Source organism: Chiloscyllium plagiosum, unplaced genomic scaffold (assembly GCF_037043375.1).
Source record: "Chiloscyllium plagiosum isolate Xiang-an unplaced genomic scaffold, Cpla_swu_hap1 HiC_scaffold_35, whole genome shotgun sequence".
Lineage (NCBI taxonomy): Eukaryota > Metazoa > Chordata > Chondrichthyes > Orectolobiformes > Hemiscylliidae > Chiloscyllium > Chiloscyllium plagiosum.
In genome coordinates, this window is record NW_028270173.1 from 19907969 (window position 1) to 19980057 (window position 72089).

Below are 72089 nucleotides of genomic sequence, written 5' to 3' on the forward strand. Positions count from 1 at the left end.
GGGGAATAACACTCCTGGATATATTATATACACACTGTGTTACAGGGGAATAACACTCCTGGATATATTATATACACACTGTGTGTTACAGGGGAATAACACTCCTGGATATATTATATACGCACTGTGTGTTACAGGGGAATAACACTCCTGGATGTATTATATACACACTGTGTGTTGCAGGGGAATAACACTCCTGGATATATTATATACACACTGTGTTACAGGGGAATAACACTCCTGGATATATTATATGCACACTGTGTGTTACAGGGGATAACACTCCTGGATATATTATATACACACTGTGTGTTACAGGGGTGCAACACTCCTGGATGTATAATATACACACTGTGTGTAACAGGGGAATAACACTCCTGGATGTATAATATACACACTGTGGTCCTGGAATATTCCATTCTTGGATGCATGGTCCTCTAACTGGATCCATTTAGCACTGAGTGTTCCCTTGGTGTTAATATTAACAGCATGTGCTGACCTGGGAGAATCCCTTCGCCACTGTGTGTGGGGAATGAGAGAGAGAGATGAACTCGGATATAGAATGACGCCCATCCAGCAGAATAATTATTCTACAGTGTTGCCCAACTTCAAGTCTGCAGATCAATCCCAGCTAGGAATAGTAGATCGGAAGAGGATTAACCCAGACTCAAGATCAAGTAGATTCACAGAAAAGAAATTTATTTTTTAAAAAGGAACGTCCAATTTAGCAGCGAACAGAAAATGCTGGTTCAAACACAGCCCTGCCGCATCTTTGGAGGGATAGAAACTGAGGTTCACACTTCCAATGCTTCCCTGCTGCTCTTCCCTCTTTGCGATCGTAACCGGTTTGAAACATTAATTCCGCTTCTTGCTCTCCACACACGCCGCCAGTTTCTCCAGCGATTTCAGCTTTAGCTTCAGATTTCCAGCATCCGCATTATTTTGCCTCAATTTAACAGGATGCTGGATCAGGAGATTGGCCCTATTAAAATTACATGAGGCTACTCTTGATGACTGAACCCCCAAAATGGCGACCCAATCAGAGCAGGGACCCAGGAATGGGACTGTGTTGAGTAGTTGGTAAGGGCCAATGTGGTTACCACCCACCCCCCCGAAATCAGCCGGTTCCCCCCCCCCCCGCCACTCCAGTCTGAAACAAGACAAAGAAACATTTACGAAATCAAAACCAGCCCCGCGGGTCTCTGGCCTCCAGTACACCGTGTGGTGGTATCTCCAGGACGTACACAGGCAGCTCTGATGGTCATACTGCTCCCAGCCCGAAACCGACTCACTCGGAGATGGACCGGCGCCCAGGCAGACCTGAAAACCAGAGCCTGCCCACTCTCTCCAGCAGATCGAAGCCAGGACAACGCACAGCTCCATCAGAGTTCCGGACTGACTCTCACCCCGTGCTGTCCCTGTCCTGGGAGTGTTTGATGGGGGACAGTGTAGAGAGAGCTTTACTCTGTATCTAACCCCTTGCTGTCCCTGTCCTGGGAGTGTTTGATGGGGGACAGTGTAGAGAGAGCTTTACTCTGTATCTAACCCCTTGCTGTCCCTGTCCTGGGAGTGTTTGATGGGGACAGTGTAGAGGGAGCTTTACTCTGTATCTAACCCCGTGCTGTCCCTGTCCTGGGAGTGTTTGATGGGGACAGTACAGAGGGAGCTTTACTCTGTATCTAACCCTGTGCTGTCCCTGTCCTGGGAGTGTTTGATGGGGGAAAGTGTAGAGGGGGCTTTACTCTGTATCTAACCCCGTGCTGTCCCAGTCCTGGGAGTGTTTGATGGGGGACAGTGTAGAGGGAGCTTTACCCTGTATCTAACCCCGTGCTGTCCCTGTCCTGGGAGTGTTCGACGCCAGTTTTTATGAAATCGGGAGTTCCCTGTATGGGTTCCTCCCAGCATCCCTCGTGTGTGCGATGGCGAGAAACGTTTGCAAAACGCATGAGCACTCTGGGTTGGTGTGATAGAGAGGCCCGGTTACATTGTCAGCTGGCTGTTGGGTTTTGGTAGTGTCCCAGAACGTTCCGAGTTAAAGGTCCGTGTTTCTCCAATCCTGAGTCGCCCACCGTGTCCGTCCGTTTGTCTGTCTGCAGCTCTGGTCACAACCACCAGAAGTACAGCATCACCATAAAGAGGCAGATCCCCGTGGCAGCTACTTTGGTAAAACGAGACCGCGAGTTCAGCTCTTTGGCGTCTTGTTGGTATTTCTTAGACAGGGTGGAGAGGTTGCTGGCTTTGGTGTTGAGTGCTGAGGAGGTGGAGGGGCAGAGAGAGAGCTCAGAACACACAGACCCACAAACACACACACGCGCGGACCCACAGGCTCCCACACACACAGACCCACACACCCACCCACACACACAGACCCACATGCACCCACACACACAGACACACATACACACACCCACACACACACAGACCCACATACACGCGCACACAGTCCCACATGCACAGATCCACACACACAGTCCCACACACTGACCCGCACACACAACCACACACACCCACACGCACCCACACACAAAGTCCCCCACACACACACACACACACAGACCCACACACACACAGACCCACACAGAGACTCACATGCACCCACACAAACCCACACACACAGACCCACACAGACCCACACACAGGTTCACACACTACAGACCCACACGCACCCACACACACAGACCCACATACACAGACGCACGCAGACAGACACACAGGTACACACACGCACACACACAGACGCATGCGCGCACACACATACACAGACATGTGCACAAACACACACAGACGCGTGCACACACACATACACACACACAGATGAACATACACACACAGACACGCACACATACATACACACAGATGCGTGCACATACACGCATAGACGCACACACACATACACATAGACTCGTGCGCACACACACACACACACACAGGTGCACACACACACACACACACGGCCTCCTACGTCCCCCCCACCCCCCACCGTGCTGACTCACAGATCTAGCGATCCAATCACTACCCAATGTCCTGCAATACCATTCTCCCTCCAGCATTTATCCCAGGACTATCCAAACATTATTAAGGGTAGTATTTCAACATCGATTGTCTAACGAGTAGAAGGCAGAGAATCATAGAGATGTACATCGTGGAAACAGACCTTTCAGTCCAACCCGTCCATGCCGACCAGATATCCCAACCCAATCTAGTCCCACTTGCCAGCACCCGGCCCAAATCCCTCCAAACCCTTCCTATTCATATACCCATCCAAATGCCTCTTAAATGTTGCAATTGTACCAGCCTCCACCACATCATCTGGCAGCTCATTCCATACACGTACCACCCTCTGCATGAAAAAGTTGCCCCTTAGGTCTCTTTTATATCTTTCCCCTCTCACCCTAACTCTATGCCCTCTAGTTCTGGTCTCCCCCATCCCAGGAAAAAGACTTTGCCTATTTATCCTATCTATACCCTTCATAATATTATAAACCTCTGTAAGGTCACCCCTCAGCCTCTGATGCTCCAGGGAAAACAGCCCCAGCCTGTTCAGCTTCTCCCTCGTCACTTTCAGGTTGGAGTGCTACGGGGATCAATGCCGGGCCCACGGTTATTCACAGCCGATATTAAAGACCTGGATGTGGGACAGTCAATGTTCTGCAGCCAGGCTTATGGGTGACACAAAACCAGGTGGTAGGCCCAGTGGTGAGGAGACCCACAGAGAGAGACACAGAGAGGTTATGGGTGTGGGCAAAAACCCGGCAGACGGGACATAGTGTGAGAAAGCGTGAGGTCATGTGCACAGGCAGGACAACTAAAGGAGCTGAGAGTGAGGCGCTGGAAAAGCACAGCAGGTCGGGCAGCATCCGAGGAGCAGGAGAGTCGACGTTTGGGGCAAAAGCTCCTCAGATGCTGCCTGACCCTGCTGCGCTTTTCCAGCACCACACTCTCGACTCGGATCTCCAGCATCTGCGGTCCTCGCTTTCACCTAAAGAAAGGAGCTATACATTATTTCAATGGGAAAAGATTTGGAAAGAGGCGTAATCAAGTACAAAGATCGCTCAAAGTTGCCACCCAAGTTGATAGGGTTGTGAAGAAAGCGTATGGTGTTTTGGCTTTCATTAAAAGGGGGGGTCGAGTTTAAGAGCCGTGAGGTTTTGCTGCAGCTCTACAAGCCCCTGGTGAGACCATACTTGGAATATTGTGTCCCGGTCTGGCCGCCCTACTATAGGAGAGATACAGAGGCTTTGGAGAGGGTGCAAAGATGGTTTACCAGGATGCTGCCTGGACTGGAGGGCTTGCCTTATGAAGAAAGGTTGAATGAGCTCGGAATTTTCTCTCTGGAGAGAAGGAGGAAGAGAGGTGACCTGATCGAGAGGACAAGATAATGAGAGGAATAGATGGAGTCAATAGCCAGAGATTTTTCCCCAGGGCAGGACTGACTGGTACGAGGAGTCATAGTTTGAAGATATTAGGAGGAAAGTATAAAGGAGCTGTCAGAGGTCAGTTCTTTACGCAGAGAAGAGTGAAGGCATGGAATGCGTTGCCAGCCATGGTGGTGGAAGCAGAGTCATTGGGGACATTTACGCGACTGCTGGGCATGCACATGGAGAGCAGTGAGTTGAGGGGTGCATAGGTTAGGTTATTATATTTTACATTAGGATTAAATCTCAGCACAACCTCGTGGGCCGAAGGGCCTGTTCTGTGCTGTACTTCTCCATGTTCTATGTTCTGTAATGGAGGGGTTTGAGAATGCTGGTCCAAAAGCTGGCATCCAAGTCCAGTGAAAAATAGGGAAGGCAGACAGGGATTTAATTTCAAAGAGAACGGAGCATACGATTGGGGAAGGGTTTCCTGAAACTGGACAAGGCGTGAGTCCGAACACAGCTGGAAGACTGGGAGCGGGGGGGTTGGTCTGAGGAGTGAATGGAGGGTGCCCAGGGAAGGTTCCCTGGGGATGGAGGGATTGCCTTACGGGGAGAGGTTGTGTGGGCTGGGCTGTGCGTATCGGGAAGAAGAAGAGGTGACTTCATTGAGGAATACAATATTCTTGGAGGAGATGTGGAGAGATTGCCCTCCCCCCCCCCCCCCCAGCTTGTGGGAGAGTCTAGGGCCAGAGGGAATAATCTCAGGATGGGGGGGGGTCCCCCAGGTAGGACAGAAATGAGGAGGAATTTCCTCTCTGAGAGGGGAGTGAATTCTTTACCGCAGAGGCCTAGAGTGGTAGGTGTTAAGCCTGAGAGAGAATGGAGGGCGATGGGGAACAAGGCCTGTGCTCTCTGAATGGGGGCCGAGCAGAACCAATGGGCTGAATGGCCTAACTTCAGCTCTGCAAGGGTCTGGTCACCGGCCACCTCACAAAACCCCACCCCAACAGCAAACGTGGACAGCCAGGAGGCTGGGAGAACGCAGTGGGCCAGGCAGCAACAGGAGGTGGGGAAGGTAACGTTTCCGGTGTAACCCTTCGACAGGGACTGGGGGGGGTGGGGGTGTGTGACGGGGGAGCTGCAGATAAAGGGGGGTGGCAGCGTGGGGGGGGGGGGGGGGGGGGGGGGAAGGGTGGTGAGGTGGGGGATAGGTGGAGACAGGTCGAGGGTACAACCTGGTTGGTCAAGGGGAGGGGTGAATCCGTTTGGTGCCCGGGAGCAGTGGAAGGGAGGGGGAGGGGCTGGGAAAGGAGTCGGGGGATGGGACGGGAGGTTGTTGGAAATTGGAGAACTCAACGTTGAGTCCCCCCCGGGCTGTAGGTTACCCAGGTGGAGGATGAGGTGTCGTTCCCTCCAATTTGCGGCCTGGTTCGTCGTGGCAATGGAGGAGGCCAAGGATGGTAATGTTGGAAATGGAGGGGGAAGGGGAATTGAAACGGACGGTGACTGGGAGGTCCGGTCGTCCCCTGTGGGCCCGGCTGAGATACTAGGTGAACCGTTCCCTAAGTTTACGTTCGGTCTCCCCAGTGTAGAGGAGACCACGTCGGGAGCACCCGATGCAGCCCCGCTCCTGTACTCCACGCCCTGCCGAGAGGGAGGGAGGATAAAGGAAATTCCCAAGCGCTCGGTGTGTCACCTTCGAGCACTGCCTGTGTCCGAACGTGCCCACCCCCCGGCACAGCCCCTTCCTCCCACACACAGCGTGGTCTGGGTCTCACCACCGGCACTCAGGGCAGAGCGTACCCTTTCACCAGTGCGCCGCTCGGGGAAGTGAGGGGGGGGGGGGGGCGCGGTGGGACTGTACCCCCCCCCAGGCCCCTCCCTCCTGACACCCACACACCCCCCCCACTGACTCCCCCGCGCGTGCCCTTACCCGAGAGTGCCTCCCCTCGCTGCAGCACCTCCTCGATGTTGGTCACCATGATCTTCTGAACGTCGTGGAGCTCGCTGTTGATGGAGCCCAACTTGCGGCGCGACCAGGAGTCACTGTACGACTTCTTCAGCTTCTGGATGTAGGTGTCTGCGAGGACAAGGGGGGGGGGCGCGAGGGCAGGGGGAAAGGAAGAAGGGAGAGAGATGGGGGGGCGGCGGGGAGAGGGGGGAACAAAGTCACAAAGCGAGCTCTGGCAGCGTCTGACAGGTGGCGCCCGGGGGTAACCTACAATTTCACCGGGCCGAATGGCCGCCAGTACACCACCCAGGGTGGTGCCAATCTCATCGGTGTGGGGGCAGAGGACACATGACCAATGGTCCGGGCACGACCCGGGGGGGAGGGGGGTAGGCACACTGACCCAACGGCCAGGCTGAGGACCTCAGCCACCTGGCTGCTCCAGTTGGTCAACAGAAGCAGAAAGCTGCCGGAGAAATCAGCAGTTCCCGGCAGCACCGTGAGGACAGAGAGGGACAGAGGTAACCTCTCCAGTCCGGGGAAGACCCATCTTCAGGACGGGGAATTGAAACTCCTCTACCTCCTCCTCGCAGGAATCTGCACAATCAGCTAGATTCCTCCAACAATCAGATCACCAGAGACCACAGGGATTGGTTTAATTCAAAGGTTCCAGCTTTGAGGGAGTGCCGCACTGTCAGAGGGTCAGTGCTGAGGGAGTGCCGGACTGTCAGAGGGTCAGTACTGAGGAAGTGCCGCACTGTCAGAGGGTCAGTGCTGAGGGAGTGCCACACTGTCAGAGGGTCAGTGCTGAGGGAGTGCCGCACTGTCAGAGGGTCAGTACTGAGGGAGTGCCGCACTGTCAGAGGGTCAGTACTGAGGGAGTGCCGCACTGTCAGAGGGTCAGTACTGAGGGAGTGCCGCACTGTCAGAGGGTCAGTACTGAGGGAGTGCCGCACTGTCAGAGGGTCAGTACTGAGGGAGTGCCGCACTGTCAGAGGGTCAGTACTGAGGGAGTGCCGCACTGTCAGAGGGTCAGGACTGAGGGAGTGCCGCACTGTCAGAGGGTCAGTACTGAGGGAGTGCCGCACTGTCAGAGGGTCAGTACTGATGGAGTGCAGTACTGTCAGAGGGTCAGTGCTGAGGGAGTGCTGCACTGTCAGAGGGTCAGTACTGAGGGAGTGGCGCACTGTCAGAGGGTCAGTGCTGAGGGACTGCCACACTGTCAGAGGGTCAGTGCTGAGGGAGTGCCACACTGTCAGAGTGTCAGTACTGAGGGAGTGCCGCACTGTCAGAGGGTCAGTGCTGAGGGAGTGCCACACTGTCAGAGGGTCAGTGCCGAGGGAGTGCCACACTGTCAGAGTGTCAGCACTGAGGGAGTGCCACACTGTCAGAGGGTCAGTGCTGAGGGAGTGCCACACTGTCAGAGTGTCAGTACTGAGGGAGTGCCACACTGTCAGAGGGTCAGTACTGAGGGAGTGCCGCACTGTCAGAGGGTCAGTACTGAGGGAGTGCCGCACTGTCAGAGGGTCAGTACTGAGGGAGTGCCGCACTGTCAGAGGGTCAGTGCTGAGGGAGTGCCACATTGTCAGAGTGTCAGTACTGAGGGAGTGCTGCACTGTCAGAGGATCAGTGCTGAGGGAGTGCCACACTGTCAGAGGGTCAGTGCTGAGGGAGTGCCGCACTGTCAGAGGGTCAGTACTGAGGGAGTGCTGCACTGTCAGAGGGTCAGTGCTGAGGGAGTGCCACACTGTCAGAGGGTCAGTGCTGAGGGAGTGCCACACTGTCAGAGGGTCATGCTGAGGGAGTGCCACACTGTCAGAGGGTCAGTGCTGAGGGAGTGCCACACTGTCAGAGTGTCAGTACTGAGAGAGTGCCACACTGTCAGAGGGTCAGTACTGAGGGAGTGCCGCACTGTCAGAGGGTCAGTACAGAGGGAGTGCCGCACTGTCAGAGGGTCAGTACTGAGGGAGTGCCGCACTGTCAGATGGTAAGTACTGAGGGAGTGCCGCACTGTCAGAGGGTCAGTGCTGAGGGAGTGCCGCACTGTCAGAGGGTCAGTGCTGAGGGAGTGCCACACTGTCAGAGGGTCAGTGCTGAGGGAGTGCCACACTGTCAGAGTGTCAGTACTGAGAGAGTGCCACACTGTCAGAGGGTCAGTACTGAGGGAGTGCCGCACTGTCAGAGGGTCAGTACAGAGGGAGTGCCGCACTGTCAGAGGGTCAGTGCTGAGGGAGTGCCGCACTGTCAGAGGGCCAATACTGAGGGAGTGCCGCACTGTCAGATGGTAAGTACTGAGGGAGCGCCACACTGTCAGAGGGTCAGTACTGAGGGAGTGCCACACTGTCAGAGTGTCAGTACTGAGGGAGTGCCACACTGTCAGAGGGTCAGTACTGAGGGAGTGCCGCACTGTCAGAGGGTCAGTACAGAGGGAGTGCCGCACTGTCAGAGGGTCAGTGCTGAGGGAGTGCCGCACTGTCAGAGGGCCAATACTGAGGGAGTGCCGCACTGTCAGATGGTAAGTACTGAGGGAGCGCCGCACTGTCAGAGGGTCAGTACTGAGGGAGTGCCGCACTGTCGGAGGGTCAGGACTGAGGGAGTGCCGCACTGTCAGAGAGTCAGTACTGAGGGAGTGCTGCACTGTCAGAGGGTCAGTACTGAGGGAGTGCCACACTGTCAGAGGGTCAGTGCTGAGGGAGTGCCGCACTGTCAGAGGGTAAGTACTGAGGGAGTGCTGCACTATCAGAGGGTCAGTACTGAGGGAGTGCCGCACTGTCAGAGGGTCAGTACTGAGGGAGTGCCGCACTGTCAGAGGGTCAGTACTGAGGGAGTGCCACACTGTCAGAGGGTCAGTACTGAGGGAGTGCCGCACTGTCAGAGGGTCAGTACTGAGGGAGTGCCGCACTGTCAGAGGGTCAGTACTGAGGGAGTGTCGAACTGTCAGTGTCAGTACTGAGGGAGTGCCGCACTGTCAGAGGGTCAGTACTGAGGGAGTGCCGCACTGTCAGTGGGGCAGTACTGAGGGAGTGCCGCACTGTCAGAGGGTCAGTGCTGAGGGAGTGCCACACTGTCAGAGGGTCAGTGCTGAGGGAGTGCTGCACTGTCAGAGGGTCAGTGCTGAGGGAGTGCCGCACTGTCAGAGGGTCAGTGCTGAGGGAGTGCTGCACTGTCAGAGGGTCAGTACTGAGGGGGTGTCGTACTGTCAGAGGGTCAGTACTGAGGGAGTGCCGCACTGTCAGAGGGTCAGTACTGAGGGAGTGCCACACTGTCAGAGAGTCAGTACTGAGGGAGTGCTGCACTGTCAGAGGGTCAGTACTGAGGGAGTGCCGCACTGTCGGAGGGTCAGTACTGAGGGAGTGCCGCACTGTTAGAGGGTCAGTACTGAGGGAGTGTCGAACTGTCAGTGTCAGTACTGAGGGAGTGCCGCACTGTCAGAGGGTCAGTACTGAGGGAGTGCCGCACTGTCAGAGGGTCAGTACTGAGGGAGTGCTGCACTGTCAGAGGGTCAGTACTGAGGGAGTGCCACACTGTCAGAGAGTCAGTACTGAGGGAGTGCTGCACTGTCAGAGGGTCAGTACTGAGGGAGGGCCGCACTGTAAGAGAGTCAGTACTGAGGGAGTGCTGCACTGTCAGAGGGTCAGTACTGAGGGAGTGCCGCACCTTCGGAGGGTCAGTACTGAGGGAGTGCCGCACTGTTAGAGGGTCAGTACTGAGGGAGTGCTGCACTGTCAGAGGGTCAGTACTGAGGGGAGTGCCGCACTGTCAGGGGGTCAGTACTGAGGGAGTGCCGCACTGTCAGAGTATCAGTACTGAGGGAGTGCCGCACTGTCAGAGGGTCAGTACTAAGGGAGTGCCGCACTGTCAGAGGGTCAGTACTGAGGGAGTGCCGCACTGTCAGAGGGTCAGTACTGAGGGAGTGCCGCACTGTCCGAGGGTCAGTACTGAGGGAGTGCCGCACTGTCCGAGGGTCAGTACTGAGGGAGTGCCGCACTGTCAGAGGGTCAGTACTGAGGGAGTGCCGCACTGTCAGAGGGTCAGTACTGAGGGAGTGCCGCACTGTCAGAGGGTCAGTACTGAGGGAGTGCCGCACTGTCAGAGGGTCAGTACTAAGGGAGTGCCGCACTGTCAGAGGGTCAGGACTGAGGGAGTGCCGCACTGTCAGAGGGTCAGTACTGAGGGAGTGCCGCACTGTCAGAGGGTCAGTACTGAGGGAGTGCCGCACTGTCAGAGGGTCAGTACTGAGGGAGTGCCGCACTGTCAGAGGGTCAGTACTGATGGAGTGCAGTACTGTCAGAGGGTCAGTACTGATGGAGTGCAGTACTGTCAGAAGGTCAGTGCTGAGGGAGTGCCGCACTGTCAGAGGGTCAGTACTGAGGGAGTGCCGCACTGTCAGAGGGTCAGTACTGAGGGAGTGCCGCACTGTCAGAGGGTCAGTACTGAGGGAGTGCCGCACTGTCCGAGGGTCAGTACTGAGGGAGTGCCGCACTGTCGGAGGGTCAGTACTGAGGGAGTGCCGCACTGTCAGAGGGTCAGTACTGAGGGAGTGCCGCACTGTCAGAGGGTCAGTACTGAGGGAGTGCCGCACTGTCAGAGGGTCAGTACTGAGGGAGTGCAGTACTGTCAGAGGGTCAGTGCTGAGGGAGTTCGCACTGTCAGAGGGTCAGTACTGAGGGAGTGCCGCACTGTCAGAGGGTCAGTACTGAGGGAGTGCCGCACTGTCAGAGGGTCAGTACTGAGGGAGTGCCGCACTGTCCGAGGGTCAGTACTGAGGGAGTGCCGCACTGTCGGAGGGTCAGTACTGAGGGAGTGCCGCACTGTCAGAGGGTCAGTACTGAGGGAGTGCCGCACTGTCAGAGGGTCAGTACTGAGGGAGTGCCGCACTGTCAGAGGGTCAGTACTGAGGGAGTGCAGTACTGTCAGAGGGTCAGTGCTGAGGGAGTGCCGCACTGTCAGAGGGTCAGTACTGAGGGAGTGCCGCACTGTCAGAGGGTCAGTACTGAGGGAGTGCCGCACTGTCAGAGGGTCAGTACTGAGGGAGTGCCGCACTGTCCGAGGGTCAGTACTGAGGGAGTGCCGCACTGTCGGAGGGTCAGTACTGAGGGAGTGCCGCACTGTCAGAGGGTCAGTACTGAGGGAGTGCCGCACTGTCAGAGGGTCAGTACTGAGGGAGTGCCGCACTGTCAGAGGGTCAGTACTGAGGGAGTGCCGCACTGTCAGAGGGTCAGTACTGAGGGAGTGCCGCACTGTCCGAGGGTCAGTACTGAGGGAGTGCCGCACTGTCGGAGGGTCAGTACTGATGGAGTGCAGTACTGTCAGAGGGTCAGTACTGATGGAGTGCCACACTGTCAGAGGGTCAGTACTGAGGGAGTGCCGCACTGTCGGAGGGTCAGTACTGAGGGAGTGCCGCACTGTCAGAGGGTCAGTACTGAGGGAGTGCCGCACTGTCAGAGGGTCAGTACTGAGGGAGTGCCGCACTGTCAGAGGGTCAGTACTGAGGGAGTGCCGCACTGTCAGAGGGTCAGTACTGAGGGAGTGCCGCACTGTCAGAGGGTCAGTACTGAGGGAGTGCCGCACTGTCCGAGGGTCAGTACTGAGGGAGTGCCGCACTGTCGGAGGGTCAGTACTGATGGAGTGCAGTACTGTCAGAGGGTCAGTACTGATGGAGTGCAGTACTGTCAGAGGGTCAGTACTGAGGGAGTGCCGCACTGTCAGAGGGTCAGTACTGAGGGAGTGCCGCACTGTCAGAGGGTCAGTACTGAGGGAGTGCCGCACTGTCAGAGGGTCAGTGCTGAGGGAGTGCTGCACTGTCAGAGGGTCAGTGCTGAGAGGGTGTCGCACTGTCAGAGGGTGGTTGTGGTTGATTGATTGAGCCGGTTGTGGTCTGTGCTGTTGTTTGGGGTAAACAGCAGCGTTTGTGGAGCAGTGGGATGAGGCAGTTCTCCCCATGTCCCACATTAAAGCGCATCCCTCAACGCCCATGCACAGGGGACACGGCCGGATCAGATTTCACCCGGGAGCCTGCTGCCCGCAGCCCCTGTCTGATCTGGGGCTCTCCTTTGCTGGTCGTGGCTGTCTCGCGGTTGTGACAGGCGCCAGTCAAAGGCACGTCCAGTCGGAAGCCGGCACGGGTTAATCCGCTGCCCCAGCCCGTGAACCGTGCGGGATGTTTGCACACAGCCACCCGCTCGGAAAATGGGCTCAGGATGGGGCTCTCAGCTGACCCGGCTGCTTTCCAGCAGAACTTACACCGTCCCCTGAACCCCCAGCCCCCAGCCCCAGCCACCACCCCACCCACCCCCAGCCCCAGCCCCCAGCCCCAGCCCCCACCCACCCCCCCAGGCCCCAGCCCCCCCCCAGCCCCCCGACCACCCACCTCCAGCCCCCACACCCCCACCAGCCCCCAGCCCCAGCCCCTCCTCAAGACCCCCCAGCCCCAGCCCCCAGCCCCAGCCCCCACCCCACCCACCCCCAGCCCCAGCCCCCACCCCACCCCTAGCCCCAGCCCCCACTCACCCCCCTAGCCCCCAGCCCTCCGATCCCCCACCTCCAGCCCCCACACCCCAGCCCCCCCCACATCTCCAGCCCCAGCCCCCCCTCAAGACCCCCCAGCCCCAGCCCCCAGCCCCAGCCCCCAGCCGCAGCCCCCAACCCCCCCAGCCCCAGCACCCCCCCCCCCCCACGAACCCCCACCCCCAGCCCCCCACCCCCAGCCCTCGTCCACCTCCTGAAATTCCCTTCCCACCCCCCCCCACCCGGCTCTTTCACGCAACAAGGCGCGATTAAACCACCCGGACCCCACAGCCAGCAGGTCCTGCTGCCTCTCCAACCCCCCCCCTCCACAAGCTCAGGGAGCAAACCCAGGGGTGCAACAGTCTGCACCTCCGAGTCGGGACTTGGTGAGACCACTCCAACGCTGGGCATCCCGCATGGGCTGGGGGTCGGGGTGTGGGGGGGGGGGGGGGGGGGGGGGGAGATGGACGCTCAAACATCCCGCACTCATCTTCTTTCAAACAACAACAACAACAAAAACCCCAGGGTTTGCACGGTGGCTCAGTGGTTAGCACCGCTGCCTCACGGCGCCGGGGACCCGGGTTCGGGCGGCTGTCTGGGTGGGGTTTGCACATTCGGGGTGCTCCCTCAGTCCAAAGGTGCGCAGGTCGGGGTGGGTTGTCCGTGATAAATTACCCCATAGTGTTCAGGGATGTGTAGGTTAGGGTGGGTTGTCCGTGATAAATTACCCCATAGTGTTCAGGGATGTGTAGGTTAGGGTGGGTTGTCCGTGATAAATTACCCCATAGTGTTCAGGGATGTGTAGGTTAGGTGAATTAGTCAGGGGTAAATATAGAACAATAGGGTAGGGGAATGTGTCTGGGTGGGTTACTCTTCAGAGGGTTGGTGTGGACTTGTTGGGCCGAAGGGCCTGTTTCCACACTGTAGGGAATCTAATTCTAAATCCCAAGTGAGGTCAACCCCCAGACATTTATTCTGCAAAAAACAAAAGAGCCATCCTGCCCCTCATCAGGACCTCTGCAAGAATGCCAATTTATCAGGGGGGAGCAACTGTTTATGTAGGAATTAGAAAAGGCTGCTGATTGGCTCGGTGGTCAGCTGAGGGTCAGATTGTCAACAGGTTGGTCGACGCATTGCCGTGGCGAATGCACTATGGAACCACGCTCCCCACCTCCTTGCCCCTGCGCTCCAGTCAGAATTTGGGATTCTTGCGATTCTGTCCGGGTGACTGCAGCATGGAAGCCTCCCACAGCTCCCCTCCCCCGCCACCCTCCCTCAGCCTGCCACCTTGACAACGGTGGTGGTGGTGGGCAGGGGTGGGGGGTGAGGGTGGTGATGTGGGCTAACCCAGGCCAGGAACGGGTTGGCGGCGCCCCGTTTTCTGGGAACAAGCGGTTCGTCTGTGCCAAGACTGAGCGGGAGTTCTCCTGGCAAAAGGCAGATCTGGCTGCGGGTTACGCACCACGGGGTGGGTGGTGGGTGGTGTGTGGTGGGTGGTGGGATCCTTCACCCAACCTCCCAGCCATCCCCCTCCCCTCTGGGTTTTCTCCGTCCGTATCCCCCCCCCTCCCCCCCCACCCCCTGCATCGCCCACTCACTCACCAAACTCGATGAAAACGTAGGGTCTGGAAACGGTGGCGACCTTCCTGATGTACAGCTCACTGAACTCAGCCTGCAGGTCGTCCAGAAAGGCGTAAGCCAACCTTTTGGCATAGTTCCCCTCGCACAGCACCAAGTAGCAGACCCCCCGGTCTATCAGGTAGCTGCCCGGAGACACAGAGAGAGAGAGGATCCAGTGTGACAGAGCCACAGTCAGGAACCAACACCGGGCAATGCAAGGTGAGCTGGGGCTTTTATGGGATGGGTTCGGGGTTATTGGTGGGGGTGGGGGTGGGGGGGGGATGCAGGCGGAGGTCACCTCTGTACGATCAGCACAGACACAGCAGCAGACCGAGGCCATTCGCCCATCGTGCCTGCACCGGTTCTATCCCACCTCCTGCCTCTTCTCCATATCCCCGTACGCCCTTTTTAACATCAAGGACAAATACCCCTCAACTGAACTTGCCCTCCATCACATTTCCAGCAGCGCTTCCCCGCCCCACCCCCCACCCCGCCCCGCGCTGGGTGCAAATGTTCATGCTCTCCTCCCCACCATTTTCGCACATCCCTTGGCATCGGCCAGCCCCCACCCTCTTTATTCTTTCACCGAGCTTCTAAACCCCCCAAACCCACCCCCCCCCACCCCCGGTCTGCTCCCTGCAGCCCGCTCGCAGCTCTGCAAACCTCTCACCACAGCTTTCCCCCCCCCCCTCTCTCCAGGGAGAGGCTCGCACCTTCTTCAACCCGCGCTCACTGCTGACCTTCCGCATCCCTGGAACCATCCTTTGCAAATCGTTTCTGCCCTGTTCCACCCCACCCCACCCCCCCTCCACCACTCGGGCGCTCCCCCAACCACACCTGGGACTCAGTACTCCAGCTGAGGCCTACCCAGTGGACTCGTGCAAGCTGAACATCTCCTCCGCCCCATCCCTGTCTGAAACGTGCGACCCCTTACTCTGAGATGACACAGGGGAAGCAATCTCCCCCACACCTACCCCCTGTCAACACCCCAAAGGAAGTTGAATTTTTTAATAACAACATTCTATATCTAGTTCCACTCTATTCCAGTAAATACAGGCACAACCTCTTGCAGTGAGACAGTGCTCCAACTCAAAGTAAGAGTTAATCCTGAAAGAAGGTGATGGCTGAACCATTCTGGCCAGCAGAGTTCACTGCAGTCTGTCTGGTCTGCATGACGCTGTATGTAATCCAGGAACCCATGGTAATTAGAGTTAGAGAGCCATAGAGATGTACAGACCCTTCGGTTCAACCCGTCCAGATATCCCAACCCAATCTAGTCCCACCTGCCAGCACCCGGCCCATATCCCTCCAAACCCTTCCTATTCATATACCCATCCAGGTGCCTCTTAAATGTTGCAATTGTACCAGCCTCCACCACATCCTCTGGCAGCTCATTCCATACATGTACCACCCTCTGCGTGAAAAAGTTGCCCCTTAGGTCTCTTTTATATCTTTCCCCTCTCACCCTAAACCTATGCCCTCTAGTTCTGGACTCCCCCACCCCAGGGAAAAGACTTTGCCGATTTACCATATCCATGCCCCTCATGATTTTGTAAACCTCTATAAGGTCACCCCTCAGCCTCCGACGCTCCAGGGAAAACAGCCCCAGCCTGTTCAGCCTCTCACTGTAGCTCAAGTCCTCCAACCCTGGCAACATCCTTGTAAATCTTTTCTGAACCCTTTCAAGTTTCACAACATCTTTCCGATAGGAAGGAGACCAGAATTGCATGCGATATTCCAACAGTGGCCTAACCAATGTCCTGTACAGCCGCAACATGACCTCCCAACTCCTATACTCAATACCAATAAAGGAAAGCATACCAAACGCCTGCTTCACTATCCAATCTACCTGCAACTCCACTTGTTTCAGGAAATTTGAGACCAACACAGTGTGGCTGGAGTTCCAGGGATGAAAAGCCCCATGATGTGGGTGGGAAAGGTATGCTTCCCATAGCAGGAATGTCAAGAGTAACCCGGTCTGTAATTCCGGGGCTTTGGCTTTGGATGAGACGCAGCCCAGATGCAGCATCAGTTTCAGCTACCAACGGTGCACAGTGCGATGTGTCGCAGTCACAATCCAGGAAGTGATCCGAGCTGTAAATGGCATTCCCCGGACGCCTGATAAGCAGCAGGGACAGGCATGGTCAGTGCAGGACCAGACGGATGGACTCGGGAGCTGTCATTCAGATCAGCGCATGGAGCTCCGCACTCACACAGTAACTGGGGGGTAACAGCTCCCAATGTCCCTCAGCGTTAGCCTCAGCACCGACACTCACACAGTAACTGGGGGGTAACAGCTTCCCAATGTCCCTCAGTGTTACCCTCAGCACCTACACTCACACAGTAACTGGGGGGGGGTAACAGCTTCTCAATGTCCCTCAGTGTTACCCTCAGCACCTACACACACACAGTAACTGGGGGGTAACAGCTTCCCAATGTCCCTCAGTGTTACCCTCAGCACCTACACTCACACAGTAACTGGGGGGTAACAGCTTCCCAATGTCAGTCAGCATTACCCTCAGCACCTACACTCACACAGTAACTGTGGGGTTAACAGCTTCCCAATGTCCCTCAGCGTTACCTCAGCACCGACACTCACACAGTAACTGTGGGGTAACTGCTTCCTAATGTCCCTCAGCGTTACCCTCAGTACCAACACTCACACATTAACTGGGGGGGGGGTGGAGGGTAACAGCTTCCCAATGTCCCTCAGTGTTACCCTCAGCACCTACACTCACACAGTAACTGGGGGCAACAGCTTCCCAATGTCCCTCAGTGTTTCCCTCAGCACGTACTCTCACAGTAACTGGGGGGTAACAGCTTCCCAATGTCCCTCAGTGTTACCCTCAGCACGTACACTCACACTGTAACTGAGGGGGGGTGGGGGTTAACAGCTTCCCAATGTCCCTCAGTGTTAACCTCAGCACCTACTCTCATACAGTAAATGGGGGGGTAACAGCTTCCCAATGACCCTCAGTCTTAGCCTCAGCACCTACACTCACACAGTAACTGGGGGGTAACTGCTTCCCAAAGTCCCTCAGCGTTACCCTCAGCACCTACACTCACACAGTAACTGCGGGGTAACAGCTTCCCAATGTCCCTCAGCGTTACCCTCAGCACCTACACTCACACAGTAACTGGGGGGTAACAGCTTCCCAATGTCCCTCAGTGTTACCCTCAGCACCTACACTCACACAGTAACTGGGGGGTAACAGCTTCCCAATGTCCCTCAGTGTTACCCTCAGCACCTACACTCACACAGTAACTGTGGGGTTAACAGCTTCCCAATGTCCCTCAGCGTTACCTCAGCACCGACACTCACACAGTAACTGTGGGGTAACTGCTTCCTAATGTCCCTCAGCGTTACCTCAGCACCGACACTCACACAGTAACTGTGGGGTAACTGCTTCCTAATGTCCCTCAGCGTTACCTCAGCACCGACACTCACACAGTAACTGTGGGGTAACTGCTTCCTAATGTCCCTCAGCGTTACCCTCAGTACCAACACTCACACAGTAACTGGGGGGTTACAGCTTCCCAATGTCCCTCAGTGTTACCCTCAGCACCTACACTCACACAGTAACTGGGGTTAACTGCTTCCCAATGTCCCTCAGCGTTACCCTCAGCACCTACACTCACACAGTAACTGTGGGATAACTGCTTCCTAATGTCCCTCAGTATTACCCTCAGCACCTGCACTCACACAGTAACTGGGGGGTAACAGCTTCCCAATGTCCCTCAGCGTGACCTCAGCACCTACACTCACACAGTAACTGGGGTTAACTGCTTCCCAATGTCCCTCAGCGTTACCCTCAGCACCTACACTCACACAGTAACTGGGGGGTAACAGCTTCCCAATGTCCCTCAGTGTTACCCTCAGCACCTACACTCACACAGTAACTGGGGGGTAACAGCTTCCCAATGTCCCTCAGTGTTACCCTCAGCACCTACAATCACACAGTAACTGGGGGGTTACAGCTTCCCAATGTCCCTCAGTGTTACCCTCAGCACCTACCCTCACACAGTAACTGTGGGGTAACAGCTTCCCAATGTCCCTCAGTGTTACCCTCAGCACCAACACTCACACAGTAACTGGGGGGTAACAGCTTCTCAATGTCCCTCAGTGTTACCCTCAGCACCTACACTCACACAGTAACTGGGGGGTAACAGCTTCCCAATGTCCCTCAGTGTTACCCTCAGCACCAACACTCACACAGTAACTGGGGGGTAACAGCTTCCCAATGTCCCTCAGCGTTACCCTCAGCACCTACACTCACACAGTAACTGGGGTAACAGCTTCCCAATGTCCCTCAGCGATACCCTCAGCACCTACACTCACACAGTAACTGGAGGGTAACAGCTTCCCAATGTCCCTCAGTGTTACCCTCAGCAACGACACTCATACAGTAACTGGGGGGTAACAGCTTCCCAATGTCCCTCAGTGTTACCCTCAGCACCTACACTCACACAGTAACTGGGGGGTAACAGCTTCCCAATGTCCCTCAGCGTTACCCTCAGCACCGACACTCACACAGTAACTGGGGGGTAACAGCTTCCCAATGTCCCTCAGTGTTACCCTCAGCACCTACACTCACACAGTAACTGGGGGGTAACAGCTTCCCAATGTCCCTCAGCGTTATCCTCAGCACCTACACTCACACAGTAACTGGGGGGTAACAGCTTCCCAATGCCCCTCAGTGTTACCCTCAGCACGTACTCTCACAGTAACTGGGGGGTAACAGCTTCCCAATGTCCCTCAGTGTTACCCTCAGCACGAACACTCACACAGTAACTGAGGGGGGGTGGGGGTTAACAGCTTCCCAATGTCCCTCAGTGTTACCCTCAGCACCTACTCTCATACAGTAAATGGGGGGGTAACAGCTTCCCAATGTCCCTCAGTGTTACCCTCAGCACCTACACTCACACAGTAACTGCGGGGTAACAGCTTCCCAATGTCCCTCAGTGTTACCCTCAGCACCTACACTCACACAGTTACTCTGGGGTAACAGCTTCCCAATGTCCCACAGTGTTACCCTCAGCACCTACACTCACACAGTAACTCTGGGGTAACAGCTTCCCAATGTCCCTCAGTGTTACCCTCAGCACCTACACTCACACAGTAACTGGGGGGTAACTGCTTCCCAATGTCCCTCAGTGTTACCCTCAGCACGAACACTCACACAGTAACTGAGGGGGGGTGGGGGTTAACAGCTTCCCAATGTCCCTCAGTGTTACCCTCAGCACCTACTCTCATACAGTAAATGGGGGGGTAACAGCTTCCCAATGTCCCTCAGTGTTACCCTCAGCACCTACACTCACACAGTAACTGCGGGGTAACAGCTTCCCAATGTCCCTCAGTGTTACCCTCAGCACCTACACTCACACAGTTACTCTGGGGTAACAGCTTCCCAATGTCCCACAGTGTTACCCTCAGCACCTACACTCACACAGTAACTCTGGGGTAACAGCTTCCCAATGTCCCTCAGTGTTACCCTCAGCACCTACACTCACACAGTAACTGGGGGGTAACTGCTTCCCAATGTCCCTCAGTGTTACCCTCAGCACATACACTCTCACAGTAACTGGGGGGTAACAGCTTCCCAATGTGCCTCAGTGTTACCCTCAGCACCTACACTCACACAGTAACTGGGGGGTAACTGCTTCCCAATGTCCCTCAGTGTTACCCTCAGCACCTACACTCACATTGTTACTGAGGGGTGGTGGGGGTTAACAGCTTCCCAATGTCCCTCAGTGTTACCCTCAGCACCTACACTCACACAGTAACTCTGGGGTAACAGCTTCCCAATGTCCCTCAGTGTTACCCTCAGCACCTACACTCACACAGTAACTGGGGGGTAACAGCTTCCCAATGCCCCTCAGTGTTACCCTCAGCACCTACACTCTCACAGTAACTGCGGGGTAATTGCTTCCCAAAGTCCCTCAGCGTTACCCTCAGCACCAACACTCACACAGTAACTGGGGGGTAACAGCTTCCCAATGTCCCTCATGGTTACCCTCAGCACCTACACTCACACAGTAACTGTGGGGTAACAGCTTCCCAATGTCCCTCAGTGTTACCCTCAGCATTTACACTCACACAGTAACTGGGGGGTTACAGCTTCCCAATGTCCCTCAGTGTTACCCTCAGCACCTACACTCACACAGTAACTGGGGGGCAACAGCTTCCCAATGTCCCTCAGTGTTACCCTCAGCACCTACACTCACACAATAACTGGGGGGTAACAGCTTCCCAATGTCCCTCAGCGTTACATCAGCACCTACACTCACACAGTAACTGGGGGGTAACTGCTTCCTAATGTCCCTCAGTGTTACCCTCAGCATTTACACTCACACAGTAAATCGGGGGTAATAGCTTCCCAATGTCCCTCAGTGTTACCCTCAGCACCTACACTCACACAGTAACTGGGGCGGTAACAGCTTCCCAATGCCCCTCATGGTTACCCTCAGCACCTACACTCACACAGTAACTGTGGGGTAACAGCTTCCCAATGTCCCTCAGCGTTACCCTCAGCACCTACACTCACACAGTAACTGGGGTAACAGCTTCCCAATGTCCCTCAGCGATACCCTCAGCACCTACACTCACACAGTAACTGCGGGGTAACAGCTTCCCAATGTCCCTCAGTGTTACCCTCAGCACCTACACTCACACAGTAACTGCGGGGTAACAGCTTCCCAATGTCCCTCAGTGTTACCCTCAGCACCTACACTCACACAGTAACTGTGGGGTAACAGCTTCCCAATGTCTCTCAGCGTTACATCAGCACCTACACTCACACAGTAACTGGGGTTAACTGCTTCCCAATGTCCCTCAGCGTTACCTCAGCACCTACACTCACACAGTAACTGTGGGGTAACTGCTTCCTAATGTCCCTCAGTGTTACCCTCAGCATTTACACTCACACAGTAACTGGGGGGTTACAGCTTCCCAATGTCCCTCAGTGTTACCTTCAGCACCTACGCTCACACAGTAACTGTGGGGTAACAGCTTCCCAATGTCCCTCTGCGTAACACTCAGCACCTACACTCACACAGTAACTGCGGGGTAACAGCTTCCCAATGTCCCTCAGTGTTACCCTCAGCACCGACACTCACACAGTAACTGGGGGGGTAACAGCTTCCCAATGTCCCTCAATGTTACCCTCAGCACCTACACTCACACAGTAACTGGGGGGTAACAGCTTCCCAATGTCTCTCAGTGTTACCCTCAGCACCAACACTCTCACAGTAAATGGGGGGTAAACAGCTTCCCAATGTCCCTCAGTATTACCCTCAGCAACTACACTCAGACAATAACTGCGGGGTAACAGCTTCCCAAAGTCCCTCAGCGTTACCCTCAGCACCTGCACTCACACAGTAACTGTGGGGTAACAGCTTCCCAATGTCCCTCAGCGTTACCCTCAGTACCAACACTCACACAGTAACTGGGGGGTAACAGCTTCCCAATGTCCCTCAGCGTTACCCTCAGCACCTACACTCACACAGTATCTGGGGGGGCCTGGGGGGTAACAGCTTCCCAATGTCCCTCAGTGTTACCCTCAGCACCGACACTCACACAGTAACTGGGGGGTAACAACTACCCAATGTCTCTCAGTGTTACCCTCAGCACCTACACTCACACAGTAACTGGGGGGTAACAGCTTCCCAATGTCCCTCAGTGTTACTCTCAGCACCCACACTCACACAGTAACTGGGGGGTAAGTGCTTCCCAAACTCCCTCAGTGTTACCCTCAGCACCTACACTCATACAGTAACTGGGGGGGCGTGGGTGGTAACAGCTTCCCAATGCGCCTCAGTGTTACCCTCAGCACCTACACTCACACAGTAACTGGGGGGTAACAGCTTCCCAATGTCCCACAGTGTAACACTCAGCACCTACACTCACACAGTAACTGGGGGGTAACAGCTTCCCAATGTCCCTCAGCGTTACCCTCAGTACCAACACTCACACAGTAACTGGGGGTAACAGCTTACCAATGCCCCTCAGCGTTACCCTCAGCACCTACACTCACACAGTAACTGGGGGGTAACAGCTTCCCAATGTCCCTCAGTGTTGCCCTCAGCACCTACACTCACACAGTAACTGGGGGGTAACAGCTTCCCAATGTCCCTCAGCGTTACCCTCAGCACCTACACTCACACAGTAACTGGGGGGTAACAGCTTCCCAATGTCCCTCAGCATTACCCTCAGCACCAACACTCACACAGTAACTGGGATAACAGTTTCCCAATGTCCCTCAGTGTTGCCCTCAGCACCTACACTCACACAGTAACTGGGGGGGGCGTGGGGGGTAACAGCTTCCCAATATCCCTCAGTGTTACCCTCAGCACCTACACTCACACAGTAACTGGGGGGTAACAGCTTCCCAATATCCCTCAGTGTTACCCTCAGCACCTACACTCACACAGTAACTGGGGGTTAACAGCTTCCCAATGTCCCTCAGCGTTACCCTCAGCACCAACACTCACACAGTAACTGGTGGGTAACAGCTTCCCAATGTCCCTCAGTGTTACCCTCAGCACCTACACTCACACAGTAACTGGGGGGTAACAGCTTCCCAATGTCCCTCAGTGTTATCCTCAGCACCTACACTCACACAGTAACTGGGGGGTTACAGCTTCCCAATGTCCCTCAGCGTTACCCTCAGCACCTACACTCACACAGTAAATGGGGGGTAACAGCTTCCCAAAGTCCCTCAGTGTTACCCTCAGCACCTACACTCAGAAAGTAACTGTGGGATAACAGCTTCCCAATGTCCCTGAGCGTTACCCTCAGCACCTACACTCACACAGTACCGGGGGGTAACAGCTTCCCAATGTCCCTCAGCGTTACCCTCAGCACCTACACTCACACAGTACCGGGGGGGTAACAGCTTCCCAATGTCCCTCAGCGTTACCCTCAGCACCTACACTCACACAGTAACTGGGGGGAGCGTGGGGGGTAACAGCTTCTCAATGTCCCTCAGCGTTACCCTCAGCAACTACACTCACACAGAAACTGGGGTAACAGCTTCCCAATGCCCCTCAGTGTTACCCTCAGCACCTACACTCACACAGTAACTGGGTGGTAACAGCTTCCCAATGTCCCTCAGTTTTACCCTCAGCACCTACACTCACACAGCAACTGGGGGGTAACAGCTTCCCAATGCCCCTCAGTGTTACCCTCAGCACCGACACTCACACAGTAACTGGGGGTTACTGCTTCCCAATATCCCTCAGTGTTACTCTCAGTACCTACACTCACACAGTAACTGGGGGGTAACAGCTTCCCAATGTCCCTCAGTGTTACCCTCAGCACCTACACTCACACAGTAACTGGGGGAGTAACAGCTTCCCAATGTCCCTCAGTGTTACCCTCAGCACCTACACTCACACAGTAACTGGGGGGTAACAGCTTCCCAATGTCCCTCAGTGTTCCCCTCAGCACCGACACTCATACAGTAACTGGGGGGTAACAGCTTCCCAATGTCCCTCAGTGTTACCCTCAGCACCTACACTCACACAGTAACTGTGGGGTAACGGCTTCTCAACGTCCCTCAGTGTTACCCTCAGCACCTACACTCACACAGTAACTGGGGGGTTACAGCTTCGCAATGTCCCTCAGCGTTATCCTCAGCACCGACACTCACACAGTAACTGGGGGGGTAACAGCTTCCCAATGCTCCTCAGTGATACCCTCAGCACCGACACTCACACAGTAACTGGGGGTGGGGGGGTGGGGGGGTAACAGCTTCCCAATGTCCCTCAGTGTTACTCTCAGCACCTACACTCACACAGTAACTGGAGGGTAACAGCTTCCCAAAGTCCCTCAGCGTTCCCCTCAGCACCTACACTCACTCAGTAACTGGGGGTTAACAGCTTCCCAATGCCCCTCAGTGTTACACTCAGCACCGACACTCATACAGTAACTGGGGGAGTAACAGCTTCCCAATGTCCCTCAGTGTTACCCTCAGCACCTACACTCACACAGTAACTGGGGGGTAACAGCTTCCCAATGTCCCTCAGTGTTACCCTCAGCACCTACACTCACACAGTAACTGGGGGGTAACAGCTTCCCAATGTCCCTCAGCGTTACCCTCAGCACCTACACTCACACAGTAACTGGGGGGTAACAGCTTCCCAATGTCCCTCAGTGTTCCCCTCAGCACCGACACTCATACAGTAACTGGGGGGTAACAGCTTCCCAATGTCCCTCAGTGTTACCCTCAGCACCTACACTCACACAGTAACTGTGGGGTAACGGCTTCTCAACTTCCCTCAGTGTTAACCTCAGCACCTACACTCACTCAGTAACTGGGATAACAGTTTCCCAATGTCCCTCAGAGTTGCCCTCAGCACCTACACTCACACAGTAACTGGGGGGGTAACAGCTTCCCAATGCCCCTCAGCGATACCCTCAGCACCTACACTCACACAGTAACTGGGGGTGGGGGGGTGGGGGGGTAACAGCTTCCCAATGTCCCTCAGTGTTACTCTCAGCACCTACACTCACACAGTAACTGGAGGGTAACAGCTTCCCAAAGTCCCTCAGCGTTACCCTCAGCACCTACAGTGACTCAGTAACTGGGGGTTAACAGCTTCCCAATGTCCCTCAGCGTTAACCTGAGCACCTACACTCACACAGTAACTGGGGGGTAACAGTTTCCCAATGTCCCTCAGTGTTACCCTCAGCACCTACACTCACACAGTAACTGGGGGGTAACAGCTTCCCAATGTCCCTCAGCGTTACCCTCAGCACCTACACTCACACAGTAACTGGGAGGTAACAGCTTCCCAAAGTCCCTCAGTGTTACCCTCAGCACCTACACTCAGAAAGTAACTGTGGGGTAACAGCTTCCCAATGTCCCTGAGCGTTACCCTCAGTACCAACACTCACACAGTCACTGCGGGGTAACAGCTTCCCAATGTCCCTCAGCGTTACCCTCACCACCTACACTCACACATTACCTGGGGGGTAACAGCTTCCCAATGTCCCTCAGCGTTACCCTCAGCACCTACACTCACACAGTAACTGGGGGGGGCGTGGGGGGTAACAGCTTCCCAATGTCCCTCAGTGTTACCCTCACCACCTACACTCACACAGTACCTGGGGGGTAACAGCTTCCCAATGTCCCTCAGCGTTACCCTCAGCACCTACACTCACACAGTAACTGGGGGGGGCGTGGGGGGTAACAGCTTCCCAATGTCCCTCAGTGTTACCCTCAGCACCTACACTCACACAGTAACTGGGGGGTAACAGCTTCCCAATGTCCCTCAGCGTTACGCTCAGCACCTACACTCACACAGTAACTGGGGGGTAACAGCTTCCCAATGTCCCTCAGTGTTACCCTCAGCACCTACACTCACACAGTAACTGCGGGGTAACAGCTTCCCAATGTGCCTCAGTGTTACCCTCAGCACCTACACTCACACAGTAATTGGGGGGTAACAGCTGCCCAATGTCCCTCAGCGTTACCCTCAGCACCTACACTCATACAGTAACTGGGGGGTAACAGCTTCCCAATGTCCCTCAGTGTTACCCTCAGCACCTACACTCACACAGTAACTGTGGGGTAACAGCTTCCCAATGTCCCTCAGTGTTACCCTCAGCACCTACACTCACACAGTAACTGGGGAGTAACAGTATCCCCATGTCCCTCAGCGTTACCCTCAGCACCTACACTCACACAGTAACTGGGGGGTAACAGCTTCCCAATGTCCCTCAGTGTTACCCTCAGCACCTACACTCACACAGTAACTGGGGTAACAGTTTCCCAATGCCCCTCAGTGTTACCCTCAGCACCTACACTCACACAGTAACTGGAGGGTTACAGCTTCGCATTGTCCTCAGCGTTATCCTCAGCACCTACACTCACACAGTAACTGGGGGGGTAACAGCTTCCCAATGCCCCTCAGTGATACCCTCAGCACCGACACTCACACAGTAACTGGGGGTGGGGGGGTGGGGGGGTAACAGCTTCCCAATGTCCCTCAGTGTTACTCTCAGCACCTACACTCACACAGTAACTGGGGGTTAACAGCTTCCCAATGTCCCTCAGTGTTACCCTCAGCACCTACACTCACACAGTAACTGCGGGGTAACAGCTTCCCAATGTCACTCAATGTTACCCTCAGCACCTACACTCACACAGTAACTGGGGGGTAACAGCTTCCCAATGTCCCTCAGTGTTACCCTCAGCACCTACACTCACACAGTAACTGGGGGGTAACAGCTTCCCAATGTCCCTCAGTGTTACTCTCAGCACCTACACTCACACAGTAACTGGGGTAACAGCTTCCCAATGTCCCTCAGTGTTACCCTCAGCACCTACACTCACACAGTAACTGGGGGGTAACTGCTTCCCAATGTCCCTCAGTGTTACCCTCAGCACCTACACTCACACAGTAACTGGGGGGTAACAGCTTCCCAATGTCCCTCAGTGTTACCCTCAGCACCTACACTCACACAGTAACTGGGGGGTAACAGCTTCCCAATGTCCCTCAGTGTTAGCCTCAGCACCTACACTCACACAGTAACTGCGGGGTAACAGCTTCCCAATGTGCCTCAGTGTTACGCTCAGCACCTACACTCACACAGTAACTGGGGGGTAACAGCTTCCCAATGTCCCTCAGTGTTACCCTCAGCACCTACACTCACACAGTAACTGCGGGGTAACAGCTTCCCAATGTGCCTCAGTGTTACCCTCAGCACCTACACTCACACAGTAACTGGGGGGTGACAGCTTCCCAATGTCCCTCAGTGTTACCCTCAGCACCTACACTCACACAGTAACTGGGGGGTAACAGCTTCCCAATGCCCCTCAGTGTTACCCTCAGCACCGACACTCACACAGTAACTGGGGGTTACTGCTTCCCAATGTCCCTCAGTGTTACTCTCAGTACCGACACTCACACAGTAACTGGGGGGGTTACAGCTTCCCAATGTCCCTCAGTGTTACCCTCAGCACCTACACTCACACAGTAACTGGGGGGTAAGTGCTTCCCAATGTCCCTCAGTGTTACCCTCAGCACCTACACTCACACAGTAACTGGGGGTGTAACAGCTTCCCAATGTCCCTCAGTGTTACCCTCAGCACCTACACTCACACTGTAACTGAGGGGGGGGTGGGGGTTAACAGCTTCACAATGTCTCTCAGTGTTACCCTCAGCACCTACACTCACACAGTAACTGGGGGGCAACAGCTTCCCAATGTCCCTCAGTGTTACCCTCAGCACCTATACTCACACAGTAACTGGGGGGTAAGTGCTTCCCAATGTCCCTCAGTGTTACACTCAGCACCTACACTCACACAGTAACTGAGGGGGGGTGGGGGGTAACAGCTTCCCAATGTCTCTCAGTGTTACCCTCAGCACCTACACTCACACAGTAACTGGGGTAACAGTTTCCCAATGCCCCTCAGTGTTACCTTCAGCACCTACACTCACACAGTAACTGGGGTAACAGTTTCCCAATGCCCCTCAGTGTTACCCTCAGCACCTACACTCACACAGTAACTGGGGGGTAACAGCTTCCCAATGTCCCTCAGCGTTACCCTCAGCACCTACACTCACACAGTAACTGTGGGGTAACAGCTTCCCAATGTCCCTCAGCGTTACCCTCAGCACCGACACTCACACAGTAACTGCGGGGTAACAGCTTCCCAATGTGCCTCAGTGTTAGTCTCAGCACCTACACACACACAGTAACTGTGGGGTAACAGTTTCCCAATGTCCCTCAGCGTTACCCTCAGTTCCAACACTCACACAGTAACTGCGGGGTAACAGCTTCCCCATGTGCCTCAGTGTTACCCTCAGCACCTACACTCACACAGTAATTGGGGGGTAACAGCTGCCCAATGTCCCTCAGCGTTACCCTCAGCACCTACACTCACACAGTAACTGTGGGGTAACTGCTTCCTAATGTCCCTCAGCGTTACCCTCAGCACCTACACTCACACATTAACTGGGGGGGGCGTGGGGGGTAACAGCTTCCCAATGTCCCTCAGCGTTACCCTCAGCAACTACACTCACACTGTAACTTGGGGGTAACAGCTTCCCAATGTCCCTCTGTGTTACCCTCAGCACCTACACTCACACAGTAACTGGAGGGTAACAGCTTCCCAATGTCCCTCAGTGTTACCCTCAGCACCTACACTCACACAGTAACTGGGGGGTAAGTGCTTCCCAATGTCCCTCAGTGTTACCCTCAGCACCTACACTCACACAGTAACTGGGGGGTAAGTGCTTCCCAATGTCCCTCAGTGTTACACTCAGCACCTACACTCACACAGTAACTGAGGGGGGGTGGGGGGTAACAGCTTCCCAATGTCTCTCAGTGTTACCCTTAGCACCTACACTCACACAGTAACTGAGGGGGGGTGGGGGGTAACAGCTTCCCAATGTCCCTCAGTGTTACCCTCAGCACCTACACTCACACAGTAACTGGGGGGTAACAGCTTCCCAATGTCCCTCAGTGTTACCCTCAGCACCTACACTCACACTGTAACTGAGGGGGGGGTGGGGGTTAACAGCTTCACAATGTCTCTCAGTGTTACCCTCAGCACCTACACTCACACAGTAACTGGGGGGCAACAGCTTCCCAATGTCCCTCAGTGTTACCCTCAGCACCCACACTCACACAGTAACTGGGGGGTAAGTGCTTCCCAATGTCCCTCAGTGTTACACTCAGCACCTACACTCACACAGTAACTGAGGGGGGGTGGGGGGTAACAGCTTCCCAATGTCTCTCAGTGTTACCCTCAGCACCTACACTCACACAGTAACTGCGGGGTAACAGCTTCCCAATGTGCCTCAGTGTTACCCTCAGCACCCACACTCACACAGTAACTGGGGTAACAGTTTCCCAATGCCCCTCAGTGTTACCTTCAGCACCTACACTCACACAGTAACTGGGGGGTAACAGCTTCCCAATGTCCCTCAGCGTTACCCTCAGCACCTACACTCACACAGTAACTGGGGGGTAACAGCTTCCCAATGTCCCTCAGCGTTACGCTCAGCACCTACACTCACACAGTAACTGGGGGGTAACAGCTTCCCAATGTCCCTCAGCGTTACCCTCAGCACCTACACTCACACAGTAACTGGGGGGTAACAGCTTCCCAATGTCCCTCAGCGTTACGCTCAGCACCTACACTCACACAGTAACTGGGGGGTAACAGCTTCCCAATGTCCCTCAGCGTTACCCTCAGCACCGACACTCACACAGTAACTGTGGGGTAACAGCTTCCCAATGTCCCTCAGCGTTACCCTCAGCACCGACACTCACACAGTAACTGCGGGGTAACAGCTTCCCCATGTGCCTCAGTGTTAACCTCAGCACCTACACTCACACAGTAATTGGGGGGTAACAGCTGCCCAATGTCCCTCAGCGTTACCCTCAGCACCTACACTCACCCAGTAACTGTGGGGTAACTGCTTCCTAATGTCCCTCAGCGTTACCCTCAGCACCTACACTCACACATTAACTGGGGGGGGCGTGGGGGGTAACAGCTTCCCAATGTCCCTCAGCGTTACCCTCAGCAACTACACTCACACAGTAACTTGGGGGTAACAGCTTCCCAATGTCCCTCAGCGTTACCCTCAGCACCTACACTCACACAGTAACTGTGGGGTAACAGCTTCCCAATGTCCCTCAGCGTTACCCTCAGCACCGACACTCACACAGTAACTGTGGGGTAACAGCTTCCCAATGTCCCTCAGCGTTACCCTCAGCACCGACACTCACACAGTAACTGCGGGGTAACAGCTTCCCAATGTGCCTCAGCGTTACCCTCAGCACCGACACTCACACAGTAACTGTGGGGTAACAGCTTCCCAATGTCCCTCAGCGTTACCCTCAGCACCGACACACACACAGTAACTGTGGGGTAACAGCTTCCCAATGTCCCTCAGCGTTACCCTCAGTTCCAACACTCACACAGTAACTGCGGGGTAACAGCTTCCCCATGTGCCTCAGTGTTACCCTCAGCACCTACACTCACACAGTAATTGGGGGGTAACAGCTGCCCAATGTCCCTCAGCGTTACCCTCAGCACCTACACTCACACAGTAACTGTGGGGTAACTGCTTCCTAATGTCCCTCAGCGTTACCCTCAGCACCTACACTCACACATTAACTGGGGGGGGCGTGGGGGGTAACAGCTTCCCAATGTCCCTCAGCGTTACCCTCAGCAACTACACTCACACTGTAACTTGGGGGTAACAGCTTCCCAATGCCCCTTAGTGTTACCCTCAGCACCGACACTCACACAGTAACTGGGGGTTACTGCTTCCCAATGTCCCTCAGCGTTATCCTCAGCACCTACACTCACACAGTAACTGGGGGGGGTAACAGCTTCCCAATGCCCTTCAGTGATACCCTCAGCACCTACACTCACACAGTAACTGGGGGGGTAACAGCTTCCCAATGTCCCTCAGTGTTACCCTCAGCACCTACACTCACACAGTAACTGGGGGGTAACAGCTGCCCAATGTCCGTCAGCGTTACCCTCAGCACCGACACTCACACTGTAACTGGGGGGCAACAGCTTCCCAGTGTCCCTCAGTGTTACCCTCATACATACACTCACACAGTAACTGGGGGGGTGTGGGGGGTAACAGCTTCCCAATGTCTCTCAGTGTTACCCTCAGCACCTACACTCACACAGTAACTGGGGGTAACAGCTTCCCAATGCCCCTCAGTGTTACCCTCAGTGCCAACACTCACACAGTAACTGCGGGGTAACAGCTTCCCAATGTGCCTCAGTGTTCCCCTCAGCACCTACACTCACACAGTAATTGGGGGGTAACAGCTGCCCAATGTCCCTCAGCTTTACCCTCAGCACCTACACTCACACAGTAACTGTGGGGTAACTGCTTCCTAATGTCCCTCAGCGTTACCCTCAGCACCTACACTCACACATTAACTGGGGGGGGCGTGGGGGGTAACAGCTTCCCAATGTCCCTCAGCGTTACCCTCAGCAACTACACTCACACAGAAACTGGGGTAACAGCTTCCCAATGCCCCTCAGTGTTACCCTCAGCACCTACACTCACACAGTAACTGGGGTGGTAACAGCTTCCCAATGTCCCTCAGTTTTACCCTCAGCACCTACACTCACACAGTAACTGGGGGGTAACAGCTTCCCAATGCCCCTCAGTGTTACCCTCAGCACCGACACTCACACAGTAACTGGGGGTTACTGCTTCCCAATATCCCTCAGTGTTACTCTCAGTATCAACACTCACACAGTAACTGGGGGGGTAACAGCTTCCCAATGTCCCTCAGTGTTACCCTCAGCACCTACACTCACACAGTAACTGGGGTGGTAACAGCTTCCCAATGCCCTTCAGTTTTACCCTCAGCACCTACACTCACACAGTAACTGGGGGGTAACAGCTTCCCAATGCCCCTCAGTGTTACCCTCAGCACCTACACTCACACAGTAACTGGGGGGTAAGTGCTTCCCAATGTCCCTCAGTGTTACCCTCAGCACCTACACTCACACAGTAACTGGGGGGTAAGTGCTTCCCAATGTCCCTCAGTGTTACACTCAGCACCTACACTCACACAGTAACTGAGGAGGGGTGGGGGGTAACAGCTTCCCAATGTCCCTCAGTGTTACCCTCAGCACCTACACTCACACAGTAACTGGGGGGTAACAGCTTCCCAATGTGCCTCAGTGTTACCCTCAGCACCTACACTCACACTGTAACTGAGGGGGGGGTGGGGGTTAACAGCTTCACAATGTCTCTCAGTGTTACCCTCAGCACCTACACTCACACAGTAACTGGGGGGCAACAGCTTCCCAATGTCCCTCAGTGTTACCCTCAGCACCTACACTCACACAGTAACTGGGGGGTAAGTGCTTCCCAATGTCCCTCAGTGTTACACTCAGCACCTACACTCACACAGTAACTGAGGGGGGGTGGGGGGTAACAGCTTCCCAATGTCTCTCAGTGTTACCCTCAGCACCTACACTCACACAGTAACTGGGGTAACAGTTTCCCAATGCCCCTCAGTGTTACCTTCAGCACCTACACTCACACAGTAACTGTGGGGTAACAGCTTCCCAATGTCCCTCAGCGTTACCCTCAGCACCGACACTCACACAGTAACTGTGGGGTAACAGCTTCCCAATGTCCCTCAGTGTTACCCTCAGCACCTACACTCACACAGTAACTGGGGGGTAAGTGCTTCCCAATGTCCCTCAGTGTTACACTCAGCACCTACACTCACACAGTAACTGAGGGGGGGTGGGGGGTAACAGCTTCCCAATGTCTCTCAGTGTTACCCTCAGCACCTACACTCACACAGTAACTGGGGTAACAGTTTCCCAATGCCCCTCAGTGTTACCTTCAGCACCTACACTCACACAGTAACAGGGTGGTAACAGCTTCCCAATGTCCCTCAGCGTTACCCTCAGCACCTACACTCACACAGTAACTGGGGGGTAACAGCTTCCCAATGTCCCTCAGCGTTACCCTCAGCACCTACACTCACACAGTAACTGTGGGGTAACAGCTTCCCAATGTCCCTCAGCGTTACCCTCAGCACCGACACTCACACAGTAACTGTGGGGTAACAGCTTCCCAATGTCCCTCAGCGTTACCCTCAGCACCTACACTCACACAGTAACTGTGGGGTAACAGTTTCCCAATGTCCCTCAGCGTTACCCTCAGTTCCAACACTCACACAGTAACTGCGGGGTAACAGCTTCCCCATGTGCCTCAGTGTTACCCTCAGCACCTACACTCACACAGTAATTGGGGGGTAACAGCTGCCCAATGTCCCTCAGCGTTACCCTCAGCACCTACACTCACACAGTAACTGTGGGGTAACTGCTTCGTAATGTCCCTCAGCGTTACCCTCAGCACCTACACTCACACATTAACTGGGGGGGGCGTGGGGGGTTACAGCTTCCCAATGTCCCTCAGCGTTACCCTCAGCAACTACACTCACACTGTAACTTGGGGGTAACAGCTTCCCAATGTCCCTCAGTGTTACCCTCAGCACCTACACTCACACAGTAACTGGGGGGTAACAGCTTCCCAATGCCCCTCAGTGTTACCCTCAGCACCGACACTCACACAGTAACTGGGGGTTACTGCTTCCCAATATCCCTCAGTGTTACTCTCAGTATCAACACTCACACAGTAACTGGGGGGGTAACAGCTTCCCAATGTCCCTCAGTGTTACCCTCAGCACCTACACTCACACAGTAACTGGGGTGGTAACAGCTTCCCAATGCCCTTCAGTTTTACCCTCAGCACCTACACTCACACAGTAACTGGGGGGTAACAGCTTCCCAATGCCCCTCAGTGTTACCCTCAGCACCTACACTCACACAGTAACTGGGGGGTAAGTGCTTCCCAATGTCCCTCAGTGTTACCCTCAGCACCTACACTCACACAGTAACTGGGGGGTAAGTGCTTCCCAATGTCCCTCAGTGTTACACTCAGCACCTACACTCACACAGTAACTGAGGAGGGGTGGGGGGTAACAGCTTCCCAATGTCCCTCAGTGTTACCCTCAGCACCTACACTCACACAGTAACTGGGGGGTAACAGCTTCCCAATGTGCCTCAGTGTTACCCTCAGCACCTACACTCACACTGTAACTGAGGGGGGGGTGGGGGTTAACAGCTTCACAATGTCTCTCAGTGTTACCCTCAGCACCTACACTCACACAGTAACTGGGGGGCAACAGCTTCCCAATGTCCCTCAGTGTTACCCTCAGCACCTACACTCACACAGTAACTGGGGGGTAAGTGCTTCCCAATGTCCCTCAGTGTTACACTCAGCACCTACACTCACACAGTAACTGAGGGGGGGTGGGGGGTAACAGCTTCCCAATGTCTCTCAGTGTTACCCTCAGCACCTACACTCACACAGTAACTGGGGTAACAGTTTCCCAATGCCCCTCAGTGTTACCTTCAGCACCTACACTCACACAGTAACTGTGGGGTAACAGCTTCCCAATGTCCCTCAGCGTTACCCTCAGCACCGACACTCACACAGTAACTGTGGGGTAACAGCTTCCCAATGTCCCTCAGTGTTACCCTCAGCACCTACACTCACACAGTAACTGGGGGGTAAGTGCTTCCCAATGTCCCTCAGTGTTACACTCAGCACCTACACTCACACAGTAACTGAGGGGGGGTGGGGGGTAACAGCTTCCCAATGTCTCTCAGTGTTACCCTCAGCACCTACACTCACACAGTAACTGGGGTAACAGTTTCCCAATGCCCCTCAGTGTTACCTTCAGCACCTACACTCACACAGTAACAGGGTGGTAACAGCTTCCCAATGTCCCTCAGCGTTACCCTCAGCACCTACACTCACACAGTAACTGGGGGGTAACAGCTTCCCAATGTCCCTCAGCGTTACCCTCAGCACCTACACTCACACAGTAACTGTGGGGTAACAGCTTCCCAATGTCCCTCAGCGTTACCCTCAGCACCGACACTCACACAGTAACTGTGGGGTAACAGCTTCCCAATGTCCCTCAGCGTTACCCTCAGCACCTACACTCACACAGTAACTGTGGGGTAACAGTTTCCCAATGTCCCTCAGCGTTACCCTCAGTTCCAACACTCACACAGTAACTGCGGGGTAACAGCTTCCCCATGTGCCTCAGTGTTACCCTCAGCACCTACACTCACACAGTAATTGGGGGGTAACAGCTGCCCAATGTCCCTCAGCGTTACCCTCAGCACCTACACTCACACAGTAACTGTGGGGTAACTGCTTCGTAATGTCCCTCAGCGTTACCCTCAGCACCTACACTCACACATTAACTGGGGGGGGCGTGGGGGGTTACAGCTTCCCAATGTCCCTCAGCGTTACCCTCAGCAACTACACTCACACTGTAACTTGGGGGTAACAGCTTCCCAATGTCCCTCTGTGTTACCCTCAGCACCTACACTCACACAGTAACTGGAGGGTAACAGCTTCCCAATGTCCCTCAGTGTTACCCTCAGCACCTACACTCACACAGTATCTGGGGTAACAGCTTCCCAATGTCCCTCAGTGTTACCCTCAGCACCTACACTCACACAGTAACTGGGGGGTAACAGCTTCCCAATGCCCCTTTGTGTTACCCTCAGCACCGACACTCACACAGTAACTGGGGGTTACTGCTTCCCAATGTCCCTCAGCGTTATCCTCAGCACCTACACTCACACAGTAACTGGGGGGGGTAACAGCTTCCCAATGCCCTTCAGTGATACCCTCAGCACCTACACTCACACAGTAACTGGGGGGGTAACAGCTTCCCAATGTCCCTCAGTGTTACCCTCAGCACCTACACTCACACAGTAACTGGGGGAGTAACAGCTTCCCAGTGTCCCTCAGTGTTACCCTCATACATACACTCACACAGTAACTGGGGGGGTGTGGGGGGTAACAGCTTCCCAATGTCTCTCAGTGTTACCCTCAGCACCTACACTCACACAGTAACTGGGGGTAACAGCTTCCCAATGCCCCTCAGTGTTACCCTCAGTGCCAACACTCACACAGTAACTGCGGGGTAACAGCTTCCCAATGTGCCTCAGTGTTACCCTCAGCACCTACACTCACACAGTAATTGGGGGGTAACAGCTGCCCAATGTCCCTCAGCTTTACCCTCAGCACCTACACTCACACAGTAACTGTGGGGTAACTGCTTCCTAATGTCCCTCAGCGTTACCCTCAGCACCTACACTCACACATTAACTGGGGGGGGCGTGGGGGGTAACAGCTTCCCAATGTCCCACAGCGTTACCCTCAGCAACTACACTCACACAGAAACTGGGGTAACAGCTTCCCAATGCCCCTCAGTGTTACCCTCAGCACCTACACTCACACAGTAACTGGGGTGGTAACAGCTTCCCAATGTCCCTCAGTTTTACCCTCAGCACCTACACTCACACAGTAACTGGGGGGTAACAGCTTCCCAATGCCCCTCAGTGTTACCCTCAGCACCGATACTCACACAGTAACTGGGGGTTACTGCTTCCCAATATCCCTCAGTGTTACTCTCAGTATCAACACTCACACAGTAACTGGGGGGGTAACAGCTTCCCAATGTCCCTCAGTGTTACCCTCAGCACCTACACTCACACAGTAACTGGGGGAGTAACAGCTTCCCAATGTCCCTCAGTGTTACCCTCAGCACCTACACTCACACAGTAACTGGGGGGTAACAGCTTCCCAATGTGCCTCAGCGTTACCCTCAGCACCTACACTCACACAGTAACTGGGGGGTAACAGCTTCCCAATGTCCCTCAGTGTTCCCCTCAGCACCTACACTCACACAGTAACTGTGGGGTAACGGCTTCTCAACGTCCCTCAGTGTTAACCTCAGCACCTACACTCACACAGTAACTGGGGTAACAGTTTCCCAATGTCCCTCAGAGTTGCCCTCAGCACCTACACTCACACAGTAACTGGGGGGTTACAGCTTCGCAATGTCCCTCAGCGTTATCCTCAGCACCGACACTCACACAGTAACTGGGGGGTAACAGCTTCCCAATGTCCCTCAGTGATACCCTCAGCACCGACACTCACACAGTAACTGGGGGGTAACAGCTTCCCAATGCCCATCAGTGTTACCCTCAGCACCTACACTCACACAGTAACTGGGGGGGTAACAGCTTCCCAATGCCCCTCAGTGATACCCTCAGCACCGACACTCACACAGTAACTGGGGGTGGGGGGGTAACAGCTTCCCAATGTCCCTCAGTGTTACTCTCAGCACCTACACTCACACAGTAACTGGAGGGTAACAGCTTCCCAACGTCCCTCAGCGTTCCCCTCAGCACCTACACTCACTCAGTAACTGGGGGTTAACAGCTTCCCAATGTCCCTCAGTGTTACCCTCAGCACCTACACTCACACAGTACCTGGGGGAGTAACAGCTTCCCAATGTCCCTCAGTGTTACCCTCAGCACCTACACTCACACAGTAACTGGGGGGTAACAGCTTCCCAATGCCCCTCAGTGTTTCCCTCAGCACCGACACTCACACAGTAACTGGGGGAGTAACAGCTTCCCAATGTCCCTCAGTGTTACCCTCAGCACCTACACTCACACAGTAACTGGGGGGTAACAGCTTCCCAATGTCCCTCAGTGTTACCCTCAGCACCTACACTCACACAGTAACTGGGGGGTAACAGCTTCCCAATGTCCCTCAGCGTTACCCTCAGCACCTACACTCACACAGTAACTGGGGGGTAACAGCTTCCCAATGTCCCTCAGTGTTCCCCTCAGCACCGACACTCATACAGTAACTGGGGGGTAACAGCTTCCCAATGTCCCTCAGTGTTACCCTCAGCACCTACACTCACACAGTAACTGTGGGGTAACGGCTTCTCAACTTCCCTCAGTGTTAACCTCAGCACCTACACTCACACAGTAACTGGGGTAACAGTTTCCCAATGTCCCTCAGTGTTACCCTCAGCACCTACACTCACACAGTAACTGGGGGGGTAACAGCTTCCCAATGCCCCTCAGTGATACCCTCAGCACCTACACTCACACAGTAACTGGGGGTGGGGGGGTGAGGGGGTAACAGCTTCCCAATGTCCCTCAGTGTTACTCTCAGCACCTACACTCACACAGTAACTGGAGGGTAACAGCTTCCCAAAGTCCCTCAGCGTTACCCTCAGCACCTACACTCACTCAGTAACTTGGGGTTAACAGCTTCCCAATGTCCCTCAGCGTTACCCTCAGCACCTACACTCACACAGTAACTGGGGGGTAACAGCTTCCCAATGTCCCTCAGTGTTCCCCTCAGCACCGACACTCATACAGTAACTGGGGGGTAACAGCTTCCCAATGTCCCTCAGTGTTACCCTCAGCACCTACACTCACACAGTAACTGTGGGGTAACGGCTTCTCAACTTCCCTCAGTGTTAACCTCAGCACCTACACTCACACAGTAACTGGGGTAACAGTTTCCCAATGTCCCTCAGTGTTACCCTCAGCACCTACACTCACACAGTAACTGGGGGGGTAACAGCTTCCCAATGCCCCTCAGTGATACCCTCAGCACCTACACTCACACAGTAACTGGGGGTGGGGGGGTGAGGGGGTAACAGCTTCCCAAAGTCCCTCAGCGTTACCCTCAGCACCTACACTCACTCAGTAACTTGGGGTTAACAGCTTCCCAATGTCCCTCAGTGTTACCCTCAGCATTTACACTCACACAGTAACTGGGGGGTAACAGTTTCCCAATGTCACTCAATGTTACCCTCAGCACCTACTCTAATACAGTAACTGGGGGTGTAACAGCTTCCCAATGTCCCTCAGTGTTACTCTCAGCACCAACACTCACACTGTAACTGAGGGGGTGGTGGGGGTTAACAGCTTCACAATGTCTCTCAGTGTTACCCTCAGCACCTACACTCACACAGTAACTGAGGGGGGGTGGGGGGTAACAGCTGCCCAATGTCCCTCAGCGTTACCCTCATCACCTACACTCACACAGTAACTGGGGGGTAACAGCTTCCCAATGCCCTTCAGTGATACCCTCAGCACCTACACTCACACAGTAACTGGGGGGTAACAGCTTCCCAATGCCCTTCAGTGATACCCTCAGCACCTACACTCACACAGTAACTGGGGGGTAACAGCTTCCCAATGCCCTTCAGTGATACCCTCAGCACCTACACTCACACAGTAACTGGGGGGTAACAGCTTCCCAATGCCCTTCAGTGATACCCTCAGCACCTACACTCACACAGTAACTGGGGGGTAACAGCTTCCCAATGTCCCTCAGTGTTACTCTCAGCACCTACACTCACACAGTAACTCTGGGGTAACAGCTTCCCAATGTCCCTCAGTGTTACCCTCAGCACCTACACTCACACAGTAACTGGGGGGGTAACAGCTTCCCAATGTCCCTCAGTGTTACTCTCAGTACCGACACTCACACAGTAACTGGGGGGTAACAGCTTCCCAATGTCCCTCAGTGTTACCCTCAGCACCTACACCCACACAGTAACTGGGGGAGTAACAGCTTCCCAATGTCCCTCAGTGTTACTCTCAGTACCGACACTCACACAGTAACTGGGGGGTAACAGCTTCCTAATGTCCCTCAGTGTTACCTTCAGCACCAACACTCACACAGTAACTGGGGGGTAACAGCTTCCCAATGTCCCTCAGTGTTACCCTAAGCACCTACACTCACACAGTAACTGGGGGGGTAACAGCTTCCCAATGTCCCTCAGTGTTACTCTCAGCACCTACACTCACACAGTAACTCTGGGGTAACAGCTTCCCAATGTCCCTCAGTTTTACCCTCAGCACCTACACTCACACAGTAACTGGGGTAACAGTTTCCCAATGTCCCTCAGTGTTACCCTCAGCACCAACACTCACACAGTAACTGGGGGGTAACAGCTTCCCAATGACCCTCAGTGGTACCCTCAGCACCTACACTCACACAGTAACTGCGGGGTAACGGCTTCCCAATGTCCCTCAGTGTTACCCTAAGCACCTACACACACACAGTAACTGGGGGGTAACAGTTTCCCAGTGTCCCTCAGTGTTACCCTCAGCACCTACACTCACACAGTAACTGGGGGGTAACAGTTTCCCAGTGTCCCTCAGTGTTACCCTCAGCACCCACACTCACACAGTAACTGGGGGGTTACAGCTTCGCAATGTCCCTCAGCGTTATCCTCAGCACCTATACTCACACAGTAACTGGGGGGGGTAACAGCTTCCCAATGCCCTTCAGTGATACCCTCAGCACCAACACTCACACAGTAACTGGGGGGGTAACAGGTTCCCAATGTCCCTCAGTGTTACCCTCAGCACCTACACTCACACAGTAACTGGGGGGGGTAACAGCTTCCCAATGTCCCTCAGCGTTAACCTGAGCACCTACACTCACACAGTAACTGGGGGGGGTAACAGCTTCCCAATGTCCCTCAGCGTTAACCTGAGCACCTACACTCACACAGTAACTGGGGGGTGACAGTTTCCCAATGTCCCTCAGTGTTACCCTCAGGACCTACTCTAATACAGTAACTGGGGGTGTAACAGCTTCCCAGTGTCCCTCAGCGTTACCCTCAGCACCCACACTCACACAGTAACTGGGGGGTTACAGCTTCGCAATGTCCCTCAGCGTTATCCTCAGCACCTACACTCACACAGTAACTGGGGGGTAACAGCTTCCCAATGCCCTTCAGTGATACCCTCAGCACCAACACTCACACAGTAACTGGGGGTTACAGCTTCCCAATGTCCCTCAGTGTTACTCTCAGCACCTACACTCACACAGTAACTGGGGGGGGTAACAGCTTCCCAATGTCCCTCAGTGTTACTCTCAGCACCTTCACTCACACAGTAACTGGGGGGTAACAGCTTCCCAATGTCCCTCAGTGTTACCCTCAGCACCTACACTCACACAGTAACTGAGGGGTAACAGCTTCCCAATGTTCCTCAGCGTTAACCTCAGCACCTACACTCACACAGTAACTGGGGGGTAACAGCTTCCCAATGTCCCTCAGTGTTACCCTCAGCACCTACACTCACACTGTAACTGGGGGGTAAGTGCTTCCCAATGTCACTCAGTGTTACACTCAGCACCTACACTCACACAGTAACTGAGGGGGGGTGGGGGGTAACAGCTTCCCAATGTCTCTCAGTGTTACCCTCAGCACCTACACTCACACAGTAACTGGGGGTAACAGCTTCCCAATGCCCCTCAGTGTTACCTTCAGCACCTACACTCACACAGTAACTGCGGGGTAACAGCTTCCCAATGTCCCTCAGCGTTACCCTCAGCACCTACACTCACACAGTAACTGTGGGGTAACAGCTTCCCAATGTCCCTCAGCGTTACCCTCAGCACCGACACTCACACAGTAACTGCGGGGTAACAGCTTCCCAATGTGCCTCAGTGTTACCCTCAGCACCTACACTCACACAGTAACTGGGGGGTAACTGCTTCCTAATGTCCCTCAGCGTTACCCTCAGCACCTACACTCACACATTAACTGGGGGGGGCGTGGGGGGTAACAGCTTCCCAATGTCCCTCAGCGTTACCCTCAGCAACTACACTCACACTGTAACTTGGGGGTAACAGCTTCCCAATGTCCCTCTGTGTTACCCTCAGCACCTACACTCACACAGTAACTCGAGGGTAACAGCTTCCCAATGTCCCTCAGTGTAACCCTCAGCACCTACACTCACACAGTAACTGGGGTGGTAACAACTTCCCAATGTCCCTCAGTGTTACCCTCAGCACCTACACTCACACAGTAACTGGGGGGTAACAGCTTCCCAATGCCGCTCAGTGTTACCCTCAGCACCGACACTCACACAGTAACTGGGGGTTACTGCTTCCCAATGTCCCTCAGTGTTATCCTCAGCACCTACACTCACACAGTAACTGGGGGGGGTAACAGCTTCCCAATGCCCTTCAGTGATACCCTCAGCACCTACACTCACACATTAACTGGGGGGGTAACAGCTTCCCAATGTCCCTCAGTGTTACCCTCAGCACCTACACTCACACAGTAACTGGGGGGGGTAACAGCTTCCCAATGCCCTTCAGTGATACCCTCAGCACCTACACTCACACAGTAACTGGGGGTTACTGCTTCCCAATGTCCCTCAGTGTTATCCTCAGCACCTACACTCACACAGTAACTGGGGGGGGTAACAGCTTCCCAATGCCCTTCAGTGATACCCTCAGCACCTACACTCACACAGTAACTGGGGGGGTAACAGCTTCCCAATGTCCCTCAGTGTTACCCTCAGCACCTACACTCACACAGTAACTGGGGAGTTACAGCATCCCAATGTCCCTCAGCGTTACCCTCAGCACCTACACTCACACAGTAACTGGGGGGTAACAGCTTCCCAATGTCCCTCAGTGTTACCCTCAGCACCTACACTCACACAGTAACTGGGGTAACAGTTTCCCAATGTCCCTCAGTGTTGCCCTCAGCACCTACACTCACACAGTAACTGGGGTGGCAACAGCTTCCCAATGTCCCTCAGTTTTACCCTCAGCACCTACACTCACACAGTAACTGGGGGGTAACAGCTTCCCAATGCCCCTCAGTTTTACCCTCAGCACCGACACTCACACAGTAACTGGGGGTTACTGCTTCCCAATGTCCCTCAGTGTTACTCTCAGTACCGACACTCACACAGTAACTGGGGGGTAACAGCTTCCCAATGTCCCTCAGTGTTACCCTCAGCACCGACACTCATACAGTAACTGGGGGGGTAACAGCTTCCCAATGTCCCTCAGTGTTACCCTGAGCACCTACACTCACACAGTAACTGGGGGCTAACAGCTTCCAATGTCCCTCAGTGTTACCCTCAGCACCTACACTCACACAGTAACTGGGGAGTAACAGCTTCCCAATGTCCCTCAGTGTTACCCTCAGCACCTACACTCACACAGTAACTGGGGAGTAACAGCTTCCCAATGTCCCTCAGCGTTACCCTCAGCACCTACACTCACACAGTAACTGGGGGGTAACAGCTTCCCAATGTCCCTCAGTGTTACCCTCAGCACCTACACTCACACAGTAACTGGGGTAACAGTTTCCCAATGTCCCTCAGTGTTGCCCTCAGCACCCACACTCACAGAGTAACTGGGGGGTTACAGCTTCGCAATGTCCCTCAGCGTTATCCTCAGCACCAACACTCACACAGTAACTGGGGGGTAACAGCTTCCCAATGCCCTTCAGTGATACCCTCAGCACCTACACTCACACAGTAACTGGGGGGTAACAGCTTCCCAATGCCCTTCAGTGATACTCTCAGCACCTACACTCACACAGTAACTGGAGGGTAACAGCTTCCCAATGCCCCTCAGTGTTACCCTCAGCACCTACACTCACACAGTAACTGGGGGGTAACAGCTTCCCAATGTCCCTCAGTGTTACGCTCAGCACCTACACTCACACAGTAACTGGGGGAGTAACAGCTTCCCAATGTCCCTCAGTGTTACCCTCAGCACCTGCACTCACACAGTAACTGGGGGGGTAACAGCTTCCCAATGTCCCTCAGTGTTACTCTCAGCACCTACACTCACACAGTAACTGGGGGGTAACAGCTTCCCAATGTCCCTCAGTGTTACTCTCAGCACCTGCACTCACACAGTAACTGGAGGGTAACAGCTTCCCAAAGTCCCTCATCGTTACCCTCAGCACCGACACTCATACAGTAACTGGGGTAACAGCTTCCCAATGTCCCTCAGTGTTACCCTCAGCACCTACACTCACACAGTAACTGGGGGGTAACAGCTTCCCAATGTCCCTCAGTGTTACTCTCAGCACCTGCAGTCACACAGTAACTGGGGGGTAACAGCTTCCCAATGTCCCTCAGTGTTATCCTCAGCACCTACACTCACACAGTAACTGGGGGGTAACAGCTTCCCAATGTCCCTCAGTGTTACCCTCAGCACCTACACTCACACAGTAACTGGGGGTTACTGCTTCCCAATGTCCCTCAGTGTTACTCTCAGTACCGACACTCACACAGTAACTGGGGGGTAACAGCTTCCCAATGTCCCTCAGTGTTACCCTCAGCACCGACACTCATACAGTAACTGGGGGGGTAACAGCTTCCCAATGTCCCTCAGTGTTACCCTGAGCACCTACACTCACACAGTAACTGGGGAGTAACAGCTTCCCAATGTCCCTCAGTGTTACCCTCAGCACCTACACTCACACAGTAACTGGGGAGTAACAGCTTCCCAATGTCCCTCAGCGTTACCCTCAGCACCTACACTCACACAGTAACTGGGGGGGTAACAGCTTCCCAATGTCCCTCAGTGTTACCCTCAGCACCTACACTCACACAGCAACTGGGGAGTAACAGCTTCCCAATGTCCCTCAGTGTTACCCTCAGCACCTACACTCACACAGTAACTGGGGAGTAACAGCTTCCCAATGTCCCTCAGTGTTACCCTCAGCACCTACACTCACACAGTAACTGGGGAGTAACAGCTTCCCAATGTCCCTCAGTGTTACCCTCAGCACCTACACTCACACAGTAACTGGGGAGTAACAGCTTCCCAATGTCCCTCAGTGTTACCCTCAGCACCTACACTCACACAGTAACTGGGGGGTAACAGTTTCCCAATGTCCCTCAGTGTTGCCCTCAGCACCTACACTCACACAGTAACTGGGGGGTTACAGCTTCGCAATGTCCCTCAGCGTTATCCTCAGCAGCTACACTCACACAGTAACTGGGGTAACAGTTTCCCAATGTCCCTCAGCGTTACCCTCAGCACCTACACTCACACAGTAACTGGGGGGTAACAGCTTCCCAATGCCCTTCAGTGATACCCTCAGCACCTACACTCACACAGTAACTGGGGGGTAACAGCTTCCCAATGCCCTTCAGTGATACCCTCAGCACCTACACTCACACAGTAACTGGGGGGTAACAGCTTCCCAATGTCCCTCAGTGTTACCCTCAGCACCTACACTCACACAGTAACTGGGGGGTAACAGCTTCCCAATGTCCCTCAGTGATACCCTCAGCACCTACACTCACACAGTAACTGGGGGGTAACAGCTTCCCAATGCCCTTCAGTGATACTCTCAGCACCTACACTCACACAGTAACTGGAGGGTAACAGCTTCCCAAAGTCCCTCATCGTTACCCTCAGCACCTACACTCACACAGTAACTGGAGGGTAACAGCTTCCCAATGCCCCTCAGTGATACCCTCAGCACCTACACCCACACAGTAACTGGGGGGTAACAGCTTCCCAATGTCCCTCAGTGTTACCCTCAGCACCTACACTCACACAGTAACTGGGGGGTAACAGCTTCCCAATGTCCCTCAGTGTTACCCTCAGCACCTACACTCACACAGTAACTGGGGGAGTAACAGCTTCCCAATGTCCCTCAGTGTTACCCTCAGCACCTGCACTCACACAGTAACTGGGGGGGTAACAGCTTCCCAATGTCCCTCAGTGTTCCCCTCAGCACCGACACTCATACAGTAACTGGGGTAACAGCTTCCCAATGTCCCTCAGTGTTACCCTCAGCACCTACACTCACACAGTAACTGGGGGGTAACAGCTTCCCAATGTCCCTCAGTGTTACTCTCAGCACCTGCACTCACACAGTAACTGGAGGGTAACAGCTTCCCAAAGTCCCTCATCGTTACCCTCAGCACCTACACTCACACAGTAACTGGAGGGTAACAGCTTCCCAATGCCCCTCAGTGTTATCCTCAGCACCTACACTCACACAGTAACTGTGTTGTAACAGCTTCCCAATGTCCCTCAGTGTTACCCTCAGCACCTACACTCACACAGTAACTGGGGGGTAACAGCTTCCCAATGCCCCTCAGTGATACCCTCAGCACCTACACTCACACAGTAACTGGGGGGTAACAGCTTCCCAATGCCCCTCAGTGATACCCTCAGCACCTACACTCACACAGTAACTGGGGGGTAACAGCTTCCCAATGCCCCTCAGTGATACCCTCAGCACCTACACTCACACAGTAACTGGGGGGTAACAGCTTCCCAATGTCCCTCAGTGTTACCCTCAGCACCTACACTCACACAGTAACTGGGGGGTAACAGCTTCCCAATGTCCCTCAGTGTTACCCTCAGCACCTACACTCACACAGTAACTGGGGGGTAACAGCTTCCCAATGTCCCTCAGTGTTACCCTCAGCACCTACACTCACACAGTAACTGGGGGGTAACAACTTCCCAATGTCCCTCAGTGTTACCCTCAGCACCTACACTCACACAGTAACTGGGGGGTAACAGCTTCCCAATGCCCCTCAGTGTTACCCTCAGCACCTACACTCACACAGTAACTGGGTGGTAACAGCTTCCCAATGCCCCTCAGTGATACCCTCAGCACCTACACTCATACAGTAACTGGGGGGTAACAGCTTCCCAAAGTCCCTCAGCGTTACCTCAGCACCTACACTCACACAGTAACTGGGGGGTAACAGCTTCCCAATGTCCCTCAGTGTTACCCTCAGCACCTACACTCACACAGTAACTGTGGGGTAACAGCTTCCCAATGTCCCTCAGCGTTACCTCAGCACCTACACTCATACAGTAACTGGGGGATAACAGCTTCCCAATGCCCCTCAGTGTTACTCTCTGCTAAAGGTGGTCCCCAATGGCCTGGGTGACCAGACATTCCGACATTGACCCCCTCCTCCCCCTCGCGTGTCCCTGGACAGTAATGCTGCTGCACTGCACTAATCCCTCAACCCGCGCTCCGTGATACCTACTGAAACATCAGGAGCCCGGTCTCCAGGGTGCACCGGGTTGGAGAATGTTCCGTCAGCTTCCGAAAGAGCTGCTTGGCCTGGTTCTGATATTCCTGCAGGTTCCGCCCTGACTGGAAGGACAAACAACATCACTCACCGACCATTCGCCCCATCCAACACCTGCCTGCCCGTTTTTTAGAGCACTCTAATCCATCCGACCCCACCTCTCCCCTCTCCCCTGCTGCCCCACTCAATCTCCTGAGCCTTGGAAGCTCATTTCCCTTTGAGCCCTGGTCCCATTTCCAATCCTTCAGGGCCGCAGCCTGAAATCCTGAGCCCTCAACGTCTTCAGAACATCGAGGAGGGTGTGCAGGGCTGGCACTTGTCATGGCTTGGGACAATCCCATCAGATTCTCCGCTCCCCTCACTCCGTCCCTCCCCTCTCTGTCCCAGGGAGAATCGATCCCCAGCTTCTCCCACCGAACCCAATGGGTCAAAGCCTCGGAAACATTGCCCAGACAATTGTGTCACTTCCTGCCTCCCAAAGAGCCGTTCAGAACTGGGACCCATCCACTGGCCGTGACTTAACCAGAGTTACACAAGCTCCCTCTAACACCCCCATAATTCGCACTCAACACTTTTGTGGTCTGGGAGATACCACACAGTCAGCTCACTGTCCCTTCACTATACCCTGTGTTTCATACAAAGCCCCCAGTCTTTGGCCCACACATCTCAGCAGCCTCACTACATTCAAATTTCCAATCTGAAGTCCTTCTGGCATCATTTCCTCCCTCCCCATTATCAGTGTGAGCTGGTTGCCTGTCTTCCCCAGGTAATAGAGTCGAGAGTGAGGTGCTGGAGAAGCACAGCAGGTCACGCAGCATCCGAGAAGCAGGAAAATCGGGCAAGAAGCCCTTCCCCAGGTAATAGCCCATTCAGGGGTGGCATGGTGGCTTAGTGGTTAGCACTGCTGCCTCCCAGCGCCAGGGACCCGGGTTCGATTCCAGCCTCGGGCGACTGTCTGTGTGGAGTTTGCACATTCTCCCCGTGTCTGCGTGGGTTTCCTCCGGGTGCTCCGGTTTCCTCCCGCAGTCCAAAGATGTGCAGGTCAGGGTGGATTGGCCGTGGGAAATTGTACACAGTGTTCAGGGACGTGTAGGTTGGGTGCATTAGTCAGGGGTTAATGTAGAGCAATAGGGGAATGGGTCTGGGTTAATTACTCTTCGGAGGGTCAGCGTGGTCTTGTTGGGCCGAAGGGCCTGTTTCCACACTGTAAAGGTTCTATGATAGTCTTCTCCAATATGTCCTGCTTTCTTGTGAGTAACAAATGTTGAAATTATGCTCCAATATTGAGACATTAGACAAATCTGAAATACAATCTGAAACAGAGGCCGGTATGCCACCACCAAGTCCCCCTTTGTTCACACACGGTGAATCCAGGACACTGACCCAGCTCCCTCAGATATGAATCCCAGAGTGAACGGAAGTCCTGACGCTCAGGTCCTGACCTGTCAGCCAGGACTCCCTGACTGGGGCTGGTAATCTGGTCCAGTCAGCACACTCATATTTCAAGTGGTACACCTGGCGGAGCACATTACAGTTACTACAGTATCCTCAGATGAACTTCACAGAGCAGTGTTATTGTACAGTACGTCAGCGTAAGGTTCAGCACCACCAAACACTCCCAGACCAGGGACAGCACGGGGTTAGATACAGAGTAAAGCTCCCTCTACACTGTCCTCCATCAAACACTCCCAGGACAGGGACAGCACGGGGTTAGATACAGAGTAAAGCTCTCTCTACACTGTCCCCCATCAAACACTCCCAGGACAGGGACAGCACGGGGTTAGATACAGAGTAAAGCTCCCTCTACACTGTCTCCATCAAACACTCCCAGCACGGGGTTAGATACAGAGTAAAGCTTACTCTACACTGTCCCCCATCAAACACTCCCAGGACAGGGACAGCATGGGGTTAGATACAGAGTAAAGCTCCCTCTACACTGTCCCCCATCAAACACTCCCAGGACAGGGACAGCACGGGGTGAGATACAGAGTAAAACTCCCTCTACACTGTCCCCATCAAACACTCCCAGGACAGGGACAGCACGGGGTGAGATACAGAGTAAAGCTCCCTCTACACTGTCCCCATCAAACACTCCCAGGGACAGGGACAGCATGGGGTTAGATACAGAGTAAAGCTCCGTCTACACTGTCCCCATCAAACACTCCCAGGATAGGGACAACACGGGGTTAGATACAGAGTAAAGCTCCCTCTACACTGTCCCCATCAAACCCTCCCAGAACAGGGACAGCACGGGGTTAGATACCGGGAAATGCTCCCCAACACTGTGCTGAAATATTTGCAGAGCACATACAACATGGCGAGAGTGCACTCTGCCATTCACTACCCATCACTCTGTGCAACCTGCAGCAGGTGACAGCCAGGCTCTCCAATAGACAGATAGTTGGATCTGTGACAGATTGTGACAATCCTTGCTCAACACCAGGTCTCGTCCGCCCTGAGCAGTTTGCAGTTGACTGTTTGTGTTTATTGAGATTAGAATCTGTTGCGATACAGGTAAACATTGACACAGGGCGAGGGAGTATCAGTGCTTTCCTGACTCTCTGACCAGGCCCACTAGCTGATTACCCTCTCCCTTCTCCCGTGGTAATGTTTACTTCTATTGCAGCACCAGTTGTAGGGACAGGTCTGCAATAAGACATAGAACGTAGAAGAATACAGTGCAGTACAGGCCCTTTGGCCCTCGATGTTGCGCCGATCCAAGCCCACCTAACCAAAGACGTGGAATATTTGGAGTGGACAGAGTTGCTATTACCACCACAAGTGCAGTGGCCTGGTTGTTAGCACTGCTGCCTCCTAGTGCCAGGGAACCGGGTTCGGACCCAGCCTCGGGTGACTGTCTGTGTGCTGCCGAATGGGAAGCTGTGAAATCAATGGGCTGAATTCCCAGCTTCCACACGAGAGGGATTCTACGGTTCCAGATCCTAATGCTCACCAGGTCCAGGAAGACTGGATGGGTAAAGCAATAACATGAGAGTAGCTTATTGAATGTTAGTTGGAGTGGAATTGCGGGGAGAGGAGCGAGGTGAAAGGGGGATTACCACAGAGTTGTAGCAATGTAAACACTGACTCACACACTCATGATAGTGCAGCACACCATCAGTACTGACTCTCTGACACAGATCTAAATACAGATTAATGGATACCTGGGAGTGAGTTACAGACTGGAATCTAATCGAGGGGTTCAGATGGTTTATATACAGAATAATGGATACCTGGGAGTGAGGTACAGACTGGAATCTAATCGAGGGGCTCAGATAGTTTATATACAGAATAATGGATACCTGGGAGTGTGTTACAGACTGGAATCTAATCGAGGGGCTCAGATGGTTTATATACAGAATAATGGATCCCTGGGAGTGAGTTAAAGACTGGAATCTGATCGAGGGGTTCAGATGGTTTATATACAGAATAATGGATACCTGGGAGTGAGTTACAGACTGGAATCTAATCGAGGGGTTCAGATAGTTTATATACAGAATAATGGATACCTGGGAGTGAGTTACAGACTGGAATCTAATCGAGGGGCTCAGATGGTTTATATACAGAATAATGGATCCCTGGGAGTGAGTTAAAGACTGGAATCTGATCGAGGGGTTCAGATGGTTTATATACAGAATAATGGATACCTGGGAGTGAGTTACAGACTGGAATCTAATCGAGGGGTTCAGATGGTTTATATACAGAATAATGGATACCTGGGAGTGTGTTACAGACTGGAATCTAATCGAGGGGTTCAGATGGCTTATATACAGAATAATGGATACCTGGGAGTGAGTTACAGACTGGAATCTAATCGAGGGGTTCAGGTGGTTTATCTACAGAATAATGGATCCCTGGGAGTGTGTTACAGACTGGAATCTAATCGAGGGGCTCAGATGGTTTATATACAGAATAATGGATACCTGGCAGTGAGTTACAGACTGGAATCTAATCGAGGGGTTCAGATGGTTTATATAGAGAATAATGGATACCTGGGGGTGAGTTACAGACTGGAATCTAATCGAGGGGTTCAGATGGTTTATATACAGAATAATGGATCCCTGGGAGTGAGTTACAGACTGGAATCTGATCGAGGGGTTCAGATGGCTTATATACAGATTAATGGATACCTGGGAGTGAGTTCCAGACTGGAATCTAACTGAGGGGTTCAGATAGTTAATGAATGGAATAATGGACTACTGTCCTGCCCCTACCCCTGTGTCCCTTGATGTTTTGAAGACAAAGACCTGTCTTGCGTTTCTGACACATGAGGTAGAGGCAGATGGTTACTCTCTGCTTTGTCACTCTATGAGCTCACGGCTGATCGCTTTGTTTTTCTGAATTCCTATCTATTCCCAAGGACCCTCAGTTCCCTTGCCTGACAGGAATCTTCTTCTGTCTTGAAATCATCCACTCCCATCTCGTGAGGTAAAGAGTTTCAAAGTGGTACAGTCGTATGAAATTCCCTTAATCTCTGCCCTGTAAAGGTGGCTTTCAGCTTAAAGCAGTGTCCTTAGTCCTGGACTTATCCACTTGGAACCACATCCACCTTGTCCAGTACTGAATACCGTTCATCAAGTTGTTCCCCACTTTTCCCAACTCCAGTGGATACAAGCCCGGCCTCATAGAATCTTCACAGGATCCTTTCAGTATAGAAACTGTAGGGTGGCTTGGCCCACACTGCACAGCATCCCACCCACACCAATCTCCCTATCCCTGTATTCCCCATGGCTAATTCCCCTAGCCTGCACGTCCCTGGACACACTGCGCAATTTAGCATGGCCAATTCACCCTGACCTGCACATCTTTGGATTGTGGGAGGAAACCGGAGCACCCGGAGGAAACCCACGCAGACACGGGGAGAATGTGCAAACTCCACACAGTCAGTCGCCCGAGGCTGTGATCGAACCCGGGTCCCTGGTGCTGTGAGGCAGCAGTGCTAACCACCGAGCCACCATGCCACTCTTACAAAGAACAAAGAAGAAAATTTACAGCCCAGGAACAGGCCCTTCGGCCCTCCAAGCCTGTGCCGACCCAAATGTACTGTCTAAACCTGTCGCCCAATTCCTAAGCATCTGTGTCCCTCTGCTCCCCACCGACTCATGCCTCTGTCCAGACGCATCTTAAATGAATCTACCGAGCCTGTCTCTACCACCTCTGTTGGCAACACGTTCCAGACACCCACCACCCTCTGTGTGAAGTACTTGCCGTGTGTATCCCCCTTAAACTTTTCACCTCTCACTTGAAAGCGTGACCTCTCGTTATTGAATCCCTCACCCTGGGGAAAAAGCTTGTCTCTATCCACCCTGTCTATACCCTTCATGATTTTGTAAACCTCACTCAGGTTCCCCCCCTCAATCTCCTTTTTTCTAGTGAAAATAAGCCTAACCTACTCAACCTCTCTTCATAGCCAGCACCTTCCATACCAGGCAACCTCCTCGTAAACCTTCTCTGCACCCTCCCCAAAGCGTCCACATCCTTTTGGTAATGTGGCGAACTGTACACAGTATTCTAAATGCAGCCGAACCAACGTTGTGTACAATTTTAACGTGGTACATGCTCTGGCTGCACCTATTCTCAAAAACCATCTCATTTCAGGTGTCAGTCCAGTTACATCCTTACCATGAGGAGACTGAACTGCACACCGTGTCCTAGCTGTGGTCTCACCAATGCCCACTATAACCGTAGCATGATGTCCTTTTACACTCAAGTCCCCTGGCGTTGTATCAATTCGCCTCACCACGCGTTGGAGCTGGACGCTAACATTTTGCCACTCCGACAGTAGCTCACCCAGGCCCCTCCGCGCCTCAAACTCTGCACTCATTCTCTCACATTTCTGTTTCATGTTCCCTTTCCACTCAAGAGTCTCGGAGGCACGGGATTCCAGAGACCCACCAGCCTCTGAGCGACCAAATTCCTTTTACATCTCGGCGCTGAGTCTGAGAATGCTTCTCCCTAATTCTAAACTTTCCCTCCCCAAGCCAGAGGAAACAAACTTCCCACACCCGTCAGTATCGGTGTTTAAATGAGTCAGAGAAAATCAGAGCAGGGGTAGGCCATTCAGCCCTTTCAGCCTGTTGTGCTATCCCATACAATTGTCTCGCTCAGAGCCCTGTTTCCCCCACCATCCCTGAGGATCACATCGAACTCCTTCTTGAAGGCTTTTGCTTTTCTAGCCTTAGCCGTTCACTCTTCTCGGCCATTTCATCATTCCTTATTGAAGGATCCCTCGATGGAAGGAATTCGTTTGGTGTGCCTGGCACACACCTTTCCGTCAGCGCGGAAACTAAACCTGTAATGGTCCAGAAGTGGTCACGCCGATAAATCGGATTAAGACACACCCGCTGCTTTATACTCAGATCCAAGATGGCTGACTGGTCTTCTCAGTCGCCTGTTCTCCCAGTGCCTTATGGGTGAAGGGCAGCCAAGAGTCTTTCGTCCATCACCTCTCCAAAGTCTGTCACCGTGAAGATACTCTCTGCATTTCTGCTGCTCTGCTCTGCCACGATCTCTCAATCGGCTGGCAGTCGCTCCTCGCAATGCGTATTTCCCAAAGAGTTTTGCAACACCGACGAACGCCATAGAATCCCTACGCTGTGGAAGCAGGCCATTTGGCCCATCGAGTCCACACCGACCCTCCAAAGAGCATCCCACTCAGATGCAAACCATCCCCCCACCCCCCCCCATCCTATCCCTTTAACCCCACATTTCCCATGGCCCTAACCAACACACCTTTGGACTGTGGGAGGAAACCGGAGCACCCGGAGGAAACCCACGCAGGCACGGGGGGAGAATGTGCAAACTCCACACAGTCAGTCGCCCAAGACTGGAATCGAACCTGGGTTCCTGGCATCGTGAGGCAGCAGTGCTCACCACTGAGCCACCGTGCCGCCCACTTGATATTAATAACAGTTGAATCCCCATCCCCATCCTCACAGCACCAGGGACCTGGGTTCAATTCCCGCCTCAGGCGACTGACTGTGTGGAGTTTGCACATTCTCCCCGTGTCTGCGTGGGTTTCCTCCAGGTGCTCCGGTTTCCTCCCACAGTCCAAAGATGTGCAGGTTAGGGTGGATTGGCCGTGATTAATTTCAGCATAGTGACCAGGAATGCGCCGGTGAGGTGGGTTAGCCATGGGAAACGCAGGGTTACAGGGGTGGGGGGGTGGGTTGGGTCTGGGTGAGGTGCCCTTTGGAGGGCCAGTATGGACTCGACAGGCCGATAGGCTTCCGCACCACACGGGAGTCTGTGGGCTGATCCGACACCTGCATTCCTGCCCTTTCCCCTCAATTTCCCTATTGGTCAAGAACCCATCTACCTCATCCTTAAATATACACGAGGGCTCTGTGCACCTTCCCCCCCCCCCGCCCCTCCCCATTCTGACTCTCTCTCACTCCCTCTCTCTGTGAATCCCAAACACTCACAGCCCTCTGACTGAATGAACGCAGAGCTGGGGCACGCTGGCGTGTTGGCACTGCAGGGAGGGTGTGACCCAGCCACAGGTTCCCAGGTGGTATGGGGTGACACAATCCTGGCAAAACAGGCTCACAGCTCCACCTCCTCCCTCCCATTACCCCGGCTCCAGGAGGACATCAACAGGGCATAAGGGACCATTAGCATGCAAACTACCAGATGTGGGACACGTCTGTGTGTGTGTGTGTGTGTGTCTGTGTGTGTGTGTGTGTCTCTGTGTGTGTGTCTCTGTGTGTGTGTCTCTGTGTGTGTGTGTGTGTGTCTCTGTGTCCCTGTGTGTGTGTCTGTGTGTGTGTGTCTCTGTGTCCCTGTGTGTGTGTGTCTGTGTGTGTGTCTCTGTGTGTGTTTCTCTGTGTGTCTCTGTGTCCCTGTGTGTGTGTCTGTGTGTGTGTCTCTGTGTCCCTGTGTGTGTGTGTCTGTGTGTGTGTGTCTCTGTGTCCCTGTGTGTGTGTCTGTGTCCCTGTGTGTGTGTGTCTGTATGTGTCTCTATATGTGTGTGTGTGTCCCTGTGGTCTGCGCGTGTCTCTATATGTGTGTGTGTCCCCCTGTGTGTCCCTGTGTGTCTCTATATGTGTGTATGTGTGTGTGTGTGTGTGTCCCTGTGTGTCTCTATATGTGTGTGTGTGTGTCCCTGTGTGTCTCTATATGTGTGTGTCCCTGTGTGTGTGTGTGTGTGTCTATACTGGGATGCATGCACAGAGCTCATCCCTTTTTCTAACAACAAAAAGGCCCTGCATTAATCTGACTGCCCTTGTATTCCACGCAAACCCAGCCGTGTGTGTTCACAGTCCGTCTGGCTGCTTTGCCCTCAGGGTCTCAGTAGCTGGGGATGGTCAGTGTGAGTGTGTGGGACACACACACACAGACACAGACACAGACAGAGGGGACAGGCTGTCTCACTCCCGGTCTCTGCAGCAGCCCTCCTCCCTCCAGCCAGTCTCCCCTCTCTCCCTCCCTCCCTCTCTCCCCAGCACCTTTACCTGCTCGTTCTCCTGCATGGAAGCGGCCAGGGGTAGCCCATCGGCCACCCGGGCGATCATGGTCATCAGGATCATCTTGCTGTAGGGGCTGAGTGTTGTTAGAGACAGAGACACACACACACACAGAGTTGCTGCTGCTGCTGCAGCTGGAGGGCTGGCTGTGTGTTAGAGCTACACAGAAACAGGGAGGGAGAGAGGGAGCTGCAGCAGCTGGAAGTAAACTCCGAGAGCCCCAGGAGAGAGAGAGGGAGAGGGAGGGAGGGAGAGAGAGGGAGAGGGAGGGAGAGAGAGGGAGAGGGAGGGAGGGAGGGAGGGAGAGGGAGAGAGTGACGTGGCTGTTTCCACACTGCAGCTCCGCGTCAGCACCTTCACCACCCACACCCACACCCCACACACACTCAGATACACACACACACATATATACACACACACATACAGATATATATACACACACAAAGACACACACAGATATATACACACAGACACACACTCACAAATACACACACAGAGATATACACACAGACAGACACACTCACAGACAGATGTACACACACACATACAGATATATACACACACAAAGACACACACACAGATATATACACACACATTATATACACACAGACACACTCACAAATACACACACACAGATACACTCACAGACAGATATACACACACAAAGACACACTCACACAGATATACACAGACACACACTCACAGATACACACACAGATATATACACACACACACTCACAGATACACAGATACACACACAGACACACACACAGATACACACAGACACGCACTCACAGATACACACAGACACGCACTCACAGATACACACACAGATATATACACACACACTCACAGATACACAGATACACACACAGACACACACTCACAGATATACACACAGACACGCACTCTCAGATACACACACAAATATATACACACACACTCACGATACACACACAGACACACACTCACAGATACACACACAGACACAACCCCCCCACACATAGATATACACACACACTCACAGATACACACACACAGATATACACACACACACTCAAAGATACACACACACACTCACAGATACACACACAGACACACTCACACACATATGCACACACACAGATATACACACACACACACTCACATGCACAGATATGCACACACACTCAAAGATACACACACAGACACACTCACAGATACATACACGCAGACACACACACAGATATACACACACAGACACATAGATATACACACACACACACTCACAGATACACACACAGACACACTTACAGATACACACACTCACAGATACACACATACAGACACACTCACAGATACATACACTCACAGACACACTCACAGATACACACACACAGACACACACACACAAACACACACATACAGACACAGACACACACATACACACAAACACACACAGACAACAAAGACACATAAAGACACAGACACATAAACAGCAACACATACACACACACAGACACAGATACAGATACACACACGGACACACAGACACATACACAGGCACACAAACAGAGGGAAGGGGAGGGGAGGGGAGAGGGATGGGGAGAGCGGTGTGGGATGGGGAAGGGGAGGGGTATGGAAGTGGGGAGGGGAGGGGGATGGCAGAGGGGAGGCGGATGGGGAGGGGATGGGGATGGGGGAGTGGAGGGGGATGGGGGAGTGGAGGGGGATGGGGAGGGGAGGGGCATGGGGAGGGGAGAGGGATGGGGAAGGGGAGTGGGGAGGGGATGGGGGCGGGGAGGGGAATGGGGAGGGGACGGGGATGGGGAGAGTGGAAGGGGATGGGGGAGGGGAGAGGGATTTGGGAGGCGAGGGGAGAGGGATTCGGGAGGCGAGGGGAGGGGATGGGGCTGGGAGCGGGATGGGGATGGGAGGGGGATGGGGATGGGAGGGGGATGTGGAGGGGAGGGGGATGGGGAGGGGAGGGGGATGGGGATGGGAGGGGGATGTGGAGGGGAGGGGGATGGGGAGGTGAGGGGATGGGGACGGGAGGGGGATGGGGAGGTGAGGGGGACACACACAGGCACATTTATAGATACACATACACACACAGACACATAAAGACACAGACACATACACACACAGAGACACAGATACAGATACACACACGGACACACAGACAGACACACACACAGAGGGAAGGAGAGGGGAGAGGGATGGGGAGAGCGGTGTGGGATGGGGAAGGGGAGGCGGATGGAGGTGGGGAGGAGAGGGGGAAGGGGAGAGCGGAGGAGGATGGGGGAGGTGATGGGGATGGGGGAGGGGATGTGGAGGGGGATGGGGAGGGGAGGGGGATGGGGAGGGGATGGGGATGGGGAGGGGAGGGGATGGGGATGGGCGATGGGAAGAGGAATGCGGGAGCGGAGGGGAGGAGGATGGGGAGGTGAGGGGAGGGGGGGATGGGGAGGTGAGGGGAGGGGGGGATGCGGAGGGGAGGGGAGGGGATGGGGCTGGGAGCGGGATGGGGATGGGAGGGGGATGGGGATGGGAGGGGGATGGGGGAGGGGAGGGGGAATGGGGATGGGAGGGGGATGTGGAGGGGAGGGGGATGGGGAGGGGAGGGGGATGGGGATGGGAGGGGGATGTGGAGGGGAGGGGGATGGGGAGGGGATGGGGAGGGGAGGGGGATGGGGAGGGGAGGGGGATGGGGTTGGGGAGGGGGATGGGGATGGGAGGGGGATGTGGATGGGAGGGGGAGGGGGAGGGGGATGGGGAGGGGAGGGGGATGGGGAGGGGAGGGGGATGGGGAGGGGAGGGGGAGGGGGATGGGGAGGGGAGGGGGATGGGGTTGGGGAGGGGGATGGGGATGGGAGGGGGATGTGGATGGGAGGGGGATGGGGAGGGGAGGGGGATGGGGAGGTGAGGGGGATGGGGTTGGGGAGGGGGATGGGAGGGGGATGTGGATGGGAGGGGGATGGGGAGGGGAGGGGGATGTGGATGGGAGGGGGATGTGGATGGGAGGGGGATGTGGAGGGGAGGGGGATGTGGATGGGAGGGGGATGGGGAGAGGAGAGGGATGGGGGAGGTGAGGGGGATGGGGAGGGGAGGGGGATGGGGGAGGGGAGTGGAATGGGGAGAGCGGAGGTGAATGGGGTAGGGGAGGGGAGGGGGATGGGTTGGAAGGGAGATGGGGAGGGGAGGGGGTTGGGGAGCAGAGTGGGCTGTGGGAGGGGAGGGAGATGGGGAGGGGTGGAGAATGGGGAGGGGAGGGGGATGGGGGAGGGGAGGGGAATAGGGAGAATGGGGGAGGGGAGGGGGATGGGGGACGGGAGGGGGATGGGGAGGGGAGGAGGATGGGGACGGGGGGGTGGGGACAAGAGGGGGATGGGGGAGGGGAGGAGGGTGGGGAGGGGATGGGGATGGGGAGGGGGATGGGCTGATGAGGGGGATGGGGAGTGGAGGGGGATGGGGAGGGGAGGGGGGTAGGAGCGGAGGGGGATGGGGAGTGGAGTGGGCTGGGGAGGGGAGGGGGAAGGGGAAGGGAGGAGAATGGGGAGGGGAATGGGGAGGGGAATGGGGAGGGGAGGGGGATGGGGAGCAGAGGGGGAGGGGGAATGGGTTGGGGAGGGGAGGTGAACGGGGAGGGGAGGGGGATGAAGGAAGTGAGGGGGATGGGGAGTGGAGGGGGATGGGGTGGGGAGCGGGATGGGGAGGGGAGTGGGATGGGGAGGGGAGGGGAGGGGGATGGGGGAGGGGATGGGAAGGGGATGGGGGAGCAGAAAGGGATGGGGGATGGGAGGGTGATGTGGAGGGGAGAGGAGGGGGGTGGTGGAGCGGAGGGGGAGGGGCAGGGAAGGGGGAGGGGAGGGGGATGGGTGCGGGGAAGGGGATGGGGGCGGAGAGGGGATGTGAAGGGGAGGGGGATGGGAGAGGGATGGGGGAGGGCAGGGCGATGGGTGAGGGGAGGGGGATGGGTGAGGGTAGGGGATGGAGTGTGGAGGGGGATGGGGAGCGGAGGGGGATGGGGGTGTCTTGGGGGGTGGGCAAGGGGAGCGGGATGGGGGAGGGGAGGGGGATGGGGGAGTGGAAGGGGATGGGCGAGGGAAGTGGGATGGGGAGCGGAGGGGGAGGGGGATGGGGAGTGGAGGGGGTTGGAGAGGGGAGGGGATGGGAAGGGGAGGCGGATGGGGGATGAGAGGGTGATGGGGATGGGGGAGCAGAAGGGGGTGGGAGAGGGATGAGGGAGGGAAGAGGGATGGGGAGGGGAGGAGGCTGGGTGAGGGGAGGGGGATGGGGAGCAGAAGGGGGTGGGGGAGGGCATGGGGATGGGTGAGGGGAGGGGGATGGGGAGGGGAGAGGGGAGAGGGATGGGGAGAGGGATGGGGAGGGGGATGGGTGAGGGAAGGGGAATGGGGAGTGGAGGGGGTGGAGAGGGGAGGGGATGGGAAGGGGAGGCGGATGGGGGATGAGAGGGTGATGGGGAGGGGGATGGGGGAGCAGAAGGGGATGCGGGAGGGGATGGGGAGGGGAGGGGGATGGAGGAGCGGAGGGGGGTGGGAGAGGGATGAGGGAGGGAAGAGGGATGGGGAGGGGAGGAGGCTGGGTGAGGGGAGGGGGATGGGGAGCAGAAGGGGGTGGGGGAGGGCATGGGGATGGGTGAGGGGAGGGGGATGGGGAGGGGAGAGGGGAGAGGGATGGGGAGAGGGATGGGGAGGGGGATGGGTGAGGGAAGGGGAATGGGGAGTGGAGGGGGGTGGAGAGGGGAGGGAGATGGAGAGGGGAGGGGGATGGGGAGGTTAGAGGGATGGGGGAGGGAAGGGGGATTAGATTACATTACAGTGTGGAAACAGGCCCTTCGGCCCAACAAGTCCACACCGACCCGCCGAAGCGCAACCCACCCATACCCCTACATTTACCCCTTACCTAACACTACGGGCAATTTAGTATGGCCAATTCACCTGACCTGCACATCTTTGTGACTGTGGGAGGAAACCGGAGCACCCGGAGGAAACCCACGCAGACACGGGGAGAATGTGCAAACTCCACACAGTCAGTCACCTGAGGTGGGAATTGAACCCGGGTCTCCGGCGCTGTGAGGCAGCAGTGCTAACCACTGTGCCACCGTGCCACCCCACGGTGAATGAGGGGAGGGGGATGGGGAGCAGAAGGGGATGGGGGAGGGCACGGGGATGGGTGAGGGGAGGGGGATGGGTGAGGGGAGGGGGGTGGGGGAGTGAAGCGGGATGGGGGAGGGGAGGGGAGTGGGATGGGGGAGGGGAGTGCATGGGGAATGGAGGGAGATGGGGAGGGGAATGGGGAGGAGAGGGGATGGGGAGGGGAGGGGGTGGGCGAGGGAAGTGGGATGGGGGAGGGGAGGGGGATGGGGGAGGCGAGGGGTATGGGGAGGGGAGGGGAGGGGGATGAGGAGGGGAATGGGGAGGGGAGGGGGATGGGGTAGGGGAGGGGGATGGGGTAGAGGAGGGGAGGGGGAAGGGAGGGGGATGGGGTAGGGGAGGGGAGGGGGATGGGGAGGGGAGGGAGATGAAGGAAGGGAGGGGGATGGGGAGGGGAGAGGGGTGGGTAGGCGAGGGGGATGGGGAGGGGAGGGGGATAGGGAGGCGAGGGGGATGGGGAGCGGAGGGGGATGGGGAGGGGAGGGAGATGGGGAAGGGGATAGGGAGGGCGAGGGGGATGGGGAGCGGAGGGGGATGGGGAGGGGAGGGAGATGAAGGAAGGGGGGGGATGGGGAGGGGAGAGGGATGGGTAGGTGAGGGGGATGGGGGAGGGGGAGGGGATGGGGGAGGGGAGGGGGATGTGGAGTGGAGGGGGATGGAGAGGGGAGGGGGATGGGGAGGGGAGGGGGATGGGGAGCGGAGGGGGGATGGGGGGAATGGAGGGGGATGGGGAGGGAATGGGAGGGGGATGGGGGAGGGGAGGGGAGGGGGGATGGGGAGGGGAGCTGAATGGGGAGGGGATGGGGAGACGAAAGGGATGGGGAGCAGAGGGGGGATTGGAGGGGGGGGGATGGGGGATGGGGAGGGGGGATGGGGAGCGGAGGGGGGGATGGGGGAATGGAGGGGGATGGGAGGGGGATGGGAGCTGAATGGGGAGGGGATGGGGAGACGAAAGGGATGGGGAGCAGAAGGGGGATGGGAGGGGGAGGGGGATGGGGAGGAGAGCGGGTTGGGGTAGGGGAGGGGGATGGGGGAGGGGAGGGGGATGAAGGATGGGAGGGGGATGGGGAGGAGAGCGGGTTGGGGTAGGGGAGGGGGATGGGGGAGGGGGGTGGGGGAGGGGAGGGGGGTGAAGGAAGGGAGGGGGATGAAGGAAGGGAGGGGGATGGGGAGGAGAGGGGGTTGTGGTAGGGGAGTGGGATGGGGGGAGGGGAGGGGAATGAAGGAAGGGAGGGGGATGGGGAGGAGAGCGGGTTGGGGTAGGGGAGGGGGATGGGGGGAGGGGAGGGGGATGAAGGAAGGGGCGGGGGATGGGGAGGAGAGGGGGTTGTGGTAGGGGAGGGGGATGGGGGAGGGGAGGGGGGTTGAGGTAGGGGAGGGGGATGGGGGAGTGGGATGAAGGAAGGGAGGGGAATGGGGAGGGGAGGGGGTTGTGGTAGGGGAGGGGGATGGGTGAGGGGAGGGGGATGGGGAGGGGAGGGGGTTGTGGTAGGGGAGGGGGATGGGGGAGGGGGATGAAGGAAGGGAGGGGAATGGGGAGGGGAGGGGGTTGAGGTAGGGGAGGGGGATGGGGAGGGGTGGGGGGAAGGAGGGAGGGAGAGAGGGCAGGAGGGAGTAGAGAGGAAGAGGGGAGAGGGATGGAAGAGGGAGTTTGAGGGGGAAGAGGAGAAGTGGGTGGGGGAGGAGGGAGAGAGAGGAGGGGTCAGGAGAGTGAAGGGTAGGAGAGGGGTGCACCAGGAAGGAGGGACAGCACAGGAGACGGGTAGAGAGAGAAACCTCCCCACCCCTCCCCACCTGAGTGTACCCTGCCATGAGGTACGGTCACAGGGCAGGGTGGGGGTGAGGGGTCCTGGTCCAATATCGTCCTCCCTCTCCCCCGCAATGTGGGAGAGCGGGACTCACAGACCAGCCCCTCGGACCAATGTTTCCAGAAAGTTCCACTGCCCAGTGAGCTGGCTTCTATTTGCCCTGGGACGGGTGAGGATACGATAGGGCTGGCAATGGGGGGGGACCCCATCCATCTCAGAGACCACCGACACTCAGAGAGAGAGAGAGAGATACAACACAGCCCTGGAAAGAGGTGAGGGTAATCCAAATTTTATTTTTGCGGCTCCGACAACACTCTGGTCGCTCGACATCGCCCAGGATAAAGCAGCCCCCACCCCCCGTTTGAATGGCACTACATCCCCCCCCCCCCCCCCCCCCCCCTCCCTCCCCCCCACCGACGCTCAGTAGCAGCAGGGTGTACCATCTACGAGACACACTGCAGGAATTCACCAAAGACCCTCAGGCAGCACCTTCCAAACCCACGACCACTTCCGTCCGGAAGGACAAGGGGCAGCAGATACACGGGAACACCCCCCCCCCCCCCCCCCCCCACCCCTGCAAGTTCCCCTCCGAGCCCCTCACCGTCCCGACCTGGAAATACATCGGCCGTTCCTTCGCTGTCGCTGGGACAGAATCCTGGAATGTCCCCCCCCCTCCCTCAGGGCCACAGAGGGTCAACCCACAGCAGGTGGGCAGCAGCGCTTCAAGAAGGCAGCTCACCCCCCACCTTCTCAAGGGGGGGGCAACTAGGGACGGGCGATGGCCCCAGCCAACCGGGGTAACCGACATGTGCCTGATCCATTTCCAGGTCGAGGGCGCGCTAGGGATGGGACGGGCGTGGGGGGTCGGGAGGGGCAAGACGCAGCGTCTCCCCTCGTTGGAGAGAAGGGAGGGAGAGGTGGGGGGGGGTGGAAATCTGCCGGTCCTGGACCCCACCCCCCCCCCCCCCCACCCCCCAACGCACACACCCACCCACACCCCCACTTCAGTGGTCATCCAACCCCACCCACCCCCACCCGTCTCAGCCTCCATTGATGCTGGGGGGACGGGTGTAGTTAGACATGGGCCTAATCCCACCCACTCCCATCCCAGAGGGGAGACACTTGGCAACTCTGACCTGCATTTGTGTGGCGCCAAGGGGGCACATGCCCGAGGGGATGTTGTCACAGTAGACTATTGACAGTGGTGGGGGTTTACAGGCACTATCTTAAGGGGAGAGGGTCCAGGCGATTAAGGAAGAGGGTCAGGTTAGCTACAGGACCGTGGACCAGCTGGGGTGAGACGGGGTGGGGGGGGGGGGGGGGGGTGAGCGAGGAAGAGGAGGGCTTTGCGTTGGTGGTGAAGCAGGGGGGGCAGCGCGAGTCGAGGGGTGGTGGCGATGTGAGCTGAGGCCGTCTGCCGTTAGCGGGCCCGTGGTAAATGAGGCAAGGGGAACACGTAACTACCCCCTCCCCACCTCCCCAACCCCCCCACCCAGACTCCGGGAGGGGTGGACAGGAGCAGAGCTCTGAGCAGTCACATGGCCTAGCGTTACCCTGAGGAGGGAGTGTGAACGATGGGGATGGACGATGAGATTCCCCAGTGTACCCACACTCACTGTCCCGGACCAGCACACCCCTCTGTCCCTGAATGAAAACACGCCGGCGGGGGGGGGGGGGGGGGGAGGGGGGGAGGGGGGCTTTCCCCCAGAAGCAACAATCAAAGAACCAAATGAAGGGGAAGGAGAGGGACAAACATTAAGGTTGGGGGGGGGGAGGGAGGGGGGGGTATTTGACCCCTCTCTGGGGATTACAGTCTACAACGAGTCATTTTTCCCAGTTTTCCTGCTGACTGCAGTCAGTTCACTGGACCACCTCATACCAGCCGACTGATGGGAATTTTGGTGTCAGTGTGTCTGCGTCTGCCTCTGTCTGTCTGTGTGTTTGTGTGTGTGTCTGTATCTGTGTCTGTGTATGTATGTGTACGTGTGTCTGTCTGTCGGTGTGTGTGTGTGTCTGCATCTGTGTGTGTGTCTGTGTGTGCGCACGCGTGTGCGTGTGTGTCTGTGTGCATCTCTGTGTGTGTGTGTGTGCCTGTCTCTGTGTGTGTTTCTGTTTGTGTGCGTGTCCGTGTGTGTCTGTCTGTCTGTGTCTTTATGTGTGTGTCTGTCTGTGTGTGTCTGTCTGTGTGTCTGTATGTGTCTGTGTGTGTCTGTCTGTATGTCTGTCTGTGTGTGTCTGTGTGTGTGTCTGTCTTTGTGTGTATGTGTCTGTGTGTGTGTGTGTCTGTCTGTCTCTGTCTGTGCGTGTCTGTGTGTGTGTGTCTGTCTCTGTGTGTGTGTCTGTCTCTCTCAGTGTGTATATGTGTCTGTGTGTCTGTCTGTGTGTGTGTCTGTCTGTCTGCCTCTGTCTTTGTATGTGTGTGTCTGTCTCTGTCTTTGTATGTCTGTCTGTCTGTGTGTGTGTGTGTGTCTGCCTGCCTGTGTGTGTGTCTGCCTGTGTGTGTGTGTGTGTCTGCCTGTGTGTGTGTGTATGTCTGTCTGTGTGTGTGTCTGTCTGTGTGTCTCTGTGTATGTGTGTGTCTGTGTGTGTCTGCGTCTGTCTGTGTGTCTCTGTTTGTATGTGTCTGTGTGCGTGTCTGTGTCTGTGTGTGTGTTTGTGTGTGTGTTTGTCTGTATGTGTGTGTGTCTATGTGTGTGTGTGTGTCTGTGTATGTGTGTGTCTGTGTGTGTGTTTGTGTGTGTGTTTGTGTGTGTGTGTGTCTGTGTATGTTTCTGTGTCTGTGTATGTGTGTGTCTGTGTGTTTCTGTGTATGTGTATGTGTGTGTGTGTGTATGTGTATGTCTGTGTATATGTATGTGTGTGTGTCTGTGTGTGTGTATGTATGTCTGTGTCTGTGTGTGTGGGGGGGGGTTCCTCCTGCTGCTCCTGTTCAGCCTCCTGTCCTGCTGCTGTGTCCCTTTAGCTGGAGTTGGCCCGCCGTTGGGACATGCCTTTCAGTAGGGGAGTGAAGATGGAGGGTCGCCTGTCCTCCTGGGCCCGGGGGGACACCCTCTTGGGTGTCAGTCCCGGTGGGAGGGGTGCTCGTTGCTCGTCCATTCGCTGCTCCTGCAGCCGCTGCAGCAGGTCGAAGAGAGCCTGGGAGCTGTAGGCCGGAGGCTCACAACGCTGGTCTTCAATCCGGGCACTGGCGGACTGTGGGGGTTTGGGGGGGGGGGGGGGTGGTGAGGGGACACAGAAAAAAAAAACAAACAACACCCCGTCACGCACGATTCCCAAACACCTTCCCTGGCCCCGGTTCTCCCCCCTCACCGCAATCCCATCACCCTTCTCCCCACCAAACTCCGCTCGACGTCCGCTACAGGGTCCTGAGCTCAAATCCCCTCCGCTCGCCCTCGGGCGGGGGCGGGGGGGGGGGGGAGATAGGGAGTGACCCTCGGCTGTTCGCGTTGCTGTGCCCCCACTGGGCATTGAGCGCCATCTTCCCAACCCCCTCCCCTCCCCCTCCCCTCCCCCACCCCAGCCCCTTTCGTGCTGTGCAAGGATTGCCGGCGACAGAAAACCGACACAGCAGCGGGAGTCAAGGCATGATCCTCGACATGGGATTGGTGGCTCGAAGACCAAAGCTCGGTCAGTGATTGGCTGGAGGACAGGCGAGGTCAGAGGGCACGGATGTTAAAAACCTGATGGGGTAAAAGGGAAGGTAAGTGGGATGTCGCCATTTGTTTCAATGGAATTTAAAATAGGCAACATTACAGGCCCTCGATGTGAAGCCAATCTGTGAAGCCCATCTCACCTACACCATTCCATTCTCGTCCATATGTCTGTCCAAACACCATTTAAATGCCCTTAATGTCGGTGAGTCTACTACTGTTGCAGGCAGGGTATTCCACACCCTTCCTACACTCTGAGTAAAGAAACTACCACTGACATCTGTCCTATATCTATCACCCCTCAATTTAAAGCTATGTCCCCTCGTGCTCGCCGTCACCATCTGAGGAAAAAGACCCTCCCTGTCCACCCTATCTAACCCTCTGATTATCCTGTATCTCTCAATTAAGTCACCTCTCAACCTCCTTCTCTCTAACGAAAACAGCCTCAAGTCCCTCAGCCTTTCCTCGTAAGACCTTCCCTCCATACCAGGCAACATCCTGGGATGGCTCAGTGGTTAGCACTGCTGCCTCACAGCACCAGGGACCTGGGTTCGATTCCACCCTCAGGTGACTGTCTGTCTGTGTGGAGTTTGCACACCCTCCCTGTGTCTGTGTGGGTTTCCTCCGGGTGCTCTGGTTTCCTCCCACAGTCCAAAGATGTGCAGGATGGTGAATTGACCATGCTAAATTGCCCGTAGTGTTAGGTGCATTAGTCAGAGGGGAAATGGGTCTGGGTGGGTTACTCTTCGGAGGGTCGGTTTGGACTGGTTGGGCCGAAGGGTCTGTTTCCACACTGTAGGGAATCTAATCTAAATCTCCTCTGAACCCTATCCAAAGCTTCCACATCCTCCCTATTACGCGGTGACCAGAACTGTACGCAATAGTCCAAGTGCGGCCACACCATAGTTTCATACAGCTGCAGCACGACCTCGTGGCTCCGAGACTCGATCCCTCTACCAGCGAAGGCTAGCACACCGTATGCCTTCTTAAAAACCCTGAATAGAGTGTTGTGGGGGAGGCAGGGACCACAGGGCATCGTCTCAGGGTAAGGAGTCCCACATTTCACACAGAGGTGAGGGGGAAATCTCCTCTCTCAGAGGGGAGTGAATCTGTGGATTTCTTTACTGAAGAGGCTGGGTCATTGAGTCTATTCAAGGCTGTGACTGACAGATTTTTTAATCAGGAAGGGAATGGAGGGTTGTGGGGAAAAGGCAGGGAAGTGGCTGACCATACAATCTCAGTTTCCCATTCCCGCTTTCTCTCCGTACCTCTTAGACCCTTTCGTCTCAAGGGACACATCTGGCTGCCTCTTGATTGCCCCCCCCCCCTCCCCCCCCACCATCTTCCTGTGGGAGAGAGAACCACTCTCTGAGTGAAGAAATTCTTCCCCATCTCCGTCCTGAATCGGTTGCCCCTCATTCTGAGACTGTGACCTTGCCTCCCCAACCCCCTCATCCCAGGCTTCCGCGTCATCGGGAACGCCCTTCCCGCATCTAGCCTGTCCAGTCCCGTCAGGATTTTCGACATTTCTACGGGACTCCCCCACATTATTCGAAATCCCGGTGAGTAAAGCCCCGGCCGAACCCAGTCTTTCCTTGCGCGCCTGTCCCGCCGAACCTGGGAACCGTCGCTGGACTCTCAGCCTCCTCCATCGCCAAACCCTTACCACCCGACGCCTGGAGGAAGAACGCCTCATCTTCCCCCTTGGGACCCTCCAACCCCAGGGCATCAATGTGGACTTCACCGGTTTCCCCATCTCCCCCACCCCCACCCCCACCACCTTATCCCAGTCCCAAATTTCCAACTCGGCACCGCCCTCTTGACCTATCCATCGTCCTTCCCATTTATCCGCTCCACCCTCCTCCCAACCCCCCTTCCATCTTCCTATCACATTCCCAGCCAACGTCCCCCCTCAACCCCACAGCCCCCTCCCATTTATCTCTCAGCTCCCCCACCCCCGGCCCACAAGCCTCATCCCTGATGAAGGGCTTATGCCCGAAACGTTGACTGTCCCGCTCCTCGGGTGCTGCCTGACCCTGCTGTGCTTTTCCAGTGCCACACTCTCGACACTGGACTCGCTCAGTAGCAACAGTGCCCTTCCTCAGAGCAGGAGACCGTAACCGCACCCAAGATGGGGCCTCACCATGGCTCTGTATAACTGCAGCGAGAAGGCAATGGGCTAACTCTGCCCTTAGTGGCCGACACCAAGGGCAATGGCTCAAAAGACCGCACCAAAACGAAAATGCCAAAATCCCAGAACGGGTACCTGGCTCCCAAAGGGAAGAGGAAGCAAGAATGGGCAGAGCAGCCGGGGAGGGTCTGAAATTGCTGAGCTCCGCGCGGGAGGGGGGGGGGGGTCGCCATCTGGCTGAGATGGCGAGTTCCCCCCACCACCCCACCCATCCCCCTCGGGAGAGTGCGGCAGACAGAAGGCGGATAGGTGGGCGCGAGTCGCGACGAGCTGGAGACGTTGGTAACGGGAGGTGCGGGTGGGTGGCATTGACCGTCGCCGAACCCGGGGTAACTCCGGAAGGAAACGTGGAAAATCAGGAATCCCGATCCCGTGTGCCTTCGTGATTTCTCCTCTCTCTCTCTCTCTCTCTCTCTCGCCCCCAGGCGAGGGCTGGATCGCGAGTTCACAAGTCAGACGGGGGGGAGGGGAGTCCCGCGCAGTGACGAGGGAGGAGAGGCTCGGGGGGAGGTGGGTGGTGGGGACGGCGGAGGTCAGGGGCCAGGAGGTCACGGGGGAATGTCTACACTCCTGGCAATCCCCCCACCTCCCTTGGCCATCGAGGATACATCTAGCTCTGCCTTCAAAGACAACGTAGAGGTTTCCACAGTCCAAGTGTTCTTAAGCGACAAAATTGGGTTGGCCTTCAGTCCTACCCCTGACACGCACCCCGCGCTCTGTGTGGAAACGTTGCCCATTTTGTATCTCTTCCCCACTCACCTGAAGCGTCTGTCCTCTAGTTTTAGACTCCCCTACCTGGAGTAGGCCTTATCTCTGCCTCTCAAGGTTTTATAAACCTCTACGCAAGTCACCCCTCAAGTCACCTATGCTGCAGGTGACAGTAAGTCCCAGCCTCCCCCTACAGCTCAAACACCTCTCCAAATGTTTTTCAATAACCAAATCGATTCTGACTAATAGGTAGCCATGTCCCTTTACAGAGCGTTACGTGGAAAACGTCCAGCCCGTTCGGTCCATCTACTCTGTGCTGGGCCCTGCTCCTCATTAACAAATCCTTCTGCTCCCGCCTCCCTCATAGAAAATCACAGTTTCCCTTTGAATGGATTAACACGATCCTCCAGGCGGCCTGCCCATTAGGACATTAGAATAGGTTAGATTCCCTACAGTGTGGAAACAGGCCCTTCGGCCCAACAAGTCCACACTGACCCTCTGAAGAGTAACCCACCCCAACCCTATATTTACCCCTGCCTAATGCACCTAACACAATTTAGCATGGCCAATTCACCTGACCTGCACCATCTTTGGACTGTGGGAGGAAACCGGAGCACCCGGAGGAAACCCACACAGACACGGGGAGAATGTGCAAACTCCACACAGTCAGTCGCCCGAGACTGGAATCGAACCCGGGTCCCTAGCGCTGTGAGGCAGCAGTGCTAACCACTGAGCCACCGTGCCGTATTCTTGACCCTGTCCTTTTTAGGTCATTTCGCCCGGATTCCCGATCTGAGTTATCCCGACCTCTTGGCATCATGGTAGCCCACAAAGCTACCAAGACACTGGAACAGCTCCTGACAACCCCTAAAGGACCCAGTACCTACAACCAGAAAAACTAATGTCATTTACAAAATACCCTGCAAGGACGGTGACTACATGGGACAGACAGGCAGGAAACTAGCCATCAGGGTACAGGAACACCAACTAGCCACCAAAAGATATGACCCACTATCACTAATACCCTTACACACAGACAAAGAGGAACACTAGTTTGCCTGGGATAACGCATCCATCCTGGGATAGGCTAAACAGAGACACTGACAGGAATTCCGAGAGGCCTGGCATTCAGACCGGAACTCCATCAATAAGTTGGAGAACTACAGCTTACTTTGCTCAAAAACTGCATGAATCCGTGTAAGATTCTGCAAATCCGTCTTTTGGATGAGAATCAGTCTGACCGTTGTGGTACAGACAGTCTCACAGGGAGCTAACGCCCACAATACATTCTCCAGGCCGACATGACACCAATTGTTAAAATTCACTTGTAAATGTAACTTCTAAAAAAGTTTTGCGCTTTACAAATGAAAGAACTGAAACCAACATGGTCATTCTAAAAGATGAGAGACTTAACAAACAATCCAGGTCTTTTTCAATGTATAATTCCAGTTACATCACACTGTAACCTTTAGCGACAAATTCTGTGTCTTACAATCTTATTCTCCACAATCACCAAAATAAACCTGTCGGGCTATAACCTGTGTGATTTTTAACTCCATCAATAAACCCATCGATTTGGACTCCATTTACCAATCTCTGAGAAACAGAACGCTAAGTGATATCACCCAACACAACAGACCGAGACATGTAAGTGGAAAGTGGGTCACCAACACCAGCGCTTCACCAGAGGCTCACTGACGATGTTACCGAGCATGGTGGCGAAAAGTCTGAGAACAAACCTTCCAGCTCAGCCAACAAACCTGGAATTATCAATGATAATCTTATATTTGCGTCCCCTAGATTTGGTATTCCCTCACTCACCTCCCGTTCCCTCCCATCTCCGTTCTCAAACCCCAACAAAGACTGCACTCATTACGACCCCTACCTTCCCAACTCACTCCCACTCCCCAACTGCCCCCGGACCACCTCCCAGTCATGGAGACGTACAGGCACGGGAAACAGACCCTTCGGCCCGACTCCTCCATGCCGACCAGATATCCTAACCTAATCGAGTTCCATTTGTCAGCACATCATTTTAAACCCTTCCGGTTCATTTGCACAGTTCTGGTGAGACGTGTTTACTTTGACACTCCATCACCCTTAGGATAAAGGCCAATATTAACATAAATAGCAAACAGGTCTGCAGCACATTATATAGACGGAGGCAATGTTGTCACGTATTGCAAAGGGATTGGAACATGAAGGGAGGGGTATGTTTCTACACTTGTACAGGCCAATGGTGAGACCACATCCAGAATGATGTGTGCAAAACTACCTTTGTCCTTTCTGACCCAGGACGTCAACTGGAAGGTAATCATTCCAGCAATACAGGCTGAAGGATGCCGTGAGGGATCCCTTGAAGGCCTGAATACAGAATTTATTGACAGGGTGGCTATGAAGGTGTTTAACATGCTTACTTTCATTGCTCAGTTCTTTGAGTGGAGGAGTTGGGAACATCACGTTGATGTTGTACAGGATGTTGGTGAGGCCACCTTTGGAATACTGTGCCCCATTCCGTTATAGGAAGGATGTTATTAAACTGGAGAGGGCTCAGAAGTGGTTGACCAGGATGTTACCGCGAACAGAGGGCTTTGGGTTGTAAGGAGAGGCTGGGACTCTTTTCTTGGGAGTGTAGGAGTTGAGACCTTACAGAGGTTTATAAAAGTCATGAGGGATATAGATAAGGTGCGTGGAAGGTGACTTTTCCCTAGGGGAGGCGATTTCAAGACCAGGGGTCAAAGTTCGGAGTTGAGAGGAGAAAGCTTTAAAAAAGACAGCAGGGGCAACTTTTTTTTACACAGAGCGTGGTTTGTGTGTGAGGAATGAGCTTCCACAGGAAGTGGTGGATGGGGGTCCATTTACAAAGTTTAAAAGACATCTGGATAAGTACATAAATAGGAAACGGTTTGGAGGGATATGGGCCAGGAGCAGGCAGGCGGGACTCGTTTAGTTTGGGATTATGGTCAGCATGGACTGGTTGCACCGAACGGCCTGTGTCTGTGCTGTATGAATATGGGGTGAGGGCCCGATCAGGTCACCATCATCGTGTTGGATGGTATAGCTGGTCTGAGGGGCCTGTTCATAGCTCTTCCCCCATCGGAACATTTCCGTTCCTCCGACCCAGCCTCACATTTTACCGCACTATACTCCACCTGCCAAATTCTTGCAAACCCCCAACCCCGCCTTAACCAGCTCACTTTGCAGACATTGAATCCAATTCACCTTCCTCTCCGTTTCTGTAACATCAGCAGATTTGTTTTGCATATATACTCAGCAGCGTCAGCCAGGTCAATAAATACACAGGACACAGAATAAACTCCCCCCAGCTCCCGGAAACGTCTTCCTGGGGTTTGCTAGAGGGTCACTTTTTGGCTCCTTCTTCAACATCGGAAACACCTTTTCAGA

The 72089-nt window shown here is 55.0% G+C and overlaps 2 protein-coding genes across 4 annotated transcripts in view; both read right to left on the bottom strand.

Annotated features, from left to right (window-relative positions):
* Positions 1-678: 678 nt before the first annotated feature.
* Positions 679-55406, bottom strand: LOC148140412 (vesicle-trafficking protein SEC22b-like). The gene is made up of 5 exons (XM_087979342.1): positions 55160-55406; positions 46662-46771; positions 14416-14576; positions 6292-6438; positions 679-2251 (listed from the first exon to the last, which is right to left on the bottom strand). The coding sequence occupies exons 1-5, from the start codon at positions 55232-55234 to the stop codon at positions 2103-2105; spliced, it is 642 nt and encodes a 213-aa protein (XP_087835468.1). The 5' UTR covers positions 55235-55406; the 3' UTR covers positions 679-2102.
* Positions 55407-64967: 9561 nt separating this feature from the next.
* Positions 64968-72089, bottom strand: part of LOC122545724 (uncharacterized) — a 67782-nt gene continuing 60660 nt past the window's right edge. For all 3 annotated transcript variants that reach the window (XM_087979345.1, XM_087979344.1, XM_087979343.1), the window contains one exon: positions 64968-65327. In XM_087979345.1, the coding sequence (XP_087835471.1) occupies positions 65094-65327 (234 nt within the window). In that variant the 3' untranslated portion in view covers positions 64968-65093. The remainder of the gene's footprint in view (positions 65328-72089) is intronic.

What these genes read in the sequence shown, in the direction of transcription:
- LOC148140412 (XM_087979342.1), bottom strand. Translation starts at nt 55,234, where the DNA reads ATGATCCTGATGACCATGATCGCCCGGGTGGCCGATGGGCTACCCCTG. An exon ending in CCATGCAGGAGAACGAGCAG is followed by an intron (nt 46,772 to 55,159) that starts GTAAAGGTGCTG and finishes TTGTCCTTCCAG; the next exon opens with TCAGGGCGGAACCTGCAGGA. An exon ending in ACCGGGCTCCTGATGTTTCA is followed by an intron (nt 14,577 to 46,661) that starts GTAGGTATCACG and finishes GTCTCCGGGCAG; the next exon opens with CTACCTGATAGACCGGGGGG.